Source organism: Biomphalaria glabrata, chromosome 10, assembly GCF_947242115.1.
Source record: "Biomphalaria glabrata chromosome 10, xgBioGlab47.1, whole genome shotgun sequence".
Lineage (NCBI taxonomy): Eukaryota > Metazoa > Mollusca > Gastropoda > Planorbidae > Biomphalaria > Biomphalaria glabrata.
Window position 1 is genome coordinate 19,040,600 of NC_074720.1, and position 52,051 is coordinate 19,092,650.

The following is a 52,051-nucleotide window of genomic DNA, read 5'->3' on the forward strand; positions in this document are numbered from 1 at the left end:
TGAAAGAGTTTTAGAAATGGCCAGAAAAAGTTTAGATTAATTGTAGAACACAAATATTTACTGTTGTCATCTTGTTTATGTCAATACAATTTTATAAGTCAATTACTTTCAACTGTCTTGTTTTAATATTCAATTAGTCTGATTAGTGTATAAAATAAAATGCCATCATTTATAGATGATAATTTACACATATGTAGTAAACCATATTTTATACTTCATAAATATGATTCACCTTTACCTTCACCTATCCTTTAGTCTGTTGGACACTGAAGCACCACGCACGATTTGTCGATTATCTTTCTCCATTTCTCTCCATCTTTTGCCGTGGATAGAATCTCTTTCAATGGCAGACCTGTCCATTCTTTTATGTTGTCTTTCCATCACTTTCTCTGTCTGCCTCTTCTTCTTTTTCCTGGTACTGTTCCCTGAATGAAGATCTTTGGGAGCCCAGAAGACTTTGTAATTGTGTATTATATGAAGTTTAACCACACCTAAATAGTTATAGAAACACTTTGGGTAAAATCTCTTGGGAGTTCCATATTAGATGTGACAAGAAAGTTAATGGCTTACATGTCATGTAACAGAGAGAGCGTGGTAGAAGAAAAACCTGTAAGAGACAATTACCTGTAGGCACCATATACAGCCAACCACAGTAGCCAATGTACATGAGAATGAAAGTTAACATAATTGAAAATTTCATTGTTTCTAAAAGAGCATTACAAGGAAAAAAAATAAAAATTAAAGGATCACATTAACTAAAAATAAATCTTTAGAAATCCTTGAAACATGTCAAAACAAATATAGAAATACTAACAGAAATAAAGTTAAAAACATTAAAAATACTTTTTAAAACGACAAAACCTCCTTTATGCAACTTATTGAGCGATTGTTTTTCTATTAAAAATTAATGAATGTTAATTAAAAAAACAATGGAGCATTTTTTTAACCTGTCCCTTCTCGCTGAAAAAGAATTCTGATTAAGTGAATGTATAGATCTAGTACACTTTTTAATATTCAAATGATAAGCATTTAGATCTAGACTTAGAAGATGATGCACACAATTTTCCTGAACATTAATTTATTAAACTTTGGAATCAAGTCCTTTCAAAAATGTGTTGGCCTTGACCTACATCTAAATCTCTAACCAAATTTAAATTTAATTTTTTACTTGAAAAATGATAAGTCAGACTAGAGTTTTCCCCATGTGGCCAATGAGCTAGTAATTCTTTTCTCATGAATATACATCAACTTTAAAATTCCTAGGAAAATTGTTAGAGCTATTTTTGAGATCAGCTGTTCAGGCAGGTTTCTGGCTGGTTTAAGGTTCCATGAAGTTCTGACTTGAATAGATGTATTGTAAAAACAGCAAGCTGTGAAGCAGATTTAATTAGTCACTACATAATAAACAAGAAACATTGAATAAAATACTTAAAAAAAAAAAAAAGCTTATTTGAAGTGTAATTGTATTAATTAGTTTGGATCAGCCATGTAATTCAATTTGTAATAGATCTAGATCTTTGCGATTAGAAATATTACCAATGGCTTTTAGCTTTCTCAATACACTATGATCCTATCACTTGTCTGGACCTTTTGGGAAAGGATGGGGGGTGCAGAAAGAAGTGGTATTTGAGTAAATGTTACCATGATCTCTTTTAAATGCATTTTATATTTTTTAAAAGTTGCACGACTTGAATTCGAACTTGAGGTCTCAAGCCAAAATACAAATAAAAACTGTACCAGCGAAGTTCTTATAAAAGTAGATTTTATAGTTATCTGTTGTTAGTTTCAAACTTTTATGGGATGACCTAATTCTGTACACAAGGTATTAATGTGACTAATTCAACTATACCACCACAACTGTCAAGTACAATTTCTTTCCCTTGTTCAATACCAAACAAAAATAATAATTGCCAATAATTAATTAACTAAGTGGTTAATTTAAAAAAAAAATTGTTTTGTCAGGCGGACAGAAAAACAAATTTTATATGACTTTTGTAAAAACAAAGTCTAATTTTTCATACATACTATTGAGGACTGGACATTTAGTAGGGATGTCTCAATGCCTACTACAACATAGCTGGCTGAGAAATAAACTATTAGATAATATACAATGCTGTATCTTTTTTTAAAATAGTAATTCTTGAATCTAGAGTAAGAGGTATAATATTACAGGCTTAAATTTTTTAAAATTATTTTTGTCATTAAGTATTGTTTTTTTTTTTATAGTTGTGATTAATAATATGAGTGCATCTAGTGGTCATAGTAACTTATAGTAACTTACATATTGGACTTGAGGTGGTGCAGTTGTTAAGAAATGGAAGCTACCAGAGTAGCAAAGTTTTCAAGTACTCACCAAACTACATTTTGTAAGGTGAGTACATGTGGGTGAGTATTGTGCTAAGTATAGAAAATGCTCTAGAACCAAGGATCACATGAAGGATGTCTTCAGTTTTAATGTTGAGAATAGAGATGCTCAAACACTTAATTAAACTTTTTAAAAGGTCAAATGAAGTCTGACACTTTTGTAAAAAGCCCACATTTGTATATCTAGGCATAAAGTACTTTTTGTATTCATAAACTAGAGTCTCAATGTCAAGCTAATATCAAGCAAGTTTTAACATCACTGTGTTTACTTTCAGTGGAGTCAAATTTCAACTGAAGTCTTTTGTATACCTACAACTATTATGAATGAAAATTCCTACAATTTTAATAATAACAAGAGTCCAATAGGGCCATCCACATCTAACTTGGTATTACACCTTTTAAGAAGACCTAAAAATCTGTAGGCAGTATTTGAGAAGAGGCTTGGACTGATCTTTGTGCGGTGAGCTTGCTGTCCTATGCGTTGAATGGTAAGGTAGGATACAAGTAAAGTAAGTCTGTAATTCAAAGGTTAAGAGGGAGTGCAGTAGTTTAGTTTAGCACTGACCTACATATAAAAAAAAAGGTTTATGCCAGTAAAGATTATAGTTATAATAATAATAAGAAGAAATGACTAGTAAAGTTTAAATGTACCCGTAGTATTAGATTTTCTATTATCCTAAACAGGACAACAAACAAGCACCAGAAAAATAAACAAATTTATTAAATAGCTAATAAACACAATATCTCCTCCTTTCCTGATAATACAGACTTGGATATCATAGCTCAAAATGACCATTTAAAAAAAAATTAAGTTATTCAACATGTACAAACTGTAAAGATAACACATGAAATAATTATTCACCAGTATTATAAACCAAAGTGCATATTTCAAGTAATACACATTGAATGTTGTGCATTTAAGCTGGCAAACTGATTTTTGAGAACACAGCAAAGTTATATTGAAATATTCAAAATATGTACATATTTATACATCACTATGTCCATGAATGGACACATCTAAGTGTTAATGTAACACTTATTTTTCCATATTTTTATGTACGCATTAATTATGATTCTAAAAATACAATTGAAAAAAATGTCTGAGCAATATGATTACAATACCTGAAGAGATACTTAAACAAAAAGATACCAGGTATTTACACATATATAATTAGTAAAACTTTTATCCACAAAGCACATGTTTATGCACACTAACAATTTGACAGCTCATTTTGATTACATGAGCAAACCTTGATATTTTTATGAACATACTCCAAATGTTTGAACTTTGCTTATCCCATGATAAGATATAAAAAAAAATGCTAATCAAAAGAAACAACTTTATTACATCAGGCTACATGATACTATCATAGGACTAAAAAAATGTAAGACTTGAAGATTAAAAAAAAAAAGCTGCAAAAAATAATTCCAAGTGAGCATTTCAAGTAGAGACTAATGAATTACTTGAATAGAAATAAATACATGAGAATTTAAGTATCTTTAAGTCTATTCAATTTGAGACCAAATTTTAACAAACATTAAACTAATTTAGCACCTCAGTTTTAATGATGCGGAAATACTCCAAATGTCTAAGCCAAACTTATCCCATCATTTGATGGTACAAAAATGTTTTTCAAGGGAAACAACTTTAGCATTACATTACAGGCTACGTGATACTATCATAGGACTAAAAAATTTCAGACTTGAAGATTTAAAAAAAAAGCTGCAAAAAACAATTCCAAGTGAGCATTTCAAGTAGAGACTGCTTAATTACTTGAATAGAAATAACTACACGAGAATTTAAGTATCTTTAAGTCAATTCAATTTGAGACCAAATTTTAACAAACATTAAACTAATTTAGCACCTCAGTTCTAATGATGCAGAAATACTCCAAATGTCTAAGCCATACAAAAATGTTTTTCAAGGGAAACAACTTTAGCATTACATTACAGGCTACATGATACTATCATAGGACTAAAAAATTTCAGACTTGAAAATTTAAAAAATAAACATGAAAGTGAGCATTATAAGTAAAGACTAATGAATCACTTGAATAGAAATAAGTACATGAGAATTTAAGTATCTTTAAGTCATATCAATTCAGCAGGCCAGACAGAATTGTGACCAAAGTTGTGAAAAACATTAAAACTCCATCACCACTTAAGTGAAGCATAAGGTGAATGAACCGAAGGTAGTCATGAGTAAGCAACCAAAATAGACCATTTGTAATCAACTGAAGCTAAGAATGAGTAAGCAGTCACAGCAAAAGCAAAAATTGATTGATATCATCAGACCAAATAAGAATCCTAATAAAATTTATATGATTAGTTAGCAAAGATATAACAGCAGAAATAATTACATCCTAGCAAAAAAAACAAAAAAAATCTACTTAACAAAACTGATACAATGGACCAAATAAACTCTTGCAGTAGTTTTTAAATCAAAAATTGTTGGAACAAAACAAGATTTGAATACTAAAATCAATCTACTTTTTACAATAAATTCATTTATTAAAAATGAAAAAGCCATAAAGAATTTCCAACAGCAAAAAAATTCTACTGAACATACAGAGAATAAAAGTTGAGAAAAAAATCTAATTTATGGGCCAGTGTAGAAAGAACTAAAGAAACAAGGTAGACAACTGAACTAGAGACTTACAGACTAAAAGTTATCATATCAAACCAATAAAGTCCTGCCTGGCAATTTATCCAACTTAAATCCCCTTATCAGATAAAAAACCAGGCAAAATTCATTGATCTAATATAAATCCATCTACCCTGTAAATGACTAATTCAGTTAAAAAAAAAAGCTAAAGAAATGGAAACCATTAAGAAAAGGGTAACAAAAGGGATCTAACTTCAAGAAATGAAAGAAAAATTAAAAACTACAGTACAAAAAATATAGAAGCAAGGTAGACAACTGAAGTAAGCCCTAACAAAATAAAACTAAGAGATGACAACCAATTAGAAACAGAAAAAACAAAAAGCACCTGACTAAAAGTCTTTGAATTTAAGCAAAGATATAAGCCACTATATAAGCAAGGTAGACAACTGAACTAAACACAGACCAAATAATCTTAGAAATTAAGCAAACATACATAATCAACTATATAAGCAAGGTAGACAACTGAACTAAACACTCACAGAACAAGAGTTATCACACCACATTAATGAAATCCTGCCTGACAATTTATCTAAAATAAATCCCCATATTAAATAAATATCAGACAAAATCCATTGATGCAATGCAAATCCACCTATTCTGTGAATGCCTAATTCAGAAAAAAAAAAAAAAAAAGACTCAACAAATATAAAACTGAAGCATCCATTTAGACAGAAAGAGATGACTACTGAAAACATAACTGTAAGAACCAAGAAATAAAATATAATGACTAGAGATTCATAAGGTAGGGAAGCACACAGCTAAACTGAAAACTCACAGGCTAATCGTTATTACATCACAATAATGAATTCCTGCCTGGCATTTTATCTAACATAAATCCCCTTATCAGATAAAAATACCAGGCAAAATTCATTATGGTGATATAAATCCATGAATCAAGTTCAGTTATTTCCCTTGAATATTGACTTGCTACTGAAAACATAAAAAAAAACAAAAAAACTTTTCAACAGCGCCAGAACTGTTAAAAGACAACCTCACAACAGATTAGTATAGAGATATATTAAATAAAAATGCATTTTGCACTGAAACCTAAACAATACTCAATAAGAATGGATTCTAAGTTGTTTGACAAATAAAAGCTTCAGAAAAGAAAGGTAAATAAACCTGGGATATTGGAGTTCATAGAGCTTTGTTACATCCCTTGAAAATGCCATAAAAAAAAGATTAAAAGAAATAAATTTTTTTTAAATATGTCAGAACTCTGTTGGACATATACTACATGAATATACAATTGAACTGAAAGTACAGAAATGTATTACAAACTGTTTGATGCTAGTCAATAACATAAAAAAAAAAGTCTAAATAGAAACATAAATAACCACTTCAACACTGAGATTACTACTGGAAACATAACTATACAACCCCCCCCCCCCCCCCCTACCCAAAAAGAACAATATAAGGATCAGTGACACTTAAAAAGTAGGAGGCTAATCTACTGAACTGGACACCCACAGACCAAAATTTATAGCATACCAATAAGATCCTGCCTGACAATATACCAAACTTAAATCCCCCTTGTGAGAATGGTTTCCACTGAAACCACAATTTAAAAAATGTTAATTTTGATTGATGTTAATTTGTTGGCCAAATAAAAGTGTTTCTGAAAACGAAAATAAACCAAGGATTTCAAACAAAGAAACTACCTCACTGTATAATTAAACCCAAAGCTGGAACCAACATTGTAAGTTGACCACTAAAACTTTTAACTTAAGAAACAAAATTTGATGATATGTTTGATGCCATTTTTTTCTAAAGAACAGTGTTACTGCAAAAGGAAACTCAAATTAGCCATTAGTACAAAGACGTATAACCAGCAAGTAGTACATAGCCTGTAAGTAAAAAAAAAGTTTGAATACAAAGCAAGCATCAGCATGAAATGTTCTGTTCAACAATTTATAATTATCTAACAAGTATCATTTATCAAGGACTAGTTTAAGATAATATCAAACAAAATGGTAATTTATGACTAGGTAGAGTAATAAACATATAAGTAATATTTAACAGGGAAGAATACTACCAAAAATATTATACATTATTATATATTTAATACACTAATCTTTTAAATTTTCAAGTCATTCAAAATCTCCAAGTAAGCAGTGCAAACAAAATGTTCCAAGTATACACTTTAAATAACATCAGCATGTCTGTATTTTATGATTAGTAATTATCTCATATGTGTCATTTAACAAAATACAATAAACAAACAAAATACATTATAACAGAGTTATTTTTTCAAATCTCAAGTTATCTAAGTGTATAAGCATTAAATATACAGCCAAAAACAAAATTTGCAGAGCTCAAGATTATATCAAACAATATGGTGGTCTATATTAAAGAATAATATGTTCCATTTAACAAGTGCAAAAAAATAATGAACCTAGCTTTCTACCTATTGTCTATGCTGTGCAAGTGAAGGGCGACCACCAAGAGGCAGTAGAGGTTGTCCATGACCATGTCGATTGTAAGGACTAGAATGCTGAACAATTCTAAAGTTAAAGTACCAAATGACTTTCTCACAAACACTCCAGGCATGCTTCCAGAAAAATAAAACCAATCTAGTAAGGTGAAATGCAGGCAAAGCAAGTATATAGGGCATTGAAATATTTTTGGCCATGCATGTGTATGTCAAGTAACGGTGTGGTACAAACTTCATTTCTGTGTAGATGCGAGCCCTGTAGGGCGCAGTGGGCTCAAGCTTGACATCATAGCTAACGTCTGACAGATAAGCTCCAAGAAATAGATCTATTGTCAAGTTAAAAAACACTTCAGCAAATAGATTCATCTCACAAAAAAAATTATCTGAAAAACAAAGAAAAAAGAAGCTGGTTATGCATCTTACTGGAATGATTCACTTCACAATTATATTATAATATTACTCAAACATGAACTTTGAGCTTAAATGTGATTGACTTCACAAATATGTAATTACGAACATGATTGACTCCACAAATACTGGTATTGAACTTAAATTAATTTATAAAACAAATAAATTACACTTACATCCAGAACTTATTTTAAAATCACTAAAGAGAGCAATGTGAGCAAGTTGTATAATGTTCCTTGATCTCCAATGACACAGGGCTTGAAAAGTTCTTGAAAGATAGTGAACTGCAAATAAAATTAAGAAAGATTACAAAAGAAAATCAGAAAATTTTAATCTAAGCATAAAGGTAAACATGGCATTCTGAGGCATTATTAAAGAATAAAATATTGTGAAGGGGCCAAACAACATTTAGGTATTGTATCCTGAATCCACCAAGCTGTAATGGGTACCTGACATTAGTTGGGGAAATTAATAAGGCAGTTGGTAGTTGTGCTAAACCCAATACACCCTCATTAACTGTCAGCAATAGATTCAGATTATCTTCTGCCCTATAGATCACAAGGTCTGAAAGGGGACTACATCACAGAAAAATGATGCAAACATGCATTAATGAAATCTTGAACATAGCTTAGCTTACATTTGAAATTGCAAATCTTTAAATGCAACTTCTTAATTTTTTTTTCTTCTTGTCATTGTCCTAAGAGTTGAGTCTAAGACTCTTGGTAAAAAAAGTAGCCTATGGAAGCTTGGCTCCATCTGCCTGTCTGAACAAACTTCTGCCTGGGAAAGATCCAAGCAGATGAACATTTTACTTCCCTATTACTGATGGAGTAAACTTGAATACAATTTTTTTTTATAATTTACTGAAATAAATTAACTACCATAATCTGTTAAGAAATCATTTAAAACTATTCACTCTATTGTACCAAAATTGAGCTAATATTCCAACTACTATCCAAGTAAAAGATAGGCTTAAGTCTACTTGCCCTAGTTTTCATAAAGAATTGTTTTCCTTTTCTCAAAACAAAGAAAAATTGGATATAGTCAAGAAACCAATTAATGTTATGAAAAAAATAAATTGGATATAATGTTGTTGAACAGTCCTCCATAATGAATGGGAAAACTAATCAAATAGGGAGAGGAAAGGTGTGCTTTAATTTTCTAAACCCCATCTTTTTTTTTTTTTTTTTCAAATAACAGAAAGATCTAGATATAACTTTTGGCAACGTTTTCTGAATTTTACTATAGTCCTAATAGGCCTATTTATCATCTTTCTGTGATACGCTTTTTTATAGGCAAATCATGAATTGCTTTAAAAAAAAAAGATGATGTATAATGTTTTTTCCATAACTAGAAATATGCTTTGAAAAAAATGTACATTATAAACCCGTTATGGGGTCCTGGTGGCTGAGTGGTATAATCCTAGAGCTTGGATTCTGAACTTAGGAGTCTCTAGTGTAAACTAGGATTTTAAATTTCAGGATTTATGGTGTTGCTTTGAGTCCACCATACTTTATGGGCACCTGAATTAGTTGGGGAAAAGTTAAGGTGGTTGATTGTTGTGCTGGCTACATGGCACCTTACTAACTATTAGCCAGAGAAACAGATGACCTTTACATCATCTGCCCCTTAAGATTACAAGATCTGAACTGCAAAAGGGTACAATTACTTTTTTTTTTTTTTTTTTTGTAATTTTATAAACCCTTTCTGATCATATGATGACTTAGAACTGTCTAAATATAGATGTAGACTATAATATAGTTAACATTAACATAGATATAACCAACCTTGTGAAAATCTAGAGATAGCTACTATAGCGAAATATCCAATCCAAACATTGTTGTCTTACAGAAACAGCTTCCAAGAATTATTTATGGAATAGTATTTAGTTGAATAGTTAACTATTGAAACAGATATAACAAATACAAAATAACTTTCAGAATATGTAAATAACTTAAGATTTCCACGGCGGGGAACACACACAACCATCAAATTCAAAATAGTACACTTAACTGACTTGAACTCAAAAGTGAATTGCTGAGTTACACACTGGACCTTTTTTTTTAAACACATGTGTCATTTTAGTGGAGTTTCAATTCAGAGTCCTGGTATAGAACAATGAATACCCGTTTGGCCTAATTGTGCTCAGTTTCAACGTAATCCAAGAATGGGAAGTGGGAGAAATAACGTGTTCAAAATTTGTACCGGAGAGTTGATATAAGCTTTGTAATAAAATGTTTTAAAAAAACAACAAACAACTAAAAAAGCCCTAAGATTATCTTATCTTACCTAAGGGAAAGAACTGCAATTTTATAGCCTTATTGTACTCATCCTTTTGGAGGCCCAAAGGCAAAGTGAATTTGGTTGCCCCAAAGAAAAAAGCAAAACAAAAAATAATTTGTACACACTTTGCACCAGACAGACGGAGTGAGTTGATATAAGCTTTGTAATAAGAGTACACATGGGGCTACGGATCTCAGTGGCTCCCAAAATCCGCCTAAACCACTTCTGATGAGCCATATGTAGCCTTCTCTGAAATTGTGCAGACGACGTGTGCCACATAACTCCTGCACACGTCTTCGTTTTGATGACGATTGTGTTAATTAAATGGGTGGATTTTTTGTCTCAACACCGATAGCTTGTGGGTTTTTCCAACAGGTTGTAAACTTTGGGTAACGGCCCATAATAGCCTTATGACACTCAATCCTTATACAACTTATTCAAGTTTTCTGTCTTGACATTGGTGTTTATCAACACCACGTGATCGAGCTACTTCTGCAGACTCATATCAAGATCATTTATGAAATGACTTTGTCCAACTGACTCTCAAGCTTCCAACATTTTTTGACCAACTTTTACTGGACTCATATTCAAGGAGTAGACAATAATGCAGAACAAAAATATCGACATTTTCTTGTTATGATTCATGCATCTTTGAGTTCCTTTCCTTTTGAAGAACACAGTCATTTGTAGTAAAATCTGAATGACATTACCTACAATATGTAATCTCATAGCTTCAAGACCAACATTCCTTGACCACAGCCTTTTTGTCCCATAAATTATACTCGCCCAATTGAATTGCAAAACTTCGGAGCAGAAGCGCCGATCTTGAAACGCTGTGAGCACAAAAAAAACAACAAAAAAAAAAAAACACACACACACAGACACACACACTCATACATTTTGCATTAAGTCATAAAAATCTTTAGCGTGTCGAACACCGCTGACTATTTTAGAGTTCTGGTTGAAGTAATGACCGATAGCCATTATTTTATCATGTATCCACTTATGACGAAGACATCATCCTAGCTAGGGGCTTGTAGTTTGTTTCACGACAAATGGTGATTGCTCATTACTAGATGTAGGCCTAGTGCTTTTTTTGTGACTGTACGCACCGGTACGGCGTACCGGCACCTTTTTCAATATGGGGAAAAATTATTACTTTTCTTGTATTTTAACGTTTATTATCTAAATCGACCACCAGCGGACAATGTTATGCTTGCCCTGGATGTGGCAAAATATGTAGGTCACAGCTGGGACTGCGCAGCCACGGGAAATACTGCATTCCTCACTAATCTTCGAACTCGAAGACTTGTCTTATTATTATTATTAATTTATTAGTTGTTAAAAGTTAGGCAATCCATCATTGAGTATTTCACCTATTTTATTATTATTATTTTTTTCTAAATATGCGATCACAACAATGCCAATTTGATTGCAATTTCGTAGTCCGTCAAGGGAGATAATGAAACAATATTAGAAATTGGTGCTATGTTGATCAACTTTGGAACATTGGTTTATGTCTTAAATGCTCTTTAGATGTAGACAAAAGTTAAATTGGATCTTCTTTTGTTTTGGCCCAACAAGTCTATGACCCCCATAGGGCGATATTTAAATGGTTCTTACTTTTTTTTTTTTTGCTTTGTTATTAAACAAGACGCTCTTTAAACACTAGATTTGACTAGATCATATCAAGAAATCAATTATACCAAGGCGTTCATATTGTTTTATTATTTCGTAATCTTATACTTCTGTTAGAAATATAATAGCGCAAGAATTTTAAATTAAATTTTATAAGAATTTAAATAGACTTATATTTCTACTATGAAACCTTTTGCTTTCGATTTTTTTTTAAAGTGCCCTTGTGGGTCCCTTTTGGTTAATTACACCAATGGTAGAGAGAATATTATGAAAGTGAAAACTAAAAAGGCGAAAATAATAATAAAAAAATAAGTACACATTTAAGAGCATTGTGATGCGGTCTTTGTTGGGGACACCAAGAATCCTTTTATCTACAGCATCTTAATTCCATTGCTAGGGTCTCCTCTTTAGTCGCTAGATAAACTAAAGCGAACAGCAGTGACCTAATTGTATGAAGGTAGCCAAGAGGGGTTTTGAGTTTAAAAGAATAAAGAAACAAATTAAAGGATCAGAAAGATCAAATCTTGGGCAATCCCTTGAAAATAATGTACAAACAGAAAGGAAAGAAACACAAAATAGCAAGCAAAAAATCAGATTTGAATAGTCACAACATGATAAAGAAACACATCAAAATGAAAAGAAAAAAATAGACATACATGGACATTTTGCACACCATATAGAAGAAATTAGCTGGACTTTAATTAATAGAAGAATTTTATTGTGCAAGAACAATGGAATGACTTCTTGCAACATTGATGAGTTACAATGACATATCCGGAGATATTAATTATAGACCACCATCCAATTCATAAAGGAGGAATTGATGTTTTAAAAAAGCTGTATGTTACTTTGTTTAAAATATTCAAAGTAGATCAGTTATGTGTTACTGTGTTTGATATCCAGATAAATTGTTACAAATCAAGCTTATTTTGATCATTGAGTAGTCCATTAGAGATGTAAATACCATTTTTACTACTTGCCAATTCTGTCTACATAAAGGGTAACATAAGACAATGTCTTCTACATTGAGTAAAAAATGCATATCTGTTGCATTGATTGTGATGTCTTGTTTTATGGCAGACACTTGTATGAACACTTTGTTCTAAACTGAATTTTTTATGATAATGAAAGGTACAGAGTTTCCATTTACAGAATAAGAAACCTTTTAAAGACCATGATTTCTGTTTTTGATTTCTGCACCATGTTACAATATCATGAAAATGTTGCTAAGCAAGGATATCATACAGAATGAAAGTTTGGGTTGGATAAGTTTTTTAGACCTATGATATGTTATGAATGACAATCAACTCTTAATACCCGGTATCACTAAAAGATTTTTTTTTAGCATTCTTCTTCATACCGTATATAACATATTAAATTTCAGGTTGTGCAGTTAAAGATGAAGGCTGTCAGACTATCCATTAGTTCTGATTAGCAAAGTGGTTGAGTATTGTGCTAAGTATAGAAAATGTTCTAGAACCAAGGATCATATAAAGGATGTCTTCAGTTTTTATGTTGAGAATGGAGATGCTCAAACATTTAATTAAACTTTTTAAAAGGTCAAATGAAGTCTTACACCTTTGTAAAAAGCCCACATTTGTATACCTAGGCATAAAGTATTTTTTGTCTTCATAAACTAGAGTCTCAATGTCAAGCTAATATCTAGCAAGTTTCAACATCACTGTGTTTACTTTCAATGGAACTGAAGTATTTCTGAAGAATTTTGTATACTTGCAATTATTAGGAATGAAAGATTTCCAAAGTTTGAATAAACACAGAGCCATTGTCTTGAGTCTAACAATACCATCCACATCTAACAGACAATCCATAGCTGGGAACAGGCAGTTAATGTTACCTGTGGCTGATCTTTGTACAGAGAGCTAGCTGCCATAAGTGCGGAACTGTGAGGCAGGATCTAAGTCTAAAGTAAGTTTTGAGTCAAAGGTAAGAAAGAGTGCAGTAGTTTAGGTACAAAGACCTAGCACTGGCTGTCACAGTGTTGTGTGAGAGTTATTAATTAGTTTCATAGTTGTTATCAAAGCTCACCGATAGACTTGACAGAGACCAGACAAAGGTTAGGACAATGTCAGTTAGGTGTTTGTCTTGTAGAGAGACTGATATGTGGGTCGGGACAGACACAGACAATAAGTAATGTTAGTTTAGGCGTAGGCTAGATACTCAGCCTATATAGAGTAGAGTTTGGGGCAGTCGGGACACAGCGCCATGTAGTGTTAGCAGGGGCGTGTGTCGTATGCTTGGCGTTTTCTGGTGAACGACACATACAGACATTGGGAGCAAGTCGCCGAGGTTGGCTCGCGATCTTGGCTCCAAGAGGTGTGAGTTGTTTGCCAGGGACAACATGTAGGAACCAATTCTTAGGAAGCAGGGTAAGAAGAAATGTTTTTATTAGTTATATATCCAGCATTAGATATTTGATTATGAATAAATAGAATGGCGCTTTAGCTAGTTGTTAGCGATATTTTGATTATTTGTCTGTTTAGAGTGACAGTCTTAGTAACATTCTGACAGTCTGTAAAAATGTTTGTAAAATGTTTTACATGTTTCGGATGTTCCTTCAGAGTTGATAATTACTTCCTAGTCCAAACCTCCAGCAGGACGACGGGGGATGGGAGCGGGCAGGGTTTGAACCCTGGACCATCGATAAATCTGAACGACAGTCCAGCACGCAAACCGCACGACCAGGCAGCCATCTGGGTAGCAGTCTTAGCATGAGGCAGTCTAAGCGTAGAGACACTGAATAGATGTTAGCGACAGTGGCGTAGTCAGCAAGACAAAGAGCGACATGCAGTAATTGACATCAGATGACATGGACAGCGGTACTGAACTCTGATGCAGTCTGCGGCGTTGGGTCCAGTGCATGGAGGATGGAGTAGCCGTGGTGGTCTGATTGGCATGGGTGATTAATTGCTGTATTGTTTTTCATATCTTTATTGTTTATTATGTTAACAGATATCATAGTTTTATTAGTACATAGTATTGAAGCCACTTGTCTTATGTTATTAATATTATGTTATTCATAATATGTGTTTGTAGTTATCAATTCATTTCATCAATCTATCATTACATTTATTACATTATTTTAAAACGGCCATCGATGCCTATTAAGAATATTAAATATTGGTTTTAATTAGAGAGTTTAACTTTATTATGAGTATTCATTATGTGGTCATTGAGGTGACATTGTTGTCATTAGTTTAATTTATATGCATTCAAAGTAATTACACGCACCAAACGTGAGAATCATTGCTAGATGAAAGAGCCAAGATCATGAAGTGAGTGGGTTCGTGACACTGGCCTACATATGAAAATAAAAGTAAAAAAAAAAAGACTTGTAAATATTCAATGGTATGCAAAGATTTTGTCTTAGCCTAGACAAGACAATGAACAAATAAGCACCAAAAAAAAAAAGAATTTATTAAACAACAATAACATGAAAAAAAATACAAAAAAAAACTCCAACCAATCATAAACACTTTGTAAATAGAGTTGTCTATTTAAAACTATAAATAGGCAACTGTAATACACATCTATGTATATCTATGTACAAAGTCCAAACTTAAATATTCACCAACGTTATAATCTAAAGTACATGTTTTAAGTATTAAGTAACGTTGTGCATAAAAACCATCAAACTAATTTCTATAAATAAATAAAGTTATTTACATGTTTATACATCACTATGTCTAATGGACACATTCTAAGTGTTAATGTAACACTTTTTTCACCAAACACTTGTGAAATCCAATAAAGTTATATAGATGTATTTACAAATCAAGCTTATTTTGATCTCAGAGCTGCTCATTAGAGATTTATGTAAATACAGTTTTTACTACTTGCCAATTCTGTCTACATAAAAGGTAGCACAAGACATGTCTTCTACATTGAGACAAAAATGCAAATCTGTTGCATCACTATGTCCAATGGACATTTTCCAAATGTTAATGTAACACTTTTTTTTTCACCAAACTCTTGTGAAATAAACAATCAAACTTTTATCCTTAGTAAAACATTTCAGAATTTATAATTACTGCTGTAAATATAATTTAAATATAAATGCAAAAAAGAATTACAAATATATATACAAGAAAATAGCAGACAAATGAAATGTTTTATGCACACAAATTATTGTCCTAAAAATATGATTGAAAAAATGCCTGAGCAATCCATATCATTGCAACACTGGAGTCTTAGACACAAATACAAAAGATATTTACATATATATATATAGTTAGTTAAGATTTCATACAAATGAACATATACTTAGGCAAAATAACAATTAGCTCACTACTTGCAAATCGTCTAAGTCTCAACTTAAGTTATCCCATGTTTAATATTAAAGAATTAATGTTTATCAAGGGAAACAACCATAACATGATACTGTCATATGACTAACAAAATATAAGACTTCAAAATTAAAACATAGCTGCCAGAAATAACTCCAAGTAAGCAAGTCATTTGAATGGAAATAACTAACTACATTAGTATTGAGATATGTTTAAGTCCAACAATTTGATATTTGAAACCAAATTTTAAACAGACATTAAACCAATTTAGCACCACTTAGGTGAAACAAAAATAGAATCACAATCATGGTTCAAATGTCAAAGCTTCATAATTTGGTACTTTAAAAATGTTTTTCAAGGGAAACAACTTTTAACATTACCTAAGGCTACATGATACTATCATTTGGCTAGAAATTATAAGACCTAAAATAAATCATGACTGCTAAAAATAACTTTAAACAAGTGAGCATTGTAAGAGAGACATTGATAAGTCATTTGAAATAACTACATGAGATTTTGAGCAAAAAAATAAACAAGAAGGCTAAGCAGATGAAACTAATTTAGCAACAATGTAAATTTTTTGCAACCAAAATGTAACTAGGACTGAGTAAGCAATCAAAACAAAAAGATTCATTGATATCATCAGAAAAGTTTGTGTTAAAAACAAAGCAACAAAAAAACTTAGTTAACTTGGGTATTACTGCAGAAAATCATTTCAATCATTGTGACAAAAAATACATCTACTGAACAAAACAGTTTGAAGTGATGGACCAAATTAACTATTGCAGCACTTTATAAATTAAAAACAGATTGGAACAAAGGACTTATGAACTAACCTAGTTTTCACAATGAATTCATTCAGTCAAAACACAGAAAAATAAATGAACAACCTAATAGCCACAAAGAATGTCCAGCAAAAAAACCCACAAAAGCTGCACACAAAAAAAGGTAGGATATAAATTTAATTTAAGGGCCAGTGTAGAAACAACTATAGAAACAAGCTAGACAATTGAAGTATACACTCACAAAATAAAACTAAAAGAAATGATGACCAATCAGAAACAGAAAAATTAAAAGCTAAGATAGAATAAACTATAGAAGTAAAGCAGAAACTGAACAGGACACTCACTAAAAGTTATTATACCATACCAATAAAATCTTGCCTGGCAATTTATCCAACTTAAATCCCCTTATCAAATAAAAAACCAGGCAAAATCCATTGATCTGATACAAATCCATCTACCCTGTGCATGACTAATTCAGTTTAAAAAAAAACAACTAAAAGAGATAAAAACTAATCAGAAACAGAAAAAAAAAGTATCTAAGTAAAAAGAAAGAGAAAAATTAAAAGCTAAGATTCATTTAAACTATAGAAGTAATGTAGACACCTGAACTACTGAACTAAACACTCACAGACTAAAACATAATTTAAAGGCCTGTGTAGAAACAAATACAGAAAGCAAGTTAGACAATTGAACTTTACACTCACAAAATAAAACTAAAGGAGATGACAACCAATCAGAAATAGAGAAAAATTAAAAGCTAAGATATAATAATATAGAAGTAAGGTACAAACTGAACTTGACACTCACAGACTAAAAGTTATTATACCATACCAATAAAATCCTGCCTGGCAATTTATCCAACTTAAATCCCCTTATCAGATAAAAAACCAGGCAAAATTCATTGATCTGATACAAATCCATCTACCCTGTGAATGACTAATTCAGTTTAAAAAAAAATAAATAAAGAGATGACATGAGAATAAGATAAAAAGCAAAAAAAAAAAAAAGCATCAAAGTAACAAATTGATGAAATCCAAAGCTAAGATATGATAAACTTTATAAACAAAGTATTGAACTAAACACTCACAGACCAAGTGTTATCTTACTACACCAAGGCAATTAAGCAAAGATATAATCAACTACATAAGCAAGGTAGACAACTGAACTAAACACTTACAGACCAAGTGTTATCACACCACATTAATGAAATCCTGCCTGACAATTTACCTAAAATAAATCCCCATATTAAATAAAATATCAGGCAAAATCCATTGATGCAATACAAATCCACCTAATCTGTGAATGCCTAATTCAGACTAAAATTGTTGAAACTCACACACAAACATTAATACTGGAAATATAACTAATTAAAACCAAAAAGTTGGAGGCAAATTACAGAGACCAGTCAACTGAACTGGCACTTACAGATTATACTGAACAAATGAAATCCTGCTGAACCTAAACATTGGATAAAATACCAGACAAAATCTATTTTGATATGAATCCATAGATTCTGTGATTGATGAGCTTGCTTAATTATCCTGAATATTGAGTTGCTACAGAAAACATTTCAAAGAAAAAAAAATTAAACTATGCCAGAGCTGTTGAAACAATCTTACAATTAATTAGTATAAAGATCTACTACACAAGTAGGCCTACACACATTTGCACTGAAACAAAAACATTTCATCTATAATGTTGCTAACTTGTCTGACAGATAAAACAAAAAAGTTTCTGAAAGTAATAATTAACTTAGAATTTTAAGAGTGTTAATAGTGTTCAGTTATTTCCCTTGAAAAAATTTTTTTTGCCAGAAAAAAATTTACAGAAAAAAAAAACACTGTTCCAAATTGTCAGAACTCTGTAATTGTAAATAAAAAAAACAAAACAAAAAAAAAACTCACAACAGACATTATTTTAAGTAACCACTAAATAAACTTAACCAAAAACTGAACTGTTTGATTTTTTTTTCTAATAATTCTATAACAGATTGAAAAGCACCTGTTAAATAAAAAAAACAAAACAAAAAAAAAAAACAAGCACTTTACAAAGCTGAAATACATTTTCTTTTAAAAGATTTCTTTACATTTAAAGTTGCACATCAAGTTTTCTGTAGGAACTAAAAAAAAAATGACATGATATAAAATAAAACATGAATATAGTCTCAGAATTCCTCAAAGATGAAGTGAAGGACGACCGCCGAGAGGCAGAAGTGGTTGGTGAACTGGTCGAAAACTAATGAACCATATCAGTTTTTCCAGAATTCTCCATACATTTCTCCATATGAAACATACGAATCTTGTTAAATAAAAAAGTGGCCAGGCTACAATTAGGGGCATTGAAATGTACTTTGCTCTACAGTTGAAGCTCATGTATCTTCTTGGTATAAATTTCATTTCAGTGAATATCCAAGCCCTCATAGGTGCAACCTTGTCCACTTCTATTACATAGTTTAAGTCAGATGTAAAGGAGCCAAGAAAGAGCTCCATTGAGAAAGTAAAAAAAACTTCCATAAAGAGATTCATCATCTGAAAAAAAAAAAAAAGAAAAAAAAAATGTATACAACATACTTGAATAAAACAATTCACAAATCTAGCGCTTGAAACTGGATAAAATTGAAAAGAGCTGCTTTAAATGTAATTTGTTACACAAAATTTTATATGATTGGCTACCCAAATACAGCATTAATTTGTGATTGAAAAAACTACACTTTGATGACACTGAAATAGTCATTTTTTTGTAAGTAAACTGCAACTTGTGTATCTAAGTTAAGTGCACACAGTTCTTAAAAGAAACTATACAGTGTCTCCAGCTGAATAAAAGTTGTCAGTAATTCAATGATGTTTTTACCTCTTTTGAAACTCATTTTTAGACTTTAAAAGAACTTGAAAGAAAATAATTTTTGTTGCAAACGAGACGGTAGGTGAGTAGGTAGAACATGACTCATTTCAAGAATATAGAACTTAAGCATGATTGACTTCAAGAAAAGATAACTTTAACCTGATCGACTTTAAGAAAACATAACTTTAACCTGATTGACTTCAAAAAAATAATAACTTTAATTAAAACCTGATTGACTTCAAGAAAAAATAACTTTAACCTGATTGACTTCAAGAAAACATAACCTTAACCTGGATGACTTCAAGTAAACAACTTTAATCTGTTTGACTTCAGGAAAACATAACTTTAATCTGATTGACTTCACAAATATATTTATGTGAACAGCTACAAACATTTTGCTAATTGTGGACTCATTTTATTATGATGATTGAAAAGAAAAAAAAGTACCTCAAAAAACCTGCGCTCAATGCAAATATGATTCTTATCTCCTGGGAACTGCAGGACTTGAAGCTTTAACACAAGACAAGAAACTCTGCAAATAGAATTCATAAGGATTACTAAAGATAATTTTTTTTAAACATTGGGCTAAATAATTTCACATATTGCATAAATAAAATTTATACCAGGTTCCTTATAGCACACATGATATAGACTATAGAACATAAAATTCAAATTAGATTACAGAAAAATAATGAATATATAGTTTATTTTAAATTAATCCTAGATTTCTGTTGCATGTAAACTTTGACCTTTTAAAAGTAAGCTTAATTATTCAGATAATCTTTCTTTTTCGTTTTAAGAAGTAGGGAAACAAAAAATAGATTTGTCTAACCATTCTCTAATATGCAAACTGTATTTTACTTTTGCTCCTTGTTTCATTTTCGAAAAAAAAATACGTAAAACTAAATTTGATCAGGGATGTGGTGGCTGAACGGTAAAGTAGGCCTACTAGGCTTCCAACTGATATGGGTAGCGAGTTTGAATCCCAGTGAAGAGTGGGCCTATTGAACCGTGAGTCCATCCAACTCTCATGAGTAGGCCTACCTTACATATGTTGGGGAAGTAGGTTGGCTTTTTGTCTTGACCAAATAACCAACAGCCATATTGAATCAGCTGAGCTGAACATTACCCGCTTCCGTAGCATAATATGAAAGAAGTGCCTTAGATTTTTGTTTATGACACGCATTATGAAAGGGGGAAATAACTGAAAATGGATAGAAACGGTGTCTCCTAATTCTAAATACTTTCTGCAAAAAGCATTTTTTATAGTGTTAAATAGTAGAGATTATCATCATCTGGTCATGTCGTGCTTCAATACAAGAAAACATTCGTACCTATATAATTTTTGTTACCATAGCTGATACTTTAACTTTAGGAAACGTTTTATACACCATTTGAAATATCCAAAATTCAAAACGTTTACTTACTTTTAATTGAAGAACAAACTTTCCAATGTCTAGACGATAAAATACTGGAAATATCCACTTAAATGAATAATAGTCTGCACATTTTACGGTGAATACAATATCCTAATGAAACTTTATAAGCACAAAAAATAGACTGAGGAAAGCAGGCAATTCAACGTATCAACAACTAGATCGACTGGCTAGGTTAACATTAGACCTTCAAAACAATAAGACTAAACTTGACTGATTTGACCTGAGTGAATTGAACTCAAAATTGGGTGAATTGGTAAGCACTGAGTGTTTTTTTTTTTTTAAAGCCAAAAACACAGTTACACACACATGTCATGTCAGTGGAGAGTAAATTAGATCAACGCAAATTAAATAGAAAGTAGACTTCTCTTTACATCAAAACTCTTGATCTACATCGATCTAGTTTCCATCAATTTAGATGTTTGAGCATGAGAACAAAAAGATCTTAATAGGCATATAGGATGTATATTGTTTATTTTTGTTTTACATGTTACGTATGTTATTTCAGAATTGAAGGTTATTACATCATCATCCAAAGTGCCCTCAAGACGGTGGGTAGGACTAATAGCGGCGGACAGGCCCTGTACTCGAGACCATTGAGACGCCAGACAAGGCAGCCATCCTGGTGTAAACCTAGATCTATTTACAATCATATTAAAAAATCACCGGTTATTAATTCCATTATTTTGTAGGCTAATAATGCTGAAGGCATGTGACTGTAAACTATGCGTAAACGAGAGTAACGATTACAAAATATACATTTAGGCTATATCTGCTTAGTACACACATTAGTGAGCGCGGTGGTTGAGTGGTTAAGCGCTTGGCTTCCGAACCTGGGGTCTTGGATTCAAATCTCGAATTTGAATTTTCATATTTTATGGCGCCCCTGAGCCCACCCAACTCTAATGGGTAGGCCTACCGGACTTTAGTTGGGGAATGTAAAGGCGGTTGGTCGTTGTGCTGGCCACATGACACCCTACTCGTTAACCGTTGGCCAAATGAACAGATGATCTTAACATCATCTGCCCTATAGATCGCAAGGTCTGAAAGGGGAACTTTACTTTTTAAACACAAATTAACAAAAATTTAGAAACGAAGTGGAAAATAACCGAAGCAGGACGTTTTGGCGCCGCCGTTTTGGCGCCACCGTTTTGGCCCCGCCGTTTTGGCGCGAAGGTAATTTTGGCGCGAGCCGTTTTGGCGACGGGACGTTTTGGCGCGAAATACATTATGTACGTTTATTGTATTATTTCTTTTAAAAGAATTATTCATATCTATGTTTTGCATGAGTGTTTATGTTAAGACATATTTGTGTGTTTGTTTTTCACATCATTTTCTTTAATAAACATTTTGGCTTGTGTATGTGTGGTTATTAAGAGGCACACTTTTATTGTCAAAAAAGTTTTTTAAGATATTACTTTAAAATTAAAAACAAAATGAAACGATGATAGACTAAAAATTGATGCAATTATTTGTTTAAATTAACATTGGTTTATTTAATAACTGTATGGTATCTCCAACTATACATACCAAACACTTGCTAATATAAGTAAAAATATAATACATGTACCATGTTTCTCAAAATACTTTATGTTAAGTATACATAGACACCATGGTTATTCGCCTAAGTCGCTGGAATTCAAGGGTTCATAAAAAAAAAGCTACGTGCTTATTAAATTATCGTCAAATGATATCTCGCGCCAAAACGTCCCGTCGCCAAAACGGCGGCGCCAAAACGTCACGTACCGAAAATAACTTTCGACCTACACATCATTAGTTAACTTTACAGATCTATTACTTCCTCAAATGATTTGTTTTATAGACACTGCTTTAACATGTAGCGCGTGGGTCCACCCAACTGTTCACAGAGGCCCTAAAAGACTAGATACAAAAAATAATTACAAAAACAAAGTTTATATTAATGTGTAACCGGTATCAATTAGTTTGAATCAGTCGTGTTATTAAATTTGTAATAGATCTATACTAACAACAATAAATCTGTGGGATTAGAAATAAAGAAAAAGAAATACCAAATGTTTTTGTCTAGCGCAATTTCATGCTTTTAGCTTTATCAATACGCTATGATCCTATCACTTGTTTGGACCAGTTGGAAAGGGGTTTGGGGGGGGGGGGAAAGAACAGGGAATCTGGCTGATCGCTTTTTAAATGTCTTTTTTTTTGTTGTAAAGGGAATTCGAACTCTTCGACTAAAAGCCTTCTTAGGCTGCTCAACCTAACGCGGCAAATGCTCTGCCTATGAACATGGAAGATTGTATAGTTATCTATCCAAAGTTTGTATTTCATGTGTGTGTTCACTCAGACGACAAGCTAATATATAGGGGACTAATTCAGCTTATACCACACTTCAGTCAAGTACTATTTTGTCCCTTGTTTGAGATACCAAACAAAATAATTTATTACCAAAAGTTAATTAACTAATCGGCTATTTTTTTTTTTATTTATTGATTCTTGCGTTGTCGGATAAAAGAAATAATTGTGCAAAAGATCCGAGATTTGGGTGTAGAAGACATAACGTGTTGGTCAGACTGACAGACAGACAGATGTAGTTGATAGAAGCTGTGTACTCATTAGATTATTTGGGTGTAGAAGACATAACGTGTTGGTCAGACTGACAGACAGACAGATTGAGTTGATATCAGCTGTGTACTAATTAGATTATTTGGGTGTAGAAGACATAACGTGTTGGTCAGACTGACAGACAGACAGATTGAGTTGATATCAGCTGTGTACTCATTAGATTATTTGGGTGTAGAAGACATAACGTGTTGGTCAGACTGACAGACAGACAGATTGAGTTGATATCAGCTGTGTACTAATTAGATTATTTGGGTTAATAATTATGGTTTGATTATTCTTTACAGCAAATCAAACGCACTGCTTTCAAATGTCTCATAAATGAAACATTGTCTCATTGTTTTCTACTTTGTACAAAAAGTTTTTGCGGCACACCATCAGGTCCTTAATTGTTTGTGACTAGCCCTTGTTTTATAAAGGGAGAGTGATCCTTAAAGGATTACGGGCACGACATGGCCTAAACTCAAAAACTCAAACTCAAAACCCCAAGTAAAAAAAATGGACTGCAGATTCCTTGTTTCGTTGGGGAGCTACATGTAGGGACCTAATCGGTTAAAAATTGAGGCGTCACTGAACGCAAAATTTCTAACAAGGTCATCATAGGTCATTTCTGATGTCCTTTAAAATGTAAAGTAAGCTCCCCTTTCAGACCTAGTGATCTATAGGTCATCTGTTTCCGAGGCCTACGATTAACGAGGGTGTCGTGTGGCCAGCACAACCACCAGGTACCCATTCGAGCTGGGAGGCGCGCTGACTGAACGATAAAGCGCTTGGCTTCTGAACCGGGTGTTCCGGGTTTGAATTCTGGTGTAGGCTGTGATTTTTTTAATATCCGGATCTTTGGGCGTCTCTGAGTCCTCCACTTTTAGGAATGAACTATATTGTCTCTCTCTTTCTTTCTGTCTCACTTTCTATCTCTTTCTGTCTACCCCACTCTCTCTACTTTGAAATCTCTTCATTTGTCTCTACATTTCACTTTTACATCTCACATTCTTTCTTCTTCCCCCTTCTCCCCATTTTTTTTGTTTGGCTTCACTCGTTTTCTTGCTCTAGTTTTTCATCTTCTCCGCATTCCAATTTTGTATCTCTCAATGTAAATGTCCGCACACCTCCATCTCTGCTGCATTTCTTTTTTTTCCCATCTCTCTTTCTCCAGGCCCCGCTACACAACAAATAAATCCTACAGCCGGCACTGTTTCCAGCTCTCTTATCTCTGTCTCTGTGTCCACATCTCTACACAGACACTCTCAAAGTCTCAATATCTTTCTCAAATGCTCTTTATTCTTTGCTTGATCCTCTCGTCCAACATTTCTCTCTTTCTCTCCTTCTTCAATCTTATTATCTCTTTTTACATATGTCTTCATCCTTTCTGAATCTTTGTCTTTTAATCAATATCAATCAAAAATTGATTTCTCCAATTTTTTTTTTCAAAACCTAGATCTCATAGTTTCTAACTTTTCTTATCTGAATGTTTAATATCTTTACGTGATTGCACAAAGTCATTCAAAGCCCTGCTCGCTTGATCTCGTGTGATATCGCTCGTTTTAACACCTTGTCTACTGTCATTCTGGAGCTGTAATAGAAAGGAGTTATTATGTGATATTAATATGAGATATTAATTAGAACAGAATGCGCTTTGGACTGTCGTGACAATAATACCGAGTTCGATATATATAGAGCACTGTCTTGAGATTTCGCAACATATGGGCAGTTAAGGCCAATAGCTCGTTGCGCGTCACAGGTCATGACGTCGAACCTTGCGATTGCTTCATGTGTTGTCATCGACAATAAATAATTCTGCAAAATTTCAACTTGATCCGAGAATGGGAAGTAGGAGAAAAACAAAGTGTAAAAGAATCTACCCAGACAGACAGAGTGTAAAAGAATCCACCCAGACAGACAGAGTGTGATTTAATATTAGCTTTGTAAAATACTTTAGTTAGAACCTTATTTGCCTTGAAACTGTGCTTTAAACTTCTTACTTGAATGTTGAGGATATTAAACGGGGGGTGGGGTGGACTTTATTAGAGATTGACCTAAATCATTGAGTCTGTCAAACGTAAACAAATACAACTAACTAGCACGTTAGGACTCTCCTCGGATTCAGACGTGTGTCTTCAGTATTTCTAAAGGCCTACTTTTTCATAGATGTGTATAGGCCGAGTTCACACTCTCACACGAGCACAAATACTTTAGCCCAATGCTGTTATCTAATGCAGCGTTCCTAAAACTGTGGTCCGTGGACCCCCCAGGCCAGGGGTCCGTGTGACGAAGGAAGGGGTCAGAAGAAAGGTGAAAATTGTACACAATTAAAATAAGTTCTTCGCTAAAAGCCAATTTATCCGATCTGATAGTTTGAATAATAATCATATCACTTCTCACAACTGTTGATATGTTTATAACATACTCTTCTATAATGACCTAAACTAAAGATTTGATAACTTTCTTCACTTGGATATTTTCAACTGGGTAATGAACCCTTTTCCAATGACGCTGGGCTTTGTTACGGCACAATTAGGAATTAGATCTAGTTTTTCTTTCATAGAAAGGGAATATTTTGACTTAGAGATAATGACTGGGCTAGTAAAAACGATAGGATTTTAGGATGAATAACGAAATGTAAAAGGGCTAACGTTGCCGCCTGACCACTTCTGTCGAATAGAATTGGGGAACGAATCCAAACACAACTTTGAAAATACTCAGCGTTAATAAATGTTTATAGACCATGAAAGGAGGCGCTGTTACTGAGCGGTAAAGCTTGGCTTCGGAACCGGGGGTTGCGGGTTCGAATCCTGGTGAAGACTGGGATTTTAAATTTCGAGATCTTTAAGCACGCTCGTTAACTGTAGGCCACAGAAACAGATGATACATGTATCTGTATGTCAAGAGTTACTGTGTGTTTAACCATTCTGTGTATTTGTGTGTGGTGTAACTGAGTTGTTTTTCTGCGTGTGTCCAACGTGTCAGAAGGTCCATGTATGTGTCTTCATAATACTTCTACAGTGTCATGTGAGGCCTGTTTGTATTCGTTGACTGTTTACTGTTTACTGTAGCCTAATATTGTTGAATAAAGCCAAGATAGTGGTTTTCTAGTATTTGTTATTCCATTACACTGTGTGTTTGACCACTCTGCTATAATTAATAAAAATTATGTAAGCCAACACACACACAAAATACACAAATAGAATTAAAACTAAAACACACACACACACACAAAATACATGTTAAAACTAAAACACACACACACACAATACACAACTACGATTAAAACTAAAACACACACACACACAAAATACACAAATACAATTAAAACTAAAACACACACACACACAAAATACACAACTACAATTAAAACTAAAACACACACACACACACAAGCATACAAAATACAATTAAAACTAAAACACACAAAATCATTGACCAGAAAACTTTGTATTAGCATTTTGTTCACGATAAACCAAATAATGTCAAGGACGCTAAAGTGCGCTTCCCAGTTGCCAACTCAATCAAAACGAATCGGGCCATAATTTTAACAAAAGCGCAAAGCGTTGCAGTTAATATTTAATATTCGTATCAAATCTCCTTAACTACTGCTTTCTTTTAAATAAGTTTTTAGTCATACAGCGACGTCTAATGCTTCCTCCATATTGAAATTATTTTGTGTTACAAATGAAAGAGTCTAGAAACTTTGATTCAGCAGCGCTAAAAGTGCATAAAGATGATCAGACGCCATTGAAAAAAAACAAATAGGTTATCAACACGTCCTTTGTATACCGGATAGAACAAAAAGCTAATAAAAAATTATTTTTTTTTCAACCATATGCTACGAAGAGCAGGGTGCCAGAACATCGCTGTGTTACCAGCAGCAAATGCCTTGGCTGGCTGGGCCACGTTCGTAGAATGCCAGTAGGTCGACTTCCAAAAGGCAGGATAGCCGCTGGTCGCCCACTTTTACGGTATACAGATGTATGCAAACGCGCCATGAAGCTCTTAGAAATCGACACTGGCAGCTGGGAAAAATAGAAGCACTGGATAGATCCACATGGAGAGAGAGCATAAAGGAAGGGTTTCGAATAGCAGATGCCATACACAACAGAAGCAGAAAGAAGGGTGAAAATGCAACAGCTCTTGGTGATTACATATGCCCAACCTGTGACCGCAGCTGTGTATCAAGGATTGGCCTCTTTAGTCACACAAGAAGTTTCAAAGGGAAAGATTTTCTCTCGAGACGTAAAATGCCACAGAGAGATGAACATCTTAAATAAATCTATTCCAAACATGAAATAAAAGCATTGAATTTTTTTAATGCATCGAAATCTTTAATTTAAACTTTTTTATTAAAATTAAGTTAAATTATAAAAATAAAAACATTGATAAAATTATCAAAATGTCTTGGTCAGTGCTGTACAACTTTTTTCGGCATGATAGACACATAAATGTCCAATTCTTGTGTCGCGGGACGCCTCACCTAAAAAAAAAATGTTTATTGAAACCGACCCTCTGATGTGTCATAGAGTATTGTGGGCAGAACGTTGGAAGGGCCTCATATCACAAATTCACAGGCCGGATATGACCGAGTCTCAAGACGGATATGACCTTGTTACAGGCCGATAACACAGTCACAGACCGGATATCACCGAGTCACAGACAGGATATGACTCTCAAAGTTTGGACATAACAGCCTGACTATAGATTTTTTTATTTTTTTACTTTGATTATTTATTAAAGTACGTGAAATGGATAAACACGTAAAATATATTAAAGTTTGTTTTTTACTATTCCTCCTTCACGAAGCTGACGACTTCTTTGTGTAAGCGCGATTACTTTGTACTTAATATGGCAACATTAAAAGACAGATTTTTGCTTGATTCTATAGATACAGACATAAAAGACAGTGCGCAAAATGTTTCTGAACATCTATGACGTTCTTTTTTTTTTTTTAAATTCGCTCTTTAATGTAAACACGCGCGAATACCCGCTGACGTTTGTGTGTTCAAGATAAAGATTGACCTCCGGACCATAGTTCATTATAAGGTTATTATGACTCAAAAAATTATAATGGTCAAAGATTTATATAAGCTGTCAAATTTCTATGAAAATCGTTACAGCCCTTTTCGAGAATCGTGTTCACCAAGTTTGTTTGTTTTTGTGCTTCCAACCTTCTATTTTTCCCAATAAAAATGTGCAAGCTGAGAAGAGGAATTGTAAACATTGTATTTAACATTTTGTTGAACACGAGTCTAAGGATCGACTCTCTACACTACCATTAGAGACAACACGTATCACCATGAATGTATTTAACATTTTGTTGAACACGAGTCTAAGGATCGACTCTCTACACTACCATTAGAGACAACACGTATCACCATGAATGTATTTAACATTTTGTTGAACACGAGTCTAAGGATCGACTCTCTACACTACCATTAGAGACAACACGTATCACCATGAATGTATTTAACATTTTGTTGGACACGAGTCTAAGGATCGACTCTCTACACTACCATTAGAGACAACACGTATCACCATGAATGTATTTATGTTTATTGCACCATCTTTGGTGCTAGAGTTGCATTCCTCATGTCGTACATATTACACAACTTGCACATTATTATATTTCACCTTAGACTTCTCACACATTACATATTTAATACACTATATATATTACACATTACATATCATTACGTATCTTACACATTACATATTCTTATACATTACATTATTCATATCTCACATTACACACTTTAGATATCTCACACATTAAATATTTTACACATAACATATCTTGCATAGTAATGAACTCTCAAATTACACGTCTTAACCACTAAACATTAGGCTACATGCCTTACACTTTAATCATCTTACTTATTACTAGTTTTTGTAAAGCATATAGGCACACATTTTCACATCTTACAAATTACACGCGTAACACATTACACATCTTACAGATTACACGCGTAGCACATTACACATATTACAGATTGTCACCATGCATTTATGCAATTTATGTGGTGGGCCGTGAAAAGCAGTTTTGTCTGAATCATCAGTGATCATGCCAAACTGTCAGGTTTCCAATACCTTATCTGAGTCATGGGTAATCACATACATCTTTACGTAGTTCCCCATAACTCTTGTTACGGGCCTTTTTTCTGTCTTGCAAAAGACGTCAACAAAACGATGATAGACTGTCTCTCCGTAGAAATTCGACCGCTTTTGAAATAAAAAAAATATTAGAAAAAAAAAAAACGTTTAAAGAAACGTATAGCAATAAATTCTGCAAATAAACGTCCCAGAATCCGTCATGATATAAGTTTTCCTAGGTTCTAACTGGAAGTTACAAGACATCTAATTTAATAATGAAGTTTTTAAATATTAGAAATAATTTTATTTCTACTTAATGAATACTCAAATATAGATCTTAACTACAGTGCTAATACTACATATTTATCATTCCCTGAAACAAAAAAAAAGACTTCACAGTCTCTCTATTAAGCACGGGGTGACCAATTAGTTGAAAAACCACCGCCTTAAGTGCCCTTTTAAAGTTTCAGAATTTTTATGTCGTAAAACTGTTACCCATAACTTTAAGCTACTAAACTGCTCTTAAAGTTTGTTTTTTTCCATCTCTCTCCAATCATCACAGATCGCAGCCATCATTCAGGTGTTTTAAACCTGTACTATACCATCACTGATCACTATATCTTTTTTTTTTAAATATAATCACCTAAGATACGTCCTCAAGAGCACTGTCCGTCACTTCGCTGATATTTTCCCCAAACTTCTCTTAGCTTGACCTCGTCACAAGATGTGCCCATGATTTTCTGGTCCAGGTACATGCTGCACACGCTCCACTTCAGGTCCAGCTTGTGAGTGAAGTAGTGGTCCAGTGAGAAGAGCTGACATTGAATGACGTGTCGCATGATGCCAGTCAGAAACACGTCTTCTACTGGGAGCATGGGGATGTATGGAGCAGCCTCCACAATCTTTGAAACCACTTCTTGAGATAGAATGTAGGCGCAGCCTGTTAAGATATTTTTTAAAAAGTAAATTATATATAGTACTACAGTTATAGAAAGCTTATATTTAGTATCACTAACATATATAAAAACCCATTTTGTACATTATTTTTTTATTATTATTAATATAGCTTTATATAGCACTTCTTTCATGCTTATAGCATCCTCAGAGCGCTTTGGCCCAATCTCATTTGTGGGCCAGTGGGGGAAGGGGGTATTTGGGAGAATGTTTTCCGTATTGCCTTTAGGCGCTCAGTAAACACAAATCTGCTCGAGTCGGGTGACGAACCTTGAGCCCCCTTTATAGGTAGCCAAGCCAAATTCAAGCGTACTTAGCCTCTTGACCACGCTTCACGCACTACATTATAACAGACATTTATATAGCGGCATAATATCTTATTACAAACAAAAATTATATATAGTATATAATATATACTATATATATATTTATCATGGGCGTAGCCAGAATTTTTTTTCGGGGGGTGGGTGGGTGGGGGGGGGGGGTGATTTTTTTTCTCCCCCCCCCCACCGACCCCCCCCCTCCCCCGCGAAAAAAAATTTGTATGTATTTATGTGTGTGTGTGTGTGTGTGTGTACATAATCTTTATTACATTCTGACCCTTCATTCTTTCGGAAGACGTTTATTGTGCCCTAGAATAGGTTCTTCCATGAGTTAGTGAAAAAATTGTAGATTCCCCGACATTACTAGCAAAGGGGTCTGGGGAAGCGCTAGGAGCTCCCCCAGCGCGGGGCGAAGCCCCGCCGCCAAGCACTATTTCTGATATTGAAAACCAACAAAATGCATATTCTGAGGTATCTACAGTGCATTTTCCTGCTATTAAAAAGTTCTATTTCAAAAAGCTAATGTGCTATTCTTACTGACTTAGACCCTCCCTCGTCGTTCGGCGCATTTGCCATCCAACTGTTTCCATAAAATTGTAGACTCCCCGCCCTTACTAGCAAGGGGGTCTGGGGGAGCGCCAGGAGCTCCCCAGCGCGGGGCGAAGCCTCGCCGCCAAGCACTATTTCTGGTATGGAAAGCGAACAAAATGCATATTCTGAGGTATCTACAGTCCATTTTAATGCTATTAAAAAGTTTTATTTTAAAAACCTAATGTGCTATTCTTACTGACTTAGACCCTCCTACGCCGTTCGGAGAATTTGAGGTCAAGCAGTTTCCATAAAAATCTGTCACTGGTAATGTCTGAAGCCTCTTCCCACCTACCATGAGGACTTCCATGAATGAGTGGCGTCAAGTTGTACTAGGATATCATTGCAACTCTTCTTATGTGTAATTCATTTTGTCGGAGAACATGTCCCGCAAACCTCATGCGTCGTTCTCTTACAATCTTACTAAGGGGTCGACCCCCAGTTCGGCATAGGATTTCCTTGATTTAGATCCGATCTCTATAACTGACTCCTAAAATCTGTCTTAGCCATTTTTGTTGAGCTATATTTAGTGTTTTTCGATTTCGGTAGATGACTATTCATTGCAGTTTATTAATGGAGCCCTGCCACTGGTAAAAATGTGTAACCTCTCTTGAATACGCTCTTGGAATTAAGTGACTTTAGTTTGCTTTAGATTTTATATCGAAAAGAGAAGTTTTATCGTCAAAATCTTCTGTTGGGAGTTTTCCACCTCAAAATGCTCTGTAGGGGGATCTTAGACTCAAAACCATCTGGAGGGGTTTTAAACTTTAAAAAAAAAAAAGCCATCTGTAGAAGAAACTCAAAACCCCCGATTGGCTTGGCTACGCTCAAATAATTTTAGTGTGTAATTTGCTTTTTTTTTATATTGAAGATGTATTTTTAGCACCAAACCCCTCTGAATGGGGGTTTAAACTCAAAACCCCTTTCGGCAACGCTCATAGCATTTTGAGTGCGTAATTTGCTTTTTTTCTTACACTGAAGATGGCGGGGGGTTTAAACTCAAAACCCCTTTGACTACGCTCATAGATTTTAGAGTTAGTAATTTTCTTTTATTTATATTGAAGAGGTACTTTTTAGCTTCAAACTCCACTGGAGGGGAGTTTAAACTCAAAACCCCATAGACTACACTCATAACATTTTTAGTGTATAATTTGCTTTTTTTTTATTATTAAAAAGAGGTAAAACCCATTTATCTACGCTCATAACATTTTGAGTGCGTAATTAGCTTTTTTTTATATTGAAGAGGGGGTTTATCGTAAATTTTAGACGGGGTTTTAAAATCAAAATCTTCCTTAACTGTGCTCTTGGAATTAGGGGATTTTCGTTTGCATTTTTTTTTGTTTTGTTTTATAGAAGAGGGGGAGTTAACTGCAAAAACCCCAGGTAGGGGGTTTAAAACTCAAAACCCCTGGTAGGGGGTTTTAAACTCAAAACCCCTAGTAGGGGTTTTTAAACTCGAATCGCTCTGGTAGGGGTTTTAAACTCGAACCCCCCCTGGTAGGGGTTTTTAAACTCGAACCCCCCCTGGTAGGGGTTTTTAAACTCGAACCCCCCTGGTAGGGGGTTTTAAACTTAAAACCCCTTTGGTTTTGCTAGGGCAAGTGATGGTTTAGTATTAAAATCTCAACTAAAATAACAAAATCAAAGCAAAAAATCAGTCACTAAATTCCAACTCCCCCCCCCAGGGGGGGGATTTTATTTCGGGGGGGGGGGTTTGAACCCCAAGAACCCCCCCCTGGCTACGCCCATGATATTTATACTATTAGATAGAGGTAGAAAAAGTTGATCAAAAAGTGAAAGTCTCAAAACTGGCTGTGAAGATGAGCTTCCGCCAGTAACAAGAATGTCTTGAGTTCGATTTTGACCAATGTTTTATTCCATGACAATCAAATGCAATCAAATCCCTGTTATATATATATATATATATATATATATATATATATATATATATACTAGACATATGTTACCCGCGACCCGCGGGTCTTTATTTGCGCATTACTGTCGATATAGTCACTGAGAGTGAGAGTAAACAATTAAACGAAATAATAATGTAATAAGTAAAGCGAATGTGTCAATGTAAAAATAGTGTGAATGAAGCTATCAAATCAGAATAGCTAATAGGCTTAAATCCATTTTTTTTTTAAAATTAAAACATTTGCTTGTAGGCCTACATATATTTGATTAAAATTTGAGATGAATAGACTAAATTTTGTATGTTCATGTGTATAAAGTATAAAGTAGATCTTGAGGAAGACATAGATTTAAATCTACACTAATCTAGAGCTTTAATAGACTATTGAGTTCATTCTGTGCTGCGCATGCGTGAACTTTTTTTCATGAATGAATAAAGGCCTATCTCAACACGGCTACGCAGCTTTCGCGAACAGCGAACGAATATATTAAAAATGCTTTAGAAAAACAAATTTGAATGTTAATTGATTAAAATATGAAATGAATGGACAATAATTAGTATGTTTATGTGTTAAAGCATAAAACTATCTTTACGAAAAGAAGTTTTATCATCTTAGAGTTCAATAAGAGTTTTAGACCTAGGCCTAGGAATAGACTCAGTAGAGAGATGTGTTAATGTGTAACCATTAGCCTCATTAGGTAATGTCTAATGAAATAATGTTCGCCAGGAAATCTGTAGTCACAGATATCAGGAACTAATTTATGTAAAAAATGCTTTTGAATAATCTAGTGGATTGGATTTATATGTATGTTAAACTTAGCTAATGATCCTTTCACGTTATTTCTCTTTCGCTACGAAAATAAAATTAGGTTTGCGAAAATGGGTTTACCCGAAGTCGATACATTCTTATCTATTAAAAACGAAAAGAGCGATAGCTTTGTTAAATGAATGGGATTATAAAGTGAACAATTAAACGAAATTATATTTAGTACGCGATTCATGAATGAATATAGATCTAGGCCTATCTCAACTCGGTTTCGCAGCTTTCGTAGGCGAATGTAGCTTTAGAAAACCAAATTTGAATGTTTATTTGATCAAAATATGAAATGAATGGACTTTAATTAATATGTTTATGTGTTAAAGTATAAAACTATCTGTGCGAAGAGAAGTTTTATCATCTTAGAGTTGAATTAGAGTTTTAGATCTAGGGATGGGATTATAAAGTAAACAATTAAACGAATTAATTTTTAGTACGCGATTCATTACGGTATTGTCTAATGAAAGAATGTTCGTCAGGAAATCTGTAATCACAGATATAAGGAACTAATTAATGTAAAAAATGCTTTTGAAACACAAAATTGAAGATTAATTTTATTATATAATGAAATCAATGGATCTTCTTTTGTATTTTCATGTGTCAAAGTAAAAAACTATCTGCGCAAAGTGTATTTCTTAAAATTAGATCTAGGTCTAAATCCTTTCTATCTTTTCTTATGTCAACATTGTAGACATGGCCTAGATCCATAAAATACTATAGCTGTAATAGAGTCGGACAACTTTATTTTTTTTGAGGGTCTTACATTTGTTTTAGGGCTACAATACATTCACTAAGGTCTAAGTTGGTACCCAAGGAACATTCCTGCCTAGTTTTATCAAGATTGGTCAAGCGGTTTTGATGTCTATAAGTAACATACATACATACATACATACATACTCCACACATTCTACTTTATAATATATATATATATATATATATATATATAATAATATATATATATATATATATATTTAAAAGTCTGTGGTGCAGAGGCGTAGTGAGGAGGCAATGTGGCACGATGCCCCGGATGCCACCATCAGTTGGATGTCACATGCAGAGAGGCGCCAAAAAGAATATTGTAGATATTTTACTCAATTAATACATTCTAAGGTTATTGGTATAATATTATTATAAAATACTTGTTATTTATAAGCCTATATTTCTATGCGATGTTCATTGAAAATGGGGAGGCAGGGCGCCAATAAAGTACTTTGCCCCAGGCGCACGTTTCGCTCACTACGCCTCTGCTGTAGCGGGGGAATTAGTGATGACCTTTTGTCTAGAATTCCCGAAAATAACTTTCATTTTAGTTTTATACAAATAAAGAATGTACATAATTATCAGAGGAATATTAGACATTCGTTACAACAGCTGTTTATTAGCTTGTGTTGAGAAATTTGTTAATTTTGCAAGTCTTTGACCGCTCGCTCTGTCTGCGATCATATTTGAGAGTTGAACCACAAGCAATCACCAATTCTGCGTCCACTAGATGGGCAAGCATCAGGCCTAAAACAGTTTAATTTAAATGTATCCAAAGTATTAACAGAATCTTCTTAATGGTGCGTTTATGAACATGTAGATGTCGTTTACAGCTCCATTCTCCATTTCGGAAGGATTAAAAGAGTCCTCTTAATGCAAGGATTTCCCTAGATTTTACTCAGCACAATAAAGAAAGGATCCCTTTGAATTTTTAGGCTATTACTCTCCTTCTGGTAGAAATAGTATGTTTCAGTTCAAAGTGAAACATGAATCGTCACTCTACTGTTGGTTTCATGTATTGCTTTGTCATAAAAAAACATGTAGGTAATTCTTCATATTCTTCCAAAATTACTCATAATGCCAGAACAAAGAATCTAGCAAATGATGACGAACTAGATCGGCAATGTTGACAACCTAGTCAACTAACGCTCGTCTAGACTTTGAATCGTCTAGCAACAGCACCATCTTTGTGGCTTGTATTGGATTGACTATTGTGGTATTAGACAATGAAAGTTATTCTTATTTTCTAAAATGCGTTGTAGTCCCTCATTTAGGCTTCTAATATTCTCAGCTGATCCATTCCTATAAGCCAAAACATCCAACTTGGGAGGTGTTGCGTAATTCTCCAGATAGGTCACGTGACATTCTATATGGTCAGGTCTCACATTTCAAACAAATTCGTTTAATTTTTAACCGCTCCTTGAACTTGTCAGCATCCTCCATCAATCGATGCTGAACTCTCGATTGTGATTATAAGTAATTGTTTTGGATACGTCTGATTTTTCTTCTTTCCGTGACAAGAAATGATTTTGACATCAGCTTGACAGCAGTTTGCATTTGATATTTTCTTTCTTTTCGGAGGGAAACCTCTTCAGCAATATCTGAATCTTTCTTGCTCTTGTCTTCCTCAGCAATGATGCCTCTACTGAACTCGGCAGGTTGACGAAGCTGGTCAACGTTTTGGTTGTTAGGGAAGAGGGATGTTTTTAAAATGATCAAAGGGAAGCAAACAAAAAATATCCTATACTCTTAAGCGAGCAATTCTTGTATGTATGTATGTATATATATTTATATATAAATTTTATTTCGAAAACGGCTCTAACGATTTTCTTTAAAATTTCAAGGTACGTGTATATTGATGAGAAAAAAAATCTCAGCTCATCGGCCACATCGGGAAAACTCGAGGTCGACCGTTATATTGGTTTGAAAATGTCTCATTATCGAAAAATTAATTTTGGCTAGAATGTTTTATGAATGAAAATTTTCTATATGACGTCAATGGGAAAAAAACTTGACACCGCTTAGGTCACTCGGCTCACAGCAGTACACTAAGACATTTCTTCGCAAACAAGAAAAAGTTTTAATGATTCAATTGGCGTAATTAAACATTTGCGCACCATCGTATTGTACATTGATCCATTATGAAACTATGGAAGAAAAATAATGAAATTAAATATCTTTATGTATGATTAGTTATTGTGTTTTAAAGGCTTTATAAATTGTTTACACTTTAATTGAGTACACCCGTAGGTAGCTTTTACTTTGTTATTATTTTGCTGGTGAATTATTGCAATGTGTTTAAGCTTCGAAGTCTACTGTCCCATACCAAAACATAGGAAATGGTCATAACACTGCTTATCTATGCCTTATTTGCATAACCAGGGCCGGCCCTAACAATTGCGAAATGTGAAATGGATTGCGTGCGGACAAGTAAGGGTAGGGATAAGGATAATAAGTGAAAATAAAATTTTTTATTAGAAAATAAATTCGTAATTGCATTACATTTTTATTAAATGAAAGCTGTCGATGCAGTTTTTTTTATATCACGCGTAGGACTGGCGTTTACATATTGATTGTCACCCCAAAATGACAATTTTTGTCTTTTTTTAAGGACATTTTTATGAGTTTCAGGAGATTTCCAGGAGCTTCTTGAAAACAATGAGACCACGGGAACCCTATGATAAAGTATAATGGTTTAATTTAATAATTTACACCTAGAATTAGCGCGGGACTTTTGAACCTTCGGGGTGCACTGCGGCTGCATAGGCCTAAGGTTGACCCTGATGATATCCAGCTCGCGGTCAAAAAATTTTCATCATGCTGCTGCTTTTTTTTGGTTAACCTATAAACTCGGTAAAACAGAAGTCATGTTTTAGAAGTCACCCAATAAAACTTAATCAGCCCAAAGATCACCGCGCATAGACATCCCTTAAAGCGGTAGATAACTTCACATTATCTGGGAAGCATAGTATCAAATGACGCATTGCTTAAGAGAGGTTGATATGTGATCAGGGATAGTCGTGCTTTTGGACGCCTCCAAGCGAGAGTGTGGCGAAAAAATCGCTTCGCCTGTCTACAAAAGTCAGTGTCAACCAGTGATTCTCTCAACCCCTCTTTGTGGATCTGAGACATGAGTACTTTATAGAAAGCAACTAAGACTTCTTGAACGACTTCACCTAAGACCGCAATACAAGCAGCGATATTCTTGCAAAATGGTATAAACTTCTTATAATCCGACAGTCACGCTTTGCAGGGCACTTATTCCGTATGGGAGACGAACATATTTTTGGCAATCTTTTTTTTTTTTTTAGTAAACTGAAAGATTTTCGGAGTAACAGAGATGCATCACAATAACGATTCTTTAGAATACTAACGCGATGTTTTTAAGTCTCTTAGAAAAAAATGCGCGATTATACTTTGTTACTAGGTGCACGTTTTACACTATAATTTAGAGATTTTGCATCACTTGATTATTCTTACTAAAGTCATAATAATAAGGCTTGTCTTCAAGTCCGAAGATTAGTAAGGTATGCAGTATTTCCCGTGTCTGCGCAGCCCCAGCTGTGTCCTACATATTCTGAAACATCCAGGGCAAGCATAACCATTGTCCACAGGTAGTCGATTTAGATTTTCTTTTCGCCGTCTGCGTTTGTCTTCGGCAGCAGATTTTCTTTTGGTCTAAAATGTGTATCCCGTGGCCTTCGTGAGTAACCTCCAGCTGTCTCGTTCGGAGGCCGCATACAACCAGGTGCTCTCTTCTATGTCATCCAAAGAAAATTGACGCCTAAGCTGGTCTTTGAATCGTTTCCGTGGGGTGCCTCTGTTACGTCGACCACCTTTTAGCTCACCAAAAAAAGACTGCCTTTGGCATACATTCGTCTCCCATACGGGATACGTGCCCTACCCAGTGCAACTGTCGGACCATAAGAAGCCCCTCTATACTGTCCATACCGGCGTTGGCAAGGACATCGCTATTTGTAGTGCGCTCCATCATGGAGCGCAAGCATCTTTGGTGAAAGCACTCAAGAAGTCTTAGTTGTTTTCTGTAAAGTGTCCATGTCTCAGAGACATAATGAATATATTAATTGCAATATGAAATGTCAGAAAGTAACCATTTTAGAAATTACACTGCAAAGACTTTCTTCCAAGCCTAAAATAGCCCAATAGTTTTACGCGAAAGAAGCAATGTAAAACGTTAAGACGTAAGCTGTGGTTTTCTATAGGCCTACTGTTTGGGGGACTTTCTATTCTAATCACCATGTACATTTACATTGAGAGCTGACAAAACGAAAAAGCAACTCTTCGGATTGATAGTCTTTACCCGATCGTTCATTTTCGTAATTACAACAATATTCCCAAAATGACTTCGGGTATATATCCTTCCTTAACAAATTATTCATCCGAACGAGGCTCGGTCACCTGATATTACCTTAAAAAAAAACAACAACAAAGTTAAAATAAGGAAAAGTACCGCACGATAAACTGCAAGGATTATCTCCCTTTTATGTTAAACAACAATTATAAATTACCACTAATTGTTTAACTACTTGTCTAACTTTTTGGTTGATTCATCTATTGTCTACTAAAAATGATTATGCATAATTTCAGTTTGATCCTAGAATGAAAAGTGGGAGAAAACAAACGTGCAACAGAATCCACCTAGACAGACAGACAAATTAGACTTTGTAAAAAGGACCTACAGTCAAGATTTCACCAATAGCAACCTGAAAGAAAACAACCTTTATAGAAGATAACTTTAAACTTTTAAAAAAAATAATGGTACATATTTATTGAAAAAAAAAGGAAAAAAAAAAGGTTACATGTCAGAAGACAATTATTTTGAGAACAAAACGGACGATAGTCAAAATCTAATGTTCAATAGCACTTTAGGTCTGAAGATCTAAACATGACAGACAAACGGACATCACAAAACAATAAAATCTTAGTACGAAAAGTTGTAGACAAACAAAAATCTCATTTAAAATCCTAAAAAAATTGAATCCTTGAGAATTTTTTTTTAAATAACAAAAGACACTAAGAAGTTTTCATTTTATTTAAAATAAATTTTTCCCAAGATGTTTCAAGTATTAAAATCAGAGAATTATTTCTCTTTAACTGGACACACTTACCAGAGGCGTAGACTGGATAATACGGCCCTGGGAACAGAGATTCACTCACAGCCCAGGCACCTTCCCTTAGGACCACGCTTTTTTCTTTTTTATAGACATAACCTAAAATGGCAAAGTTCAACTTGATCTCCTCTACCAGAAGTGTGTCTACCAGAAGTGGGACGTTGACAAACGTATCCACGTCCACTTTGGCCACAAACCTGACTCCAGGACAAGTGACCTTTACCCAATATAAAGAGGACACGACCTTGAGAGTCAGGTTCCTGTAGGACTCCATCATGTCCAGATAGAGAATGTCTCCATGGGTGGCTGACTCGGCAGATACAGCCTCCTTGTCAATCCTTGTGTCGTTGCTGGTGCCATGCCCAATCACGAAAACCACTTTAACGTCGGCGTTGACAACGCGATTTGGCCATTTTCGCCCCGAGGCCACGCTGGCCCAAGTTTCTCTCACGGCATTCCTGGCGTTGATCTCTGATGGAACGGACATCTGGAGAACAAGAAGATAAGGTGGACTGGAACTGCAGACACGAGGCGTGAGGATAGAGTGCATCACCCAAGAGCTGACCACGCTCTCCCTGGGCTTATTGAAAACTTGGGGCTGCCCTGGCTGACTCGACAAAGGCACCTCAACCAAAGCACCGCTCACATCACGAACTGCTGCGCGATAACACTCAGGGCACCTGTCGTACTTAGATCGAAGTAGCTCGCTCTCTTTTAAAGATGAGTTGGTCATCAGAACTAACTGTGTGCTACTCGTACGTAAGTACTCGGTTGATCTCTCAATGAGCTGTGTGCCACCTGTAGGCAAGTATTCGGTGGGTCTCTGAACAATCTGTGTGTCATTGGGTTTAAGCGTTGAGAATGATTTCTCAGTGAGAAGTAAGGAATTCGCTTGTGAACTTGAGAGATAGATGTTTGACGGAAACAGGAAGAATACAATAGCAATGACAGAAGAGGCGCTTACAAACACTAGGGCCTTGTGGATTCTGTGCATAAACGCCATAGCCTGTAGGAACATAATGCATAAATAAATATAACTAAACATTGAGATATTAATAAACCTAATACATAATAACAAGGACATTTTGGCAAATTAAACTATATTTATACGTCAGATCAGCATTTTATTGATTATTTGATAGATTTACATAATTTACATTTTATAAAAGAATGCCGTCATTCGCTATTAATTGTACTATTTATTCATGCAATCAAGAGTTACCTAACACTAGTTTTAAGTAACGAAAATGAATATGCATTTCTTGGGTAAACATATAATGCAATAACTTTTGCAAACTTTATCTCAACTCACTCTGTCTGTCTGGTCAAAGGCTTGTACACGTTATTTCTCCGACACCCAGTCTAAGGTCAAATTGAAATTTTGCACACGTTATTTCTCCGACACCCAGTCTATGGTCAAATTGAAATTTTGCACACGTTATTTCTCCGACACCCAGTCTATGATCAAATTGAAATTTTGCGCACGTTGTTTCTCCGACAGCCAATCTAAGGTCAAATTGAAATTTTGCACACCTTATTTCTCCGACACCCAATCTCAGATCAAATTGAAATTTTGCACACGTTATTTCTCCGACACCCAATCTCAGATCAAATTGAAGTTGTGCACACTTATTTTTCCGACACCCAAACTCAGATCAAATTGAAGTTGTGCACACTTATTTTTCCGACACCCAAACTCAGATCAAATTGAAATTTTGCACACCTTATTTCTCCGACACCCAATCTCAGATCAAATTGAAATTTTGCACACGTTATTTCTCCGACACCCAATCTCAGATCAAATTGAAGTTGTGCACACTTATTTTTCCGACACCCAAACTCAGATCAAATTGAAATTTTGCACACGTTATTTCTCCGACACCCAATCTCAGATCAAATTGAAGTTGTGCACACTTATTTTTCCGACACCCAAACTCAGATCAAATTGAAGTTGTGCACACTTATTTTCCGACACCCAAACTCAGATCAAATTGAAATTTTGCACACGTTATTTCTCCGACACCCAATCTCAGATCAAATTGAATTTTTGTACACATTATTTCTCCGACACCCAATCTCAGATCAAATTGAAATTTTGCACACTTATTTCTAGTTCCAGAAAAAACAAGAATCAACTAAAAACAAGCAATCTAGTCATGAATGTTAATCAATGATTTAAACTCTGTCAAGTCATTGGTAACCCAATTCTCTAATGGCACTAGAGAAGAAGGAGCACTTGTAGGCCTACGTATAAGAAATGTGCCTCTATCTTTGGTTTGTTTTTCTATTTGTAAGTTATGGTTTAGTGTTTAATGTATTATAGCTAGTTTACTTTTCATTCTTCTGTCCTGGCCATCTCTCTCATTATTGTAAGGCGTATCTCTCGGTAGCTTTGTTTCATTTTCCATTTAAACAAAATTAATTAATTATGACTAAATGATTGATTGATTTTTAAAAAAATGGATTCATGTTTTGTCATCGACAACAGTACTAGTACAAAAGTATCAACTTGATGTAATGTGAAGATTGAGAAATAAACGAGTTTGACTAGTCAGACGGAGAGAGTTAATATTAGCTTGGTAAAATCAACCTACCTTTTAAAACGGAACTCCTCTACATTATATCTTTATACAGGTGAATGTAGGTTTATTAATTCCGCAGGAAGTAGAACTAGAATTTCTTGCCTTCTTTTTTTTTTTTTTTTTTTTGTAATGCTATCGTCCTTAATGTGTACTTGATCTAGACTTCGTCCAGTCGAGGATTCTAAAATTATTTCACCAGTGAGCCACATTCGTATTATGTTTTACGTGTTTCGGATGTCCCTTCAGATTGGAAGATTATTACATGGGGAGGGGTGGTAGAGTTTCAACGCCTGATCCCAGAGATGACAATCCATAAGGCATATCACACGACTAGTCAGCCATCGCAACGTCATACGACGTCAAATCTGAAGTAATAAACAGCCGATATTTTGTATTGATCATAGGTTGACAATTTGGCAAGATGTCCAGTTTGTCCAAGTAGGATTTCTAAGTCAACGTAATTAAGCTGGAAACCAAATTCATTGGCAACTGACCAGATACATTTACATCTCCAGACCAAATCTACTTTCTTTTGAGAAGCATAGAGAAATTGAGAAACAACAACATTGAGAAACATGAAAACAAATTGAGAAACAGAGAAACTCTAGAGAAACAGTTTTGTGGTCGAGTGCTTGGTGACAGCCAGCCACACAACCAACTGCATTGCTGATAAATAAAAATCCTTAGAAAAATATATGGACCAATCCACTGGATAAAAATTGTTGGAGGGCACGCACCAATTCAGGAAATAAATCCATTATATAAAGGCCCATAGATAATGACATAAATAAAATAAACTAATAGAACATATTACTCTGGGCAGGTCACTTTAAAAGAGTGTCAGAGAATAGAAGGCGCCAAAAAAATGGGCAGACAAAATCCTAAAGCAGGTTACCAAAAGGCTGATCTCGAATGGATGGACGGTGTGAAGGCAGATCTACAACAACTAGGACTTGAAGACTAAAAGCTCAGAAAAAATCAAATTGGAAAGGTGTGTTGAAGATCAGATTGGAAAGGTGTGTTGAAGATCAGATTGGAAAGGTGTGTTGAAGATCAGATTGGAGAGGTGTGTTTAAGATCAGATTGGAGAGGTGTGTTTAAGATCAGATTGGAAAGGTGTGTTGAAGATCAGATTGGAAAGGTGTGTTTAAGATCAGATTGGAAAGGTGTGTTGAAGATCAGATTGGAGAGGTGTGTTTAAGATCAGATTGGAAAGGTGTGTTGAAGATCAGATTGGAAAAAGGGTGTGTTGAAGATCAGATTGGAGAGGTGTCTTTAAGATCAGATTGGAAAGGTGTGTTAAAGATCAGATTGGAAAGGTGTGTTAAAGATCAGATTGGAAAGGTGTGTTAAAGATCAGATTGGAAAGGTATGTTAAAGATCAGATTGGAAAAGTGTGTTTAAGTTCAGATTGGAAATGTGTGTTTAAGATCAGATTGGAAAGGTGTGTTTAAGATCAGATTGGAAGGACTGAACACTCACCTGCAATGTCACAACCTGTGGGCAGTGGAATCCAGTGTCTCGTTGCCACGTCACTGCTCTGTACGAGCTATTGGTCTCGACTGCCCACAGGTTTTCACGTCGCAGGTCAGTATAGAGACCTTTTATAACGAATGGTCTCGGTTGAAGTATAAAGGAAACAAAGTGGTAGAGCCACTGGGACAGATCGATGTTGGTGAATATCTGATACACAATATCAATTTGTTTTCGGTTACAACTAGTTTAACGCATATACAATTTATTTCATAGAATAAATCTCTTCTAATGTGTGTCTTCACTGTCTTCTATAAATTGGGAGTGGCTGTTTTTATTCAAACTCGAATATCTTATCTCTAAGTAAAATGTATTTCCTCATTATCTCTAACTCGTCTATTTATCCAATTGGTAACTGTGTAAACACAGCCAGGTGTCGCCAAAAGTAGTTTCTTTTTTTTTAGAATGACATCTTTTGAAACGATCAGTCATTTTCATAATGTTATCTCGCTTGTTTGTATAGGGCAGTGAGTTATATTTTAGGTCGCATTACTACACGAACGTTTAGGTTCAAAATGGAGGACTATCATTTTTGAGTTACGGAGGAAAGTTATTTATTGTTTTTAGTGGATGAGTATCATTCAATCATTCAGTTGAATGATATTCTTCAAACAACAATCAAGGGGGGGGGGTTGAAATAAAAGATTAAGGAATTTAAACATTGACATTTATCAGAAAGTTGACATATGAACGAAGAGGCTTTTCGACTACTCCCTGTTTTCCTTCATGTTCTATAGAGAAAATTAAAACGTCTTTAATGAATAGTTAGATTTATATTTATCAGTAAAATAATTAGAAATTTACTTGAATAATAAGTTCATTGAAAAATAATTCGTTGTAATGGAAATGATCATCAGGAAGAATTAGACTGTATGGAAGTGTTTAACAAGCAAAATAAAAAAAAATACTTTAAATTAAAAAAAACAAAGGGAATATAAGTAATGCTACCAGACGTCCGGCTAAAGGATGCCATGTCCTTTTTTTTTTTGGGTCATGTCCTCCGTCCGCATTTGCCTAAATTGTGACAATATCCGGGTTTTCACGGTTGTCTACTGCAAAAGCATTTTTTCTATTTATTGAATTTAGTCCTTCCTATTTTTATGTAGGCCTAAACAAAGATCAAAACATGTAAAGCTTCCCCCACTAGACAACTGTTTAATGGGTTGATTAGTATAGATCCTCTATAGCATTGTTTCCCAAACTGTAATACAATAAGACCTGACTAGGTGTTCCATGAACCATTGGAGTAATTGACTAGTAGGCCTATAGGAGAAATAATTCCACAGTAAAGGCAGAACAGAAGAATTGATTTCATTAGCTCTTCTCGAAAATGGAAAAATTCTATGACATCACGATAAACTTTGAACTGCTCTTGATTTGACTTTAATTTAAAACAAATATACAAAAATAAAACCATTAAATGATTTCTGGTGTCGAGTATGTCTGAAGAGTACCACAATCTTTGAAAACATACTATCATTATTTTGTTTCCGTTTCTTACAAGGTACAGTAACAGGCTTAACACCTGCTATTGGCTTGTCAATGTCGTGCCTGAAAGCTAAGCAGTTCTGCTATTCAAAGACATAGTATCGTTAATGTGATCAAGCCTAATGCGCTGGCTCGGACATGTTCGCCGGATGGAGGAAAATCGTATCCCGAAAATCATTCTGTAAGGGCAACTTGCGTCTGGCACAAGAAAAACTGGTCGCCCACACCTCCGTTACGTGGATGTGATAAAGCGGGATTTAAAAGCAGTGAACATTGATACTGACCATTGGGATGACATAGCCTTAGACCGCACTAGTTGGAGAGAGAGGGTGACCAAGAAAGCTATGGACAGCGAGAAAACATGGGCCTCAGCTCTTGAAGAAAAGCGTGCCACACGGAAAAAGGCAAGCTCCTCTACCACCAAAAGCGAACGCCACCTTGACCTGCAATATATGTGGACGGGAGTGTCACGAGGGTCTTTCAGGCTAATCTTGGGTATGATTTACATGCCCGGGCTCCCCTCGTGATCAGTTCAAATCAAACAAAGAATAAGAGTATTTAGAACTATGGCTAGCTGAACATCGAATACATGTCGTTCAACGGAACAACCAATTGTTCAACATGAACAATATTAATGATAATGATACGTTAACTTACATGAGCTAACAACAAGAGAAAACGTTCAACAGTTTAATGAATGTATGAATATTATGACATGAATGATGAATAAATATTAATAGTGTGTACAACGGCAACTACAAGTTATACATATTATGCAAATGAACTATAGCACACCTTAATCTCATTGCCACAGTCAATCAGGGCTTACATCCAACGCCATGGACGATAGTCAACTATCATAACACAGCCTACAAATCAGACTCGACTCCTGCAGAGTCCCAAGCCTGCGTCCCCAATACTGGGGCAAGAAAACCACAACAGAGAACTCCATCTCAAGGCAAAACAAGAGAACTCCATCTCAAGGCAAAACAAGAGAACTCCATCTCAAGACAAAACAAGAGAACTCCATCTCAAGGCAAAACAAGAGAACTCCATCTCAAGGCAAAACAAGAGAACTCCATCTCAAGGAAATACAAGAGAACTCCATCTCAAGGCAAAACAAGAGAACACCATCTCAAGGCAATACAAGAGAACACCATCTCAAGGCAATACAAGAGAACTCCATCTCAAGGCAATACAAGAGAACACCATCTCAAGGCAATACAAGAGAACTCCATCTCAAGACAAAACAAGAGAACACCATCTCAAGGTAAAACAAGAGAACTCCATCTCAAGGCAAAACAAGAGAACTCCACCTCAAGGCAAAACAAGAGAACTCCATCTCAAGCCAAAACAAGAGAACTCCATCTCAAGGCAAAACAAGAGAACTCCATCTCAAGGCAATACAAGAGAACACCACCTCAAGGCAATACAAGAGAACTCCATCTCAAGACAAAACAAGAGAACACCATCTCAAGGCAATACAAGAGAACACCATCTCAAGGCAATACAAGAGAACTCCATCTCAAGGCAATACAAGAGAACACCATCTCAAGGCAATACAAGAGAACTCCATCTCAAGGCAATACAAGAGAACTCAATCTCAAGGCAAAACAAGAGAACACCATCTCAAGGCAATACAAGAAAACTCAATCTCAAGGCAAAACAAGAGAACTCCATCACAAGGCAAAACAAGAGAGCAATGACACCAATATAGCGCATCATTAGAAACTAAAACTAAAAAAACTTTATGATGCACAAAAGAAAATACCAAGCAAGATGCGCACGACAGGGAGTGTCTCTCCAAAATAGGGCTCCACAGCCATATAAAAAAGTGTTCGGAGATTAACCATAGTCGTTCTACGATGACAATGAATTTTAATTTAGTTTTATACTTAAAATTAAATAATAATGCTAGATTTAGAATGTCATTTAATTACTTTTAATTACTTTTCTTTTTATATTTAAACAATAGGAAATAATCCAACCTAAAAATAATCAGTGTTCCGAATAGTTCCGATACATTCTCAGAATGTGCGAAGTGTTCCGTTAAAAAAAAGTTTGGGAAACACAATGTGGCATGATAAAATGCACTTGATAGTGGCCTATACCTCATAGCATCAACCAATCAACCAGTCAAAGTTACTTGCTGGCTATTGCCATGTGAGCGTATAATAATAAGAATTTGTATTGAAGATACGTTAGTGGCAGTATTAAATTAAAAAGAAAATGTCAATTATCAGATCGTGATGGGCGTGCAGACAATGCTCAGCATGTTGTTAGTGACTCGTGAAAGTTGATTGTCAACAAGGACAGCAACTGATTTAGAACATCCTGTTGCCAGCAGAAGAACACGCGCTTCTTCTGCAAAAGTCAAAACTTTGTTTCATCTGAAACACTCTTTGAGATCTATGAAGGCTTGTGCTTCAACATTAGCTTATCACATGGTCACTCTTCATCAGTCTTAGTTGTTGATACGTAGCGCAAGTCTTATTCTTTGATACGTAGTGCAAGTCTTATTCTTTGATACGTAGTGCAAGTCTTATTCTTTGATACGTAGCGCAAGTCTTATTCTTTGATACGTAGTGCAAGTCTTATTCTTTGATACGTAGTGCAAGTCTTATTCTTTGATACGTAGTGCAAGTCTAATACGTTGATAATAATGCAAGTCTTATACGTTGATACGTACTGCAAGTCTTAAACAAGTCTTATGCAAGTCTTATACGTTGATACGTACAGCAAGTCTTATACGTTGATACGTACTGCAAGTCTAATACGGAAAATGTTTGAAGATTCATAAGCTGCACTATGCCACAACAAAAACATAATGAATTATAAACAATATCATAGGTTCTCATGCTGTTACAAAAGTACTCCATGAGTTAAGTGACATAAGCTCTCTTGGTGAAGCTATTGATACAAGTAACCGTGGTACGAAGACACTATTCCCAGCAGTGGCACAGTAGTTTGATTATAAAAGAGATAAAAAAGCAACAACAACAAACAAAAAGCTGGAATCCTCTGCCAAAAGATTCAGTAAAAATGTTAATGTTCTCCATAATTGGCACAAACACTTCAGGAAATTCGCTGAATCTCATAATAACTTTCTCGAAGAATCATTTACAACTCCATTTACTCCTGGAGATCATGCCAGACGGCATAAATATACAAACTCATTTCCACAAAGATATAGGCTTGAATGCTCTAATTCATAGATATACATTAGCGCCTTCAACTTCACATGTCTTTTAATAATTAATTTAATGTCTCTAAATGTGATTAGTTTGTGTCTTTAGAACAATGTTGTTATTTGGCATTGACGTACCAGAGAAGCATTAAACAAAATTTGAGGTAACTTGTTGATGAAATAAGACACTTGGACTAAAAGAACGATGTCTATTATGGAGATGGTTTTAGGAAGATGATAGCATAGAGTGCTGTCTTGTAATAACTGTCCCAGTGGTTATTCATGAATTGAATGTACACTTATTTTGACATCATCAACTAGTGCTAACGCTGTAATATAGGCAAGTGACTTGTGAAATAAGTTTTCTATAATATAGGCAAGTGACTTGTGAAATAAGTTTTCTATAATATAGGCAAGTGACTTGTGAAATAAGTTTTCTATAATATAGGCAAGTGACTTGTGAAATAAGTTTTCTATAATATAGGCAAGTGACTTGTGAAATAAGTTTTCTATAATATAGGCAAGTGACTTGTGAAATAAGTTTTCTATAATATTGGCAAGTGACTTGTGAAATAAGTTTTCTATAATATAGGCAAGTGACTTGTGAAATAAGTTTTCTATAATATAGGCAAGTGACTTGTGAAATAAGTTTTCTATAATATAGGCAAGTGACTTGTGAAATAAGTTTTCTATAATATAGGCAAGTGACTTGTGAAATAAGTTTTCTATAATATAGGCAAGTGACTTGTGAAATAAGTTTTCTATAATATTGGCAAGTGACTTGTGAAATAAGTTTTCTATAATATAGGCAAGTGACTTGTGAAATAAGTTTTCTATAATATAGGCAAGTGACTTGTGAAATAAGTTTTCTCCCCGTTTCTGCGTGTAAAGAAAAGGCTGAAAGCAAGATTTCATGCTAAAGACATTTCTATGTTGCGAGAAAGTTTCACGTGACTTCTGGTTCAAATTGTTTCATTTTGACATGATTTGGTTGTTAGTTCAGAATAACCTCAACATCCCACAGGACTGCCGGAAAGGTGGAGAGGGAGGTGAGTGGGTAGAGTTTGAACTATCGAGACGATCTTCAGAGCGCATAACATGAGAACAGACAGCGCCATCTACTGGTAGGCTTTACTCTTTAAGTTCTACCAAAATAATAGTTAAAATAACTTTTTAGATTACGAATGCATTGTAGATTTTTTGTTCGTTTTACAATTTAAGATTTTCGACAGCACCTAAGAGCAATTTTGACCCACTGTCCGCCCCTGAGGCTGACGGTTAGGATGGTTAACGATGGTGTCTTATGACGAGCACAACGATAGACCGCATTTACTTTCCCCGACATCTTAGCTATATTAGAATATAGGCTTTACACTTAGATCTTAACAAGATATTTATGTTTAGGTGAACCACTTCAACAATGGGGCCGTGTTCTTCAATGTATTGTGTAGCGATCAGTTTTAATGATCAATTGGCGCACTAGGTATTGATGTATCACTGGTGCACTAGGTTTTAATACTGGTACACTAGGTATTGATGTATCACTGGTGCACTAGGTTTTAATACTGGTACACTAGGTATTGATGTATCACTTGTGCGCTAGGTATTAATACTGGTACACTAGGTATTGATGTATCACTGGTGCACTAGGTATTAATACTGGTACACTAGGTATTGATGTATTACTGGTGCGCTTGGTATTAATACTGGTACACTAGGTATTGATGTAGCACTGGTGCACTAGGTATTAATACTGGTACACTAGGTATTGATGTATCACTGGTGCACTAGGTATTAATACTGGTACACTAGGTATTGATGTATCACTGGTGCACTAGGTATTAATACTGGTACACTAGGTATTGATATATCACTGGTGCACTAGGTATTAATACTGGTACACTAGGTATTGATGTATCACTGGTGCACTAGGTATTAATACTGGTACACTAGGTATTGATGTATCACTGGTGCACTAGGTATTAATACTGGTACATTAGGTATTGATGTATCACTGGTGCACTAGGTATTAACACTGGTACACTAGGTATTGATGTATCACTGGTGCACTAGGTATTAATACTGGTACACTAGGTATGTTTACTTTATTCCTATACTAACAGTACACACCGGCTACACCCATTGATTTGTTCCCCTCCTTTTTCTTTTTTAATTTTAATAAATGGTCCATATTTTAACGAACAATCTAAAATAGTTTTTAGCCCGTGAATTGGTGTAACTGTTAATATGAAATTTTATGGCCCGCTCTCTTTTCTTCTCTCTCTCTCTCTCTCTCTCTCTCTGTGTCTCTCGCTCTCTGGAATTACCATTTTGTGTTTACCTGCGCATGGTAATATCTCCCACATATGCTTGTGCTTGATTAAGACCCACTTCATAATGCGCCCCCAACACATACACGCTCTCATAGTTTGGGCTCGTTAATTTTAGTCGCATTTTTTCTTATCCCTCCAATCACCCCCCACCCCCGCCAAAAACGTTAGTCTTTCATACACAGTCCCGTTCAATTTTTACATTACTCTTGGTATTTTGTTCTCTAGCTAAAAAGATGCAGTGTGGGACAACATATTAAAGCCCTAGTCTACCGGACCCATGTGTTGAGCACCTTGCTAAACAGAAGTGAAACATGGTCAACCTACTCATGGCAGGAAAAAAGCTGAATGACCTCCACCTCCGATGCCTAAGTCGGATCTTTAAAATAAGATGGCAAGATAAGATAACTAATGAGGAAGTGATACGAAGCGCAGGGGGGGCAGAACATCCGCTCTGTTATCAGCAGCAGACGCCTTGGCTGGCGTGGCCACGTTCGTAGAATGCCAGTAGGTCGACTTTCACAAGACATTCTGTATGGCGATCTAATAGAAGGCAGGAGAGCCGCTGGTCACCCACTTTTACGTTATACGGATGTATGCAAACGCGACCTG

At 34.7% G+C, this 52,051-nt stretch overlaps 2 protein-coding genes across 8 annotated transcripts in view; one reads left to right on the forward strand and one right to left on the reverse strand.

Moving 5' to 3' along the window:
• Positions 1-106, forward strand: part of LOC106051297 (MYG1 exonuclease-like) — a 14,506-nt gene extending 14,400 nt beyond the window's left edge. For all 3 annotated transcript variants that reach the window (XM_056045032.1, XM_013206457.2, XM_013206463.2), the window contains exon 8: positions 1-106. This exon is cut by the window's left edge and continues 117 nt beyond it. In XM_056045032.1, coding sequence (XP_055901007.1) covers positions 1-40 — 40 coding nt within the window. In that variant the 3' untranslated portion in view covers positions 41-106.
• Positions 107-26,794: 26,688 nt separating this feature from the next.
• On the reverse strand, positions 26,795-44,692 carry LOC106051264 (beta-1,3-galactosyltransferase 5-like). Of its 5 annotated transcripts, none has more exons than XM_056044719.1 (5): positions 44,384-44,692; positions 42,914-43,430; positions 40,317-41,325; positions 30,478-30,774; positions 26,795-28,221 (listed from the first exon to the last, which is right to left on the reverse strand). In XM_056044719.1, the coding sequence occupies exons 3-4, from the start codon at positions 41,320-41,322 to the stop codon at positions 30,491-30,493; spliced, it is 1,290 nt and encodes a 429-aa protein (XP_055900694.1). In that variant the 5' UTR covers positions 41,323-41,325; positions 42,914-43,430; positions 44,384-44,692; the 3' UTR covers positions 26,795-28,221; positions 30,478-30,490. The 5 variants fall into 5 exon arrangements, with proteins under 5 accessions (XP_055900694.1, XP_055900690.1, XP_055900691.1 ...); XM_056044715.1 differs by lacking the exon at positions 26,795-28,221 and adding an exon at positions 29,227-29,963; XM_056044716.1 differs by lacking the exons at positions 26,795-28,221; positions 42,914-43,430 and adding an exon at positions 29,227-29,963.
• Positions 44,693-52,051: the final 7,359 nt, after the last annotated feature.

What these genes read in the sequence shown, in the direction of transcription:
- LOC106051264 (XM_056044719.1), bottom strand. Translation starts at nt 41,322, where the DNA reads ATGGCGTTTATGCACAGAATCCACAAGGCCCTAGTGTTTGTAAGCGCC. An exon ending in TTATCCAGTCTACGCCTCTG is followed by an intron (nt 30,775 to 40,316) that starts GTAAGTGTGTCC and finishes ATATCTTAACAG; the next exon opens with GCTGCGCCTACATTCTATCT.